Genomic DNA, 72,089 nt, shown 5'->3' on the forward strand with positions numbered 1-72,089 from the left:
GCCACCCATATCCGAAAGTCTACACACTCGAGATGCAATTAAGGTGGTTTATAACTTGTCCTTAATTTATAAGTTATTTTATGTGGGATTACAGCTCTTTATAGTTGGTTGTTTGTGTCCAGGGATGAACAAAATAGCGGCAACCGATTTTGGCCGAAATTCTTGACCCGACTTGACCAGAATTAGCCAACCCGAAAAGAGTTGGATCGGAATTCGAAATCTCCTGTAACCGTTCTGGAAAAAGGGTTTGGAATCGAGTTATTAACCGATTTCCATTTTCGTTCCATACCCATTTGTCTCTTTCTTTCTCTTTGCTTTTGTTTTATGGGATTTATCATTTGAGTATTTTGTTTTCGTTTTGAGAAATAAATTGAGTAACAGGAAGGGATCCCAGACTAGATTCATTTCTGGTCAAGTGGAGAGAAAGAAAGAGATAGATCCGAATTCATTTCTTGCCAAGCAATCAGCGATGTCGTTCCAGACCAGATCCCGACGAGGCTACGTGTGTTGGTCATCGATGATGATCCCACGTGCCTTGTGGTCTTAGAGAAGATGCTTTGTGTTTGATTGTGTTTATACAAAAATTTGAAGGGGTTGGTCCTATTTTTCATGTTAGAACAAAACATATTGAGATTGATTACCATTTTATTCGAGAAAAGGTAGTCAACAAGGATGTCATTGGTCGTTACGTCAATACTAGCAATCAAATTGCCGACATCTTTACTAAAGGACACACAACCGATCAATTTTGTTATTTACATGAAAAATTGTTGGTCTATTCGCTACCCTCCAATTTGTGGGTGGGTGTTAAGCATATTGCCGAAGATCCTATTCTGTTACACTCTGTAATTACAGAAGATCATCCTAATCTACTAGAATCTGTCTCATTTTGTTGTAGAATATTGGTTGTAATCTGTTATGTAAATCTCGAGAATAGTATGTTTGTTAGTATTTTGAATAGTTTCCTAAACTCTTGGCTACTACTACTGATGTGGCCTGACTTGTAAACTTCTATATATACAGTTCAATATAACATAGTTTTGGTATTCTGCCAGAACATACTTTTCCAATTATATTCTCTTTCTGCATTTTAATATCTTACAAGAAGAATGTTAGAATAAGAAGAAGATGATGATGACGACAATGATCATAATGTAGATGACATAGAGGAAGAATATAAAGGTGAATTCGTGCTAGAAATATTAGAACTAGAAAAGAATGTCGAGGCATTTTGTTATGGAAGTCATTGGCAAATCATGCTTCTAGAATTCGCTGCAAATCCCACATGACAAGAAGAGATTGGTTTCAGATCTCATTGCTGAGGAGTGAAGAGAACAGAGTGTCCTTGACAACGATAGAGAATAGGTGGTGAATTGGGTTTGCAAGAGGTTGGAAGCGTGGAAAAAGATTGAATCCAACACTACTAACATGATGGTAGAGCAAGATCTCAAAAAAGGGCTTGATGGGTGGAAGAGAAATTGGGAGCAGGTCGCCGCCTCTCCTCCCCACCCAGGCCCCGAGCTAGCTGCATCCTCATCCGAGTCGTGAACGAGCCCACTCTTCTCATTCAGGTCCTTGAACGACTTAGATAATCTATGAGAGAAAATGGACCACCTCAGTAACATCGCTTTGGGTCATGCTGTTAGGGACTTCGGTCAAGTCCCTAAATACTAAGTTCTCCATGCCAATGGTGGTCTTGTGATGACCGAATCCTTGTTCTTCTCTTGCTTGGTTCTCGAGCAATGATGGTCAAGATGACCACTTGGATAAGGTGAGGTTATGTGTTTAGGCTAGGATGGGTGAATGGAGTGGGGGAATGGTCAATGAATGGAATGAGGTACAATAGATGAGGCGCATGGCACTAGAGTGGGCTAGGGTTGGCACCACTTGGAAGACAAGGTTTAGGGTTTGGAAGGTATGTGATGGGCGGCTAGGGTTTGGATGAAGTGTTTGGAAGATAGGAATGGTATGTGGTCAGCTAGGGTTGGCCGAACAAGGCTAGGGAGCGATTTTAGGAAGTTGTTCCTAAATTATAGGAATACTAGTTTGGTAAGTGGAGTGGGCGGCTAGGGCAAGTCCCAATAAGGAAGTAGTAGCCGAATAAGACTTTGCACCAAGGGGAAAGTGTGTTTCGGCTAGGCTAGGGTTTGAAGAGACAAATCAAATATGGAAAGTTGACAAACAATGTATTGGTCGACTTTTATGGATTGAATGGATTGAAAGAGCAACTTATGAAGAACACCAAGAACAAAATGAAGAACACTCAAGAACACAAGCAAATACTTATGAACTTGAATGAACAAAAGCATAAACAATAATAATTCAAGACTTGATTCAGGAATTGCACAAGAATTGATTAAACCTCATATTTGATAAACTCAACTTGGATTCACGAATTGCACCAAGTTACAAATAACAAGATAAATGAATCACACTTATTCAAAGAATTGCAAAGTGTGATTCTCTCTTTGGGATTTACGAATTTCACCCAAAAACCCTAAGTGTAATGGCACCGGTTTGTGATCTCTCAAACAATAATCTTCCATCTAGAAATTTGCCAAAAGATTCTAAAACAAATTAAATATGTCCTATTTATAAGCAATACAAATTGGAAACCCCTTATAGGTCCCTTGAAAATAAATAATTAGCTAAGTTGGTGCATGGTGGTCTTCGGGCTGGTCCATGGTCAGGTGGTGCGACATGGCTTGCTGATGGTGAGCCATGGTAGTGCACAGCATGGCCCAGGCTGGTGGCCTAGGCACTGAGTCTGCAGGGCATGGGCTGGAGCCATGCGCTGGATGGCGTGCCTGGTGGGCATGCCACTGGCCTGCTTTACAAGGCACAGGCTGGGGCCGTGCGCTGGATGGCATGCTGTGAGGAATGCCACTAACCTGGCTGGAGTGCGGCAAGGCTGGGCAGGTGCGCGCGGCGCGCTGCGGCTTGCATTGCCGCACGCATGTGCGCGTGGTCCAAAGTTGCGCGCATGAGCGTGCGGCGCGTGCCTGCACGCCTTGCTACGCGCATGGGCGTGCTGCGCGTGCCTGCACGCCTTGCTACGCGCATGGGCGTGCTGCGCATGGCTGTGCGTGTTGCTGCGAGCATGGGCACCCGATGCATGGCTGCGCGCTTAGGCAAGCCCTCACTAGCCTCGCTAACCCGCATGCTAGGCGCCCTGTGTGTGCTAATGCGCAAGCCAAGGCATGCATGCATGATGGACGCCCCGTGCTTGTCACCCCACGAGCCAATGCATGATTGTGGGCTAGCCAAGATATTTGTCCCCACCATGACTAGGGCATGTGCAGCATCTCTAGAGGCAACTCGACGTGGGGGTCTAACACATGCTCACACATGCGTGCAGAGAGGGAGAGAGAGAGAGAGAGAGAGAGAGAGAGTTTCCAAGAATCTTCCTCCCATAGTAGAAGCTCATAGAACATTGCAAGATATAAGCTGTATCTTATTGAGAGAGTTTCCAAGAATCTTCCTCCCATAGTAGAAGCTCATAGAACATTGCAAGATATAAGCTGTATCTTATTGGATGTCAACATACAAGATTTTGATTTAACAAAATTTGGAAAACTGATCATGTTCGGAATTAATTACAGAACAGAACTTCAATTTCGAAAACTCGGTTAAAAGGCACCAATTGAAAGTGATTATATTCGGGTCGGGTCAGAAGTCTCAATTTCGAGTCGGGTAGGGTTAGATGAACAATCATATTTGTGCCAGTAGAATCTACCGTGAATGTTTCTTCAAAATGGGTCTTGAAAATTGGCATTACCATGATAATGCTAAAGTTGTGAGGACCTTTTAGGATTTGGATGATAAAATATCTCAAATTATTTGTTGATAGTAATAAAACAGTAGTAAATTGTTTGTAATTAATAATGAAATAATTTGAGGATATCTTACAATAATTATATTTTCAAACAGAATCCTAAGAGTATATGTTCTTTTTTCTCGTGTCAATTTATAAGATGATTTTTTATAATTATTTTTGTGAATAAAGTATTTTCTTTTAACTTAAATTAAATATAAAATACAAGAAATTATTTAAAAAAGACATGAGGGAGGGCTCAGGGAAGGTCCCGTGATTGGAACGTGGCATTGACATGTTAATGCTAAAACTGTGACACCAGTGGAGGAATCAGACTACTTTTGGAGGGGCCCAATTTTTCAAATATTAACATTATGTAAAAAAAAAATTAAATCTAAGTTGCGATGAATTATTAAGATCATAACAATATATAAAATTTACTTCTTGGTAAAATCATCAAATTTAAAAAGAGCTTTCATTTCGAAGAAAAATATTTATAATTTATCATATACAAGAAAAATAAAATTTTAAAAAAACACAACTTAGCATCCCTTTATATTTCTTATCACAATCTTTCATTGAATAGCTAGTTTATTCAAGTTTGATATAAAATTTGGATATTTTAGTGACACATTAAGTATATAATGCTACAATTGAGATCTCACATAAACTTTTTCTTGCTTAATGAAGTCTAAAGGATAAAAGTTCTCAACTATTTTCTCATACAAATTATCAACCTTAAATTTTTCTTGTAGTGTTTATTTCATTGAGTTCCATATTAAGAAACTTAATATCGTATAATCAAGAACTTTAGGATCCATATTAATAAGTTAATTATTCTCAAATTCCTCTCAAATAGGTGTCATTCTCGGTGTATTGCCTACTATCATTTCTTGGAGACTATGGGGCAGAAGATGCTCTGCACGTATGGAAGACAAGGCTGAGTCAGTTTAGGTGGTATGGCATTCTATCAAACACTGGATAGGCGTGCTCGGCCAAAGAATTTCTAAGATTAAAAAGTTCACTCAAGCCGATTCTTACATTCTTCATAGCCTAAATATTCTTCTAATTCCTATTCAACAACAACCAATTCAACTAATATCTTGGTCTAAGCCATCGCAGGGCAAAGTCAAATTAAACACAGACGGTTGCAGTCTGGGCAACCCAGGATCTTCTGGAGCTGGGGGAGTGATTCTGGATATGCAGGGCTCTGTCTTGTTGGCATTTTCAATGAATCTAGGATATGGTGATAGTACCTGAGCAGAATTACGGGCATTACTAGAGGGTGTTAAACACTATAAAAAATTAAATCTTCTTCAATAGATATTAAATTGGATTCAAAGGTTGACCTGTCGTGGCTGCTGAAAGCTCAATGCGGCATTTGGTATTTGGAGGATTATTGGGAGGAACTTCAAGAGTTGATTCAAACAATGGACTACAATATATTTCATATTTTTAGAGAAGAAAATGTTGTTGTAGACTGGTTAGCTCGATGGGGTGTAAGAGATGGAGATGTGGAATGGAGAAACATGCGTGAGCTACCTTCTTTACTGTGGGGCTTGATCAGAGTCGATAAATGGGGTTTTCCTTCAATTCGGTGCAAAAATCATGGTGCATGGTTTTAATGCAAAAGGTGTTTTGCAGGGTTTCAGTAGAATATATACATGGTCTTTCTTCATTTCAGTGCAAGAGGCATGAAGCAATGCTAATGTTGAGATACAGTGTTTTATTCTTTTACAGTTTGTAAGGGTCTTTTAGTGGATTGTATAGGTTGGTTTTTGGTTTTTCTTTTTAATTAATTTTGATACTTGGGTTGGTTTTTTTCTTCTTCTTGGTTTATTTGTAAATCCCAAGTGTCGATTTTGTTACTATAGTATTTCTCTGCCATAAGTGAGGGTAACCAATAAAATTGAGGTACCGTCCTCTTCTATAAAAGAAAAGGTTAATTATTCTCAAGAACTTAGCTTTAGTTTTAGTTTTTTTTTTTTTTTTTTTAGAATTTATCCATCAAATTGAAAGAATTTGGGGGGCAAAGAAATTAATTTTGCAGAACCACATCATATTAAATACATGATATATAGAAATTAAATAAGATTTTGTGCCATATAGGAGAAAATTAGAGAGGGACATTTCTATGTATATATAGATTTTAGAAACTTTTAGAGAATATGTAAGGATTATAATTTTTGGAGGTGTCAATTTCTATATACATAGAATTTTGAGGAAAAAAAATTAGGGTAGATTTAGGGGTTGTTTGAGAAACACATCCTATCTTATCTCATTTCAAAATTTTTCATAATTTCCTTCCCAAACATCACTAAGATACAAATACTTTTCAATTATAAATTTTCAAATTCTTTATCTAATCATTATGTAATTATTACAAAATTTTCAGACTTTTAAATAAAACACAAAAAATAATACAACTTTTTCAAATTTAAAAAAAATATTAAAAAAAATATTCTAACAATATTTGATATTGATAATATTTTTATTCAAATTTCTCTCTCATTTTCTTAAACCTAATAAAAGATGTTACATCTTAACTCAAACTATTTCATCAATATTAACAGATTTTTTATCTCATCTTATTCCTCAAGCATCCTCTAAAATTATAAAAAAAATTTGGGGCCTAGTCATAACGTGGCTCTGCCTCTATGTGAGAGCTCCGTTTGGATTTGAAAATCACTTCAACTAATCATTACAATTTTTTTAAATTTTTACATAAAATATAATAAAATATAATAAATAATTCAACCTTTTTAAATCTCAAAATAATAATAATATTAAAAATAATATTTTAATAATATTTTATTTAACTTATCTAAAATCATTTTAACGTATCTCTAAATTCAAACGGGTTAATATCAACCTTCACGTACCATTGGTTGGAAGGACGGTCTTCTCCACCCTATCACTTTTTTTAAGGTAAAAGTTTTATTTTTCTCTACTCCCAACTATCTATTTGAGAGAATTCTTTTCCTTTTCCCTTCGTGATAATCTCGCACCTGATCAAACAGAAATGAACTACTTTGTATGCCATTGTATTAATTTCTCTGTTTTTTTCCCCTAATTCGCTTACTATAACGAAAGAAGAAACTTTGAAGAAGATATATTATATATATACTATGTAAACAGTAAAGCCTCAAACCCCGAAAGGGGATAACTCCAGCTAAAATCGAAGATAAAATAATAATATAAACTCAAATAAAATAAAACCTTGGTAATATATCATTATTATCTCAAAATAAAATATGGTTCCAAAGAAAATAATTAGACTCGTGCAAAGAACCTCAATAAATGAACCATTATCTCAAAAAATCATTCAAGGAAAAATAATTTTAACACAATGAAAACCATATGATAAACTCACTTTTGCCCCTTGACACTTATTCCATATGTTAAGTTCACTTGTATCTTTGAGCACTTATTTTACTATGCTCTACTATCTCACCCTTAAGCACTTTATTTCTGATCTATAGCTTGAACCTCAAAGTCATCTGAAAATTTAAGAAACAGAACAAAGATATTACATAAAATTTTTTTTTAAAAAATAGAGGCCACAATTTAATGCTGGTCAGGAACCAGATTAGCGACATAAGTAATCACATATCCAATACATAAGTCACTTTTAAATTTTATACAATAGATATCGATGTATAAAAATAGTTCATGTCTTTAGTTATGACAAGATTTCATTCCAACGTTCAGATACATAAAACAATGCAAAGAAAGAAAAAGAAAGAGAAAAACAAGGTAGATTTTCAAGGCAAAGCACATTTTTCCCAAAAGTATTCTCATTTAATTTTGAAAAAGTATACCATAAGAGCATGACTCACCTAGACTCGTTAGCGCGATCAAATTACCACACAATAGTGCCAAACGGAATTTAATCGAATCCTAAACGTAATTAGCGCAATCAGTAAGTAACATTGTGGAGGATAAAACATCCGACCTGCTAAAGGCTAGCCCAACTCACCAAGCCACATTAGAAACCAAATAGAGAGGAGGGGAATGAGAGATAGGAGATGACCATGAGTAAGAAGAGTAAGAAAAGAGTGTCAGGAGAGTAAGAGAAGTGTGTCTGGAAAGAGTGAGAAAAGAAGGGATTCTCAGACACGCCAAGGATCCGGCCTCACCTTCGCTGATAGACACGTCAAGGGACCGGTTACATCATGGCAGACATGCACGTGCAATAAGAAGTGAGATAAAAGCAAGAGACCAAATGATCAAATGGGGTCTTCTTCTTATTCAGCAACCTCCTGAGGAAAACATTGTCTTTAGTAGGAAGAGCTCCAACTTTCTTTGTACAGTGAGAAATGAGAGGCCATGAGAGACTGTAAACAAGTATATTATAGTGGATTTTTCCTCCCAAAATGGTCGTGGACGTAGGCAACATGCTGAACCACGTAAATTTGTGTGTCCCATATTCTTACTTTCTTTGCACTTGTTTTCCATTCACCGTAATAGACGTACGCATCGCCACCGTACAGCCGCACCGGAACACTGGGGTGCTCCAAACAACATCGATCAAGGCCCAAGTCGACCTAGTGGGCTGGGAATGACTATTTCTCTTCTTCCAACTTGCTGTGTGATTTTTCCAATATCTACAGTGGCTCTACCTGTGGGATTCGTTTCACTTTCTAAGCCGGAAGTGAGAGAGTGACGATTTTCTGGTGTGCTGAATAATTTGTGAATGAAGTTTTCTCCAGATAAGTACTCTTAACTTTCTTGCTTTTATTTTTATTAATGAGTGCCCTCCAATGGCACTTGCATCTCAAGTGATCGGGCCGCTCATCTTCTCGACCCAAAGGGTGTAGTTTATGCTCGGGACATGTGCACAATAAATACAGAGCCAATGAAGGAGGCGGGTATTGTGCACCACAATGCCATGCACGTTCACACTGTGCATGGCACGCACAGTGCCATGCACAAGGCACAACGGGTGCATGTTGCCATGCACCTAGGGGCCTCACGCCACCTCGCTGCGAGGTCCACGGTTCACTGTCTGTGAGCCCACCGGAGAAAGCTCCTAGCCACCAAGAAGGACTGCCGACGTTGTTTGCCACGGTAGTGGTGGTCACCGGAGTAGATGGTCGTGCACGTCATGCACGACGAGCAACTAACAACGGGAGCACGATAGTGCAACCGAGACCAACCACGGGCCCACAGTGTAAGCCCACCAGAGAAAGCTCCTGGCCACCACGAAGGACTGCCGACGTTGTTTGCCACGGTAGTGGTGGTCACCGGAGTAGATGGTCGTGCACGTCATGCACGACGAGCAACTAACAACGGGAGCACGATAGTGCAACCGAGACCAACCACGGGCCCACAGTGTAAGCCCACCAGAGAAAGCTCCTAGCCAACACGAAGGACTACCGACGTTGTTTGCCACAGTCGTGGTGGTCATCGGAGTTGATGGCCGTACACGGTGGGCAACTCACAACTGGTGTAGGGCAGTACACTCGAGACCAACCACGAACCCAGACTGTGAGCCCACTGGAGAAAGCTCTCGGCCACCACGAAGGACCGCCGACGTTGTCTGCCGCGGTCGTGGTGGTCACCGAAGTTGATGGTCGTGCATGACGGGCAATTGTGGAGCATTGCCTCATGAGCACCCTCGTCTGTTATGGGCTTTCCCCAACTGACGACCGTGTAAGGCTCGTCTCTCCACCTGCACCGAGCCCTCCAACTGTGTCGAGCCCTCCACTTGCGACGAGCTCTCTAACGGTACTGGACTCTCCACCTGCACCGAGCCTTCCACTTGCGACAGGCACTCCAATTGCACTGAGCCTTCCAACTGTGCTGAGCCCTCCACCTGCGATCGGCTCTCCAACTACGCCGAGCCCTCCAACTATGAAGGCCTCTCCAACTGCGCCGAGCCTTCCAACTACGACAGGCTCTCCAGCTGTGTCGAGCCCTTAACTAGCGACAGCCTCTCCAACTGCACCGAGCTCACCACCTGCACCGGGCTCCCCACATGTACCGGGCTCTTCACCTGCATCGAGCCGTCCAACTAAGCCTAGCCCTCCAACTATGACTGGCTCTAAAATTGTGCCGAGCCCTCCACCTGCGACAGGCTCTCCAACTACACCGAGCCCTCCTATTGCGACGGGCTCTCCAACTACACCTAGCTCACCACCTGCACCTGGGTTTTCACCTGCACCAAGCCCTCCACCTGCGATGGGCTTTCCAACAGCAATGAGCCCTCCACTTGCGATGGGCTCTCCAACGGCAATGGGCTTTCCACCTACACAGAGCCATCCAACTGTTTCAAGCCCTCCCCACCTACAACGGGCTCTCCAACTGTGTAGTGCCTTCCACCTAAACCGAGCTTTCCAACTGCGTCGAGCCCTCCAACAACAACGGGCTCTCCAACTGTGCTATGCTCTCCATCTGCGATGGGCTCTCCAAGTGCGCCGAGCCTTCTTCCACACCAAGCTTTCCACCTACAACAAGCACTCCAACTAGGCCGAGCCCTCCACCTGCGAGGGGCTCTCCAACTACGCCGAGCCCTCCATCAGCGATGGGCTCTCCAATGACAGCGGGCGCTCCACCTGCACAGGCTCTCCACCTACACTGAGCCCTCCGATTGTGCCAAGCCCTCCACTTGCGACGGGCTCTCCAACGGCGCCGAGCCCTCCACCTACGATGGTGTCAATGTCTCCAACTGCACTGAGGCCTCCAACTGCGACGGGTTCTCCAACTGCGCCGAGCCCTCCACCTACGACAGGCTTCCCAACTGACTAAGCTCACCACCTTCACTGGGCTCTCCAACTATACAAGCTCTCCTATGCTCGAGGCTCATCGGCACGGGATCTCCTTTGCTTGGGACCCACTTGATCAAGTGCAGTACCTTGGCTATGTGGGACTCATCGAGCTGCACATTGCATAGTCACCCACGTGGCCAAAGTTACACCATGCTACACAATTTTAAAATACCCGGCAAGTAGCCTGGCATGGGCGCAGCCGAAACAACCCAATTTCTCCATCGGGACAAATTATTTGGCAATAACACGCATGCAAGCATGGTCACCTCACTCGACGGGCAACTTCTCGACAGCTAAAAACCAGTGTTTTAAGTGTGTGCCACACATGCGGAATGTGCACCGTGCATGAGCCACATACGGTACACATAGTGGAGAACAAGGAACAACCCTTCCCCAGCGCACGTTGCATGGCCCATGCAACATGCTCCACCAACTTGCTCGCCCAAGTCTGCTCGACCGATTTCAATCAAGTCTCAACAATGGCACATCTCCAATCGTCGCCATGCTCCAGCAGAGCAATTCAGCACGGACAAGCGCCTTGCGCTACAAGCCAAGTCACTCGACTCGCCGCAACCCAACGGTGGAACACAAGTCCCTTGACTTGTCGGCACTACAAGCCAAGTCACGGGATTCGCCACAATGCATTGGTTAGGGCTAGGGCCTTTCATGCTCCACCCCATTGATAGATAGTCAGACAAAAGTCCCTTGATTTGCTGACCGTCGTGCTATGTTGGCTAAGGGACAGAGCCACTCGAGCTCTGCCCTACTAACAACCATTTGGAACACAAGTCCTTTGACTTGCCGACCTTCGTGCTACAAGCCCAGTCTTTGGACTGGCCGCGTTGCATTTGCTAAGGGTCAAAACTTCCTGAGCTTTGCCCTATTAACAACCAATGGAACACAAGTCTCTTAACTTGCCGACCTTCGTGCTAAAAGCACAATCTCTAGACTAGTCGAGATGTATTGGCAAAGGGCAAGAACCTGTCGAGCTCTACCCCTCTGGTAGCTTGTCGGAACACAAGTCTCTTGACTTGGCGACGTTGGTGCTACAAGCCCAGTCTCTGAACTGGTCGCGATGTATTGGCAAAGGGTTAGAGCCTGTCGAACTCTGCCCCTCCAGTAGATTGTAGGAACACAAGTCCCTTGACTTGTCGACCTTCATCCAACAAGCCTAGTCTCTAGACTAGCAACGATGCATTGACTAAGGGTTAGAACCTCCCGAGCTCCGCTCTATCAACAGCCAGTCGGAACACAAGTCCTTTGACTTGCCGACCTTCGTGCTTCAAGTCCAGTCTCTGGACTGCCCACGATGTATTGACAAGGGGCTAGAGCTTGTCGAGCTCTGCCCTTCTGGCAGCCTGTCAGAACACAAGTCTCTTGACTTGCCGACCTTTGTGCTACAAGCCCAGTTTTTGGATTGGCGACAATCTATTGGCAAAGGGCCAGAGCCTATCAAGGTCTGCCCCTCCGGTAGCCTGTCAGAACACAAGTCCCTTAACTTGTCGATCCTCGTGCTACAAGTCGAGTCATAGGATTCGCCAAGATGCATTGGCTAGGGCAAGAGCCTTTCGAGCTTTGCCACATCTATAGCTAGTTGGACATAAGTCCCCTAACTTGCCGACCTTCATGCTACAAGCCGAGTCTCTAGACTTGCCACGATATAGAACCCCTGCCAGTTGTGGAGCTCGGAGTTAATAGGCCTCTGTGCTCCACAACTGCCTAGCGCAGGTTACCTCCGGGAATGAGCCGAAGAGCTTAGCAACCACCTAAGGTGGACCCAGGGGGTCGAGGGGCTCTCTGACCGCTTTGCGGGGGTTACTCATACAAACTCCAACACTAAGAATAAATCAAAAACAAAAATATTGAACGAACATACACATTTCAACGATGATCAACATAAGAACGATGCATTGCCAAACTACACGCATCTCACACGGTTGAGTACACCTACCGCCACATCCGAGCTCCGCACTTGCATCATACACGGTCGTGTACACCTCCCACCTCATCTAAGATTCGCGCTCGCATCATACACGGTCGAGTACACCTCCCTCCACGTCTGAGCTCCGCGCTCGCATCATACATCGTCGAGTACACCTCCCGTCTGAGCTCTGCACTCGCATCTCACGCGATCGAGTACACCTCCTGCCTAAATTTGCCATTGGAGGCATTTATTGCTTAACATAAGCGAAGTGGAGAACAGAGAACCCATTTTTGAAATTTTTTTCTTACTGAAGACCTATGTTGCATATTTTATCTTTTGCTAGAATAAGTTGCCCTTAAGAATCACGGGCATATGTGGAGGATAAAACATCCGGCCTATTGAAGGTTAAGCCCAGCCCACCAAGCCACACTAGAAAATGAAATAGAGAGGAGGGGAGTGGGAGACAGGAGAGGACCATGGGTTAGGAGTGTAAGAGAAGAGTGTCAGGAGAGTAAGAGAAGGGTGTTAGGAAAGAGTGAGAAAAGAAGGGATGCTCAGAGATGCCAAGGGTCAGGCCTCACCTCTGCTGACAGACACGCCAAGGGACTGGTCACATCATGGCAGGTAAGCACACGCAATGAGGAGTGAGATAAAAGTAAGGGACCAGGTGACCAAATGGGATCTTCTTCTTTTTTAGTAACCTCTCGAGGAAGACATCGTCTCCAGCAGGAAGAGCTCCAGCTTTCTTTGTATAGTGAAAAATGAGAGGCCATGAGAGATTGTAAACAAGTATATTATAGTGGATTTTTCCTCCCCAAAGGCCCGTGGACGTAGACAACATTACCGAACCATGTAAATTTGTGTGTCCCTTACTCTTACTTTCTCTGCACCTGTTTTCCATTCACCTCAATGGACGTACACGCCACCGTACAGCCGCACCGGAACACTGTCGGGGACTCCAAACAACATTGATCAAAGCCCAAGTCGACCTAGTGGGCTAGGAATGACTCTTTCTCTTCTTCCGGCCTGTTTTGTGATTTTTCCAACATCAATAAACATAAACAACGCTTCTAGAAATGAAGGTGAATCTCACTAAACAACTTCATGATAATTACATGAGGCCCAACTTACATTTAATGCAATTGAATGCTAAACAACATGTGATCCAAACGTAAACACAAATCTTAATACAATGCTAGCTACTGTTAGGGGTGCGCGGCAGGGTCTTGCCATCGTCACCCTATCGGCCGCACTTTGCTTGGGGGTCCTGGTGCCCCCGACCATCAAATGATACGGTGCAGGCCCTCACCAGCAGAAAAAACACACTAGCAGGAACAGGGCCTGTTTTGGGCCTTGATCTGCCGGCATTAGGCCTTCTAGAATCCTCTCTCTCTCTCTCTCTCTCTCTTCATCTCGTCTCTTATCTTCTCTCTCTCCCTTTTCGTTCTCTCTAAGTCTCATCTCCTCCTTCTCCTCCTCAACTTGTGAGTTGTAACTATGAGACACTATCTCCGATACCTACGAGCCATGGGCCACGAATGGTCATGGGTTTTACAAAAAGACCCACGACCATTCGTCGCCATGGTTCTTTACTTAGAATCGACAGCCACACTGTGGTCTTGTCGGAGCTGTTACGATTTTTTTTAAGTTTATTTTTTTTTCCATCTGGGTTTGTAACTATTGGATGATAGATCTGTAGATTTTAGAGATGGATTTGTAGATTTGTTGTTGTTTTTGGTTGGTCTTAGATTTTTGTTGTTGTTTTTCCTATTTTTATTTATGATCTATGGACTTTTTCATCGTTGGTGGGGGCCGGATTGACCGGAGGGCCAATCCGCCTCTCGGTAGTCGGACAGGAGCCCCTGCCCACGAGGTGTGAGAAAAGGAGAAGGACGAGACCAACAAAACTTGCATCTTGAAGGATGTCAAGTGTGTATTTTCGTTGACATAATGAGATACCCCGTTTGGAGCAGGAAACTTCCATGACTAGAAAGTACTTTAAGTTTTCGAAATCCTTTAGCTTGAAGATAGTGTTCAAGTGGGTGATTAAGTTATCAATACTTGCAGAATTGTTTGGCTATAACAATGTAATCAACATAGACCAGTAGTGTAATGAAATAGGAAGTGGTGTGCCGAGTGAAGAGATAATGATCTGCATGAGATTGGTGGAAGCCATGAGTAAGTAAAGCAGAGGAAAATTTAACAAACCATTGGTGAGATGCTTGTTTCAAGTCATATAGGGATTTTTTGAGGCGGAAAACAATGTGCTCCCACCCGTTGAGTGAAGTCAGGGGAAAGGGCCATATACACTTCTTCATTCAGATTGCCATGAAGGAAGGCGATGTTGACATCTAATTGACGGAGGTGCCAGTTGTGCGTAGTTGCAATGTCAAGTAAACATATGAAAGTAACAAGCTTAGCAATAGGTGAGAAATTTTAATGATAATCCAAACCAGCTTGTTGGGTGTACCCTTTTGCCATTAATCGTGCTTTGTGATGTTGATTGAACCATCGAATTTATGTTTGATGCGATATACACATTTGCAGTCAATTGCACACTTATCAAGAGTAAGAGAAGTAAGAGTCTATGTCTTGTTATCTTCCAAAGCCTTTACCTCAGCTGCCATGGCATCACGCCATTGCTGGCATTTCACAGCCTCACGAAATGATGTGGGTTCATGGTGAGATGACAAAGTAATAGAAAATGCACGATGATGAGGTGATAAGTTGTCATAAGATAAATAAGAGGAAAGTGGATGAGAGATACTTGAGGGTGTGGAACCAATCTGCATGGAAAGAGATGGCAGATGAAGAAAATTGGCAGGTGGTAGTGATAATCCTGAAGGTACTGAGGTGCACGACGAGAGCGAGAGGACAAGGGAATGGGTGCAGGAGAAGAGGAAGGAGGAGATGGTGTTGTGTGGTTGGTGTCATTTGTGAAGGTAAGTTGAGGTCGAACTAAGGATTGAGCTGCGGGTGGAAGGTTAGATGTGGCCATAGGAGCAAAAAGGAAGATGTGTTTCTCAAAGATGACATCCCGAGAGATGAAAGTATGGTTAATTTGTAGGTCTAGGAGCTTGTAACCTTTCATAGCAAAAGCGTAACCGAGAAAGATGCATTTGCGTGCACGAGGATCAAATTTGTGGCATTGAAGGACAAGTATGGAGGCGTAGTAGAGGCAGCCAAATACTCGAATGTGTGAGTAAGAAGGTTTGGCGTTGAAAAGGGACTTCATAAGGGGAACGACCTTAAATGAGAGGAGTGGGAATGTGATTGATAAGATATGTGGCGGTGAGAACATAGTACCCCCAAAATAGATAGGTAAATGTGCTTGGAGGCGAAGTGCATGAGCTACATTGAGAATATGCTAGTGTTTATGTTCAACGATACCATTTTGTTGAGGTATGGCAATGCAACTACGTTAATGGATGATGCCTGTTTCGGAAAACAAGCTAGGCATGTCGAATTCAGGGCCATTGTCACTACGGATCTTCTTAACATTTGTGTTAAATTGAGTGTTAATGAGGTTAAAAAGGATTGTAAATGTGGGCGAGTTTGGCATTTGGTAGGCATGAAGTAAAGCTAGGTACACCATGTATAGTCATTGACAATACTAAAAAATATTTTGAACTAGCAGTTGTAGAGGTGGCCATAGGACCCTATATGTCACATTGAATAAGTTTAGATGGAAAAGATGATGATATTTGACTAAGGGAGAATGGTATCGATGTTGTTTTGCCAATGGGCTTTGTTTAAAACTAGAAGCATTCAATACATCTTTATTTAAAGAAAATAAACGGGAAAAAGAAAGATGGCCCAAACGTTGGCCATAGTGTGGCAGATGAACTAGAGATAGCGGCAGTAGAGGATGCAAAAAATGGAAGGAGATGATAAAGACCATGTTATCGTTTACCCAAACCAATCATCTTCCATGTCAGAAGGACATGTATAAAATAGAAATTAGAGAGGAAAATGATACAACAATGAAGTGAGGAAGCAAGTTTACTAGCATAGATTAGATTAAAAGACAATGAACATACACAAAGAACATTTGTGAGTGTGAATGTAGGAGAAAGAGGAACAATACCAAAATGAGTAACTGGTACCGATGTACCATTAAGTAAGTTGACAGAAGTGGATATGGGTGTAACAAAAGATAGTAAAGAGAGGCAGTTGACCATGTGGTCAGTAGTTCCGATGTCAATGATCCAAGAGGTAGATGAGGAAGTAGATAAGCAGAAGGGATTACCTAAAAGGTGACTTGTGGAATGTGTGAAACTACTTGCAATGATGTTGTTTGCCATAGGTTGTGTAGATGTTGGTTTGAGAAGACTCAATAATTGTTCACACAGTTCTTTGGTAAAGGAAGAGCAAGAATCTCAAATGGTGGTTCAGGAGCAGAGACATGATGAGCAGAGGTTGCAGGGGCTGGAGCGGGCTTGTGCAACTGATAACTAGGTGGGTAGCCATGAAGCTTGTAACATCGATCAATGGTGTGACCATGAATATTGCAGTGAATGCAGAAGGGTCTCTCACGCTTAGGTCCAGTGGACGTGGGAGATTTCTTGCTATGAGTGAGCATGGTTGCAGGTTCAGTAACCATGGAAGGAGTGAAGGAAATGGCATGGCATGCTAGCGTTCCTCCTGCAAACCAGAGAGAAAACCTTGTTGATAGGTGGAAGAGGATCCATCAATAAGATTTGGCCTCGAACATTGGAGAAAAAGTCATTGTGTCCCATGAGGAAATATATGATTTGTTCCTGCATGAAGGCAGAGGGTGGAAATTGTTGAGCTCATCCCAAAATCCTTTAGTAATGTGAAATATGTACTGATAGAATGTTGATTTTGGGAGAAAGAAGAGACGATCTGTTGAAGTTGAAAAATGCAAGGAACATTACTTTGAGAAAACGATCTTTGAGGTCTGCGCACATAGTATGTGCAATATCAATGTAGATAATGTTGGATGCAAGTTCCTTAGAAACGGAGTTTAAAAGCTAGGATAAAACCATATTGTTACATCGGGACCAAGGTTCAAACAGGGGATCAGAATGGTCAGTGGGTTTGGATAAAGATCCATTAATAAAACCAGTTTTATTCTTGGCACACGAGGCCATGTGCATGGAGCGACTCCATGTGGAGTAATTGTTGCCAGTGAGCGTATGGGAGACCAGAACAGCATCGAGACTATCATCGGTGTGCAGGAAATAAGGGTTGGAGGGATTGTCAGCCTTTATTAGAGAGATCAACTCTTTGATACCATGACAAAATGTAATTTGGAGAATGTTTTTTGTTATTCATTTTTATGTATAGAAGTTTGATATATATATATATATACACGTAAAGCAATAGTGTGGATAAACATAAATTCAAACTAAATAGACTGCAAGATAAATGAATAAAAAATTTGAATAAATGATATGTTGGAACTAATTCAGTTATGATAAGGCTTCTTGTCGTAGTAAACTTAAAGGTGAAAATAAATGGTTTACCAAAATTCCTAGCCTCGGATTAAAAATTCTTTTAATCAGCTATTATTTACCACCCTACACCTTTTGAATAGTATCCTCATACCCTATGAAAAATAGCGCTACACCCTATGAAAAAGCTCTAGGTATGGGTCGGGTGTATGAGTGAATTAGGGGTGTACAAGAATCGCCAGAACAGGCAGGGAACCAATTAGACTGGCTGCGGGAACACGAAATCAGTAAGGAACCGGTTGGCGGGCGAGAGGATTTGAGGGAAAACTGATATCGACGGTTCGACGTCAGTTTGAACCCCTCGGAAACAGCTGAACCGGCAGATCGAGTCTATTTTTTTATTGAACAGATGTATAGAAAACGACGTCGTTTCACTTAAAGGAGTAGAAGTTAAGAAAAAAAGAATATAAAATAGCGCTCATCATTTTGAGTTAGGTTTAATAAAGCCCCCATCTTCCTCTTCTTCTTCTTCTTCTTCCTCTGCAACCCTAAACACTAACGCAAATTAGACTCTCACTTGACAATGGATAGCAGACGCAACATCCCTCATCTGTCACAGAGACGCCGACAGTAGACCAAAGAATCGAATCGCACCACGTCGAGACCGATAATATCGATTTTCTCCCCCCAATTGACTGGTGATGAGCTCTCATGGAAAACGTCGGTGGGGTCTCGATTTTACCCAAAAGCCGCATTGAACGCGTCGATTTTCACCTCTAGAGTGAATAGTGGTTGATGCATAATAAATCTCTATAAAACTTAATACGTTTACCTACTGCTCGTTGATTGCAGTATCACATTGGGAAATGAGGGTGATGATGTTGAGTGGTATGCGGAGTGGAGGGGAAATGTAGTGGTGTTGAGGTTACGAGCTAAGAGAGAGAGAGAGATCACGTATCTTACCAAAACAAATATGAGGTGGTAAACGACAGTGTGATGGTGCAACTAGGTGTGGTTTTGCGATAGACCTTTCTTGGCCACGGTGGCTAGATGAGAGCAGAGACAGAGAGAGATGGAATAAGAGGCAGAAAATAAAGAGAGAGAAGAAGACTTACTGGCGTGGTGGTGTCTTCTTATTAGACGGAGTAGTGCAGCAACTTGGACAATGAATTGAAACAAAAAACGTGAGGTGCAGAAGTGAGGTAAAAAAAATAGAAACTCAAAACAATATGTTTTGGGCCTTTTCCCTTGGATGGTTTGGGCTTGTATTTAAATGGAGAAAAGCTTGCATGCTACCCATACATGACCACTAAAGTGTACAGCTTTGACAATTTTTTTTTATTTAGTGTTTAAGGAAATGATTTTAAGTGTATTGATATATTTTTTATTTTTTAAAATATTTAAATATATTAAAAAATGTGAAAAGAAAAAAAAAAACACACAAAAAGTAACTAGCGGTACAAACGAGCGATGCTACTCAAGCGGCAGAGTAGCACCGCTCGTTTAAATATAGGTTGGGTCATTACATTTATTATTCTTATACATACACACATGTGAGTGTTCCTTACCGAATTAAATTAATTATTAAACGGATATCATGGAACACACTTTAAATTAAGGAAAAAGCTATTTTGCCCACTTATTGTTACCGCTCTATTTGACCACTTGGAAAATTTTATTTATTTATTTATTTTACTTAATGATTAAGGAAGTGATTTTAAGTGTATTAGTGTATTAGTGTATTTTTTTTAAATATTAAAATATATTAAAAAAATGTGAATAGAAAAATGAAAAAAAAGTTGAAAAATGAACTAACGGTCAAGTAGAGCGGGCTACTCTAGACGGCAGAGTAGCCCGACTCTTAAATTCAAGTTGTAAACTGTAAAGATTGAAAACATGAAATGATTTTGATTACTCGTTGTTTTTTTTTTTTGGATAATTAAAATATTAAAAAAAGGGATAACTTAAATATAAAATATAGGAAAAAGCTACTCTTCCTGTTGTTAGATTTAGCTGATTTTTCTAATTATTTTCTACTTAATAATTAAGTAAGTGCTTTTAATAAACTAGCGAGAGACCCAAGTGAGAGCTCCCTGTGGTGGCAGTAGAGCCACCCTAAAATATATGGAAAATAATATGGTCACAACCCTCTTACTACTTATTTACTACTTATTTTATATTTGATTTTTTTTAAATTTTTTATTTTACTTAATAGTTAAGGAAGTGAGTATTAGTAAAATTATTTATTTTTTTAATTTTTTCTTAATGGTTAAAAATGTTAAAAGCATACTTAAAAGAAAATAATAAAAAAATAAAAAATTTGAAATGAATTATGAATAGTAAATGTGTAGTGATAGGATAGAGTGATAGGGTTACTATCCTATTACTACCCAAAATATATCATCCACTTAGTTGTTAAAACTTAATGACGAACAATTTAATTAATAAAATCTAGCTATGTTTTAACATATTCAAAGATTTTCCTTTTAATAAGCAAATTTAAAGAATTTTTTAGAAACTAACAACGTTTAGGTAATGATATAAGATGAAAACTTTTTAAAAGTTTTTTTTATCAAACATTAATTAAATATAAAATACTTTTTTATTCTAAATTTTTGATTTTTTTACTTAATCATTACAACTTTTATAAATTTTAAATTAAAATACAAAAATTAATACAAAGTTTTTAAACTTGATAACAAAAATAATATTAAAAACTTATATTTAAATATTTTCTTAATTTTATAATATTTTTATTTATTTTTACGTCTCATTTTTCCAAACCCAACAAAATACTTTTAATTCATGCTATTTTATTATTATTATTATTCACGTGCCATTTCATTGTTATTGGGTCTCGTTTGTATGTTGAGATGATATCTTATCTCAATATCTAAACATCATTAAAACACAAGCTATTTTCAATTTCAAATTATCAGTTTTTTCATTTAATAATTATCTAATAATTATAATCTTTCAAAATTTTTAAATAAAATGTAAAAAATAATTCAGATTTTTTAAATTTAAAAATAAAAATAATATTAAAAAATAATATTATAATAATATTTTAATATTATAAATTTTTTTATTTAACTTTTCTTTTCTTCTTTGTCAACATCTCATAAGACATCTTAAATTAAATTATTTAACTATTGTTTATGAACTATTTGATATTTCATTGCATCTCAACCTGAAAACGAAGCTCGTCTTTCCTCGTGTTTGATTTACCCATACTATCCATCGATCGTAAGAGCATTGGTATTGTCCTAGGGTTCGTTTATTTTTAAAAATAAGATTAGATGAAATGAGTTGAAATTAAAGTTAAAAAGTTAAAAAAAATATTATTAGAATATATTTTTTAATATTATTTTTGTTTTGAGATTTGAAAAAGTTGAATTGTTTATTTTATTTTGTGTAAAAATTTGATAAAGTTGTAATGATGAAGTGAGATGAAATGAGATGTTTCCTGAAAACAAACGAGGCCTTAGTTAAATATCAATTCATTTTCAAAATTTTAAAAAATAGAGATTGAATCATCTTTATTGGAGTAGTAAAATAATAGTGACTTCACTATGAGTTGCAGTAGTTTTAAGTATTTCTTCATATTTGAAGATGTACTGTTAATTTTCAAAAGTAATATTTTATTCTAAAATATCATTTCTAACTATTTTAATATTTTTTACGTTTATTCTAAAATGTGTTGTTAAATAATTAAGTTGATGAAAAAAATTAATTGAAAAATAATAATTTAAGAAAAAATAAAATTATTAATTATAGATTAAGAAAAAAAATTAAAATAATATTATTAAAAAATTAATATTATTTTATTATTTTCAGTAATTTAATATCAGATTATACTAATTTAATATCAGATTATACTTAAATGATTTTAAATTTATAAAAAATATGTACTTTTAACTCAATTTTACGGACGGCTTTGGTAAAGCGAAGGCTGATGCTCTAGCTGGATACAGTCTGTTAGAGTCTGATAATACAGTCAGTACTTCTGTCTTGGTGAGTCTAGAACGGCGATTCAACGTAAGCTCTGTCTCCTTCCAAAATTGTTTAACGTTATTTCTTGGAGTTATTGCGATTACCATATAAATCCTTCGATTTTTTCTCTTTCTGGGTTTTCCTTATCTATTAGAACTTAGAAATGGCCGACAGGAATTTTTCATGATAGAGTCAAATCAGTGCCATGAAAACGAAATTAAGTTGCAGATAACCGGAAGGCATCACATTTATCTTTTGGGTTTCCTCAAGCTTCGTTTGTTTCCTGAGAAAATATTTGCTATGGAATTTTATGAGACAACCGTGTTCTTGGGGATCTGTGTTTGTGTTTGTTTTGGAAAGCAGTTCCTGGAAAAAATTCAGGGGAAAAGAATCGTGCTTGTTGATAGCTCATTATTTCTTCATCTAGCTCTGGAGATTGGACGATCACTCTCTTTCAATTTCCATATTGGTGAAAGACAACTTGCTTTCCTCCCAAAGTTTTATTTCCACCTCAGAGAATCCTTGTTGGAACTCTCAACAGAAAGGGGTCCGAATAACTCATGGAAATGGTTACTGGGAAGCTGTTCTTCTCGTGGAAAGGGATTTGTTTCCTTTTTTATGATAAAAAACCCGTATATCATATCCCCCAGGAACTGCATGCTGTAGAAGCATGTAGAGCCTGAGCACTCGATGATATTTTATTGGATTTTCGCTTGAAGCTTTGCAGAAATTTTCATTCATTTAACACGAAGTATATTATTTTTGTAACTATGTTTTTCTCGATATGAATGTAGTGTCTGAAACTTATAGTTTGAGCTGATCATGGGATTTACGAAGCATTTTCAAAAGGCTGGAACTTTAGTGGGCCTTCTTTCCTTCTTAATATGATTTGATTCCCTTGATATTTCACTTTTAGAATTAACATTTCCTAATTGTACGTCTTTGCTATCATTTCTAATGCTTTAACTTTCCACTCGTTGCTAGATTACTGTTACTGCTGACAGGTGAACTTATTATTGTACACAAAATCGAAATATATTGCTAGGATACTTTTTTAATACTAATGAGTCATTCTTGAGCTTCATATCTAACCTTAATTTATGGTCGCACTTTCTTTGACTGCTGAGATGTTACTTGGATAAATTTGCAATTCTTGGAATTTCACAGGGCAGGTTTGAACTGGTTATATAAGATTCCATAGCTTGTACTCGCTTACTTTTTCTATATCATAAATTTAATTTTTACAATCTCTCAAAGTGGAGAATCTGGAGACCTATTTTAGAATCTTGTCATCAATAAGCTGTATTGTAATGGATGATTGATAAAGAACTTGGTCGAGTGATATTCTAAGAGGTTCGAAGAGATAAAGAAACCGACTCTATATAAATAACTATAAGATTTCAAGTTTTTATTACTTCTACATTCTTGGCGTCTCCAATTATAAAGTCCTAGAATTAATGTGCTTAATAATTGGCAGATGGGGGAGCTTGCAGCTGAGAAACATGTGCAATACATTTTATCTGTTGAAAAGGTATGTTTCATATATCTTTCTTTATTTTTTTTTGGAAGTCAGTTGAATTCATCTTGAGTTGCTGGCATGACCCTGTTTTCATTTAAATAAAAATGGGTTTGTATACTCAGAGAAAGGACGATTTGATATCTGTTGCAATGGAACATCTGAGAATGAATGGGGCATACTGGGGATTGACCACTCTGGATCTTCTAGGAAAGCTGGAAACTGTAGATGTGGATGAGGTTGTTTCGTGGGTCATGGAGTGCCAGCATGAGTCAGGTTTATGTGGATGATTAATTTTCTTCAATCCAATGCATTATCAAGATGCATTCTGCTACTTAATAGTGTGACTGAGAATTTGTTGTCCAATGTTTCCCCCTACTTATGCTACTTATAGCACTTAGAGTATATTTGATTTTTGAGACGGTTATAACCAGTGAATAAGTCCAGCTAATTAACAGTTAGCATTACAAGCTTTAAAAAGTCAATAAAAAAATGGAAAATAATGATTATAGTAATGGAGCATATGATGATACACTTAGTTATGCAGGTGGGTTTGGTGGTAACATTGGGCATGACCCCCACATACTGTATACTCTAAGTGCCGTGCAGATTTTGGCCCTTTTTGACAAGCTAAATGTTCATGACGTTGAGAAGGTGACTAATTGTATCCTTTGGCACTCTGTTTGATAAACTTTGGAACTGCTCAAATGTACGAGCAATCTTCTTTACCATCTCATGCTTTCTTAGTGCTTTGTGTTTCTGAAATTCGGTTTAGCTGCAACTAGTATAACTATCACAGTTCTTTGTGAACTCTGATATTCAAGCCAGTTAACTGATGGTTTTAACTTGTGTACATGTTGGGTGGAATCACTACCTTTACTGCTTAGATAGTTGACTGGCATAGATGGGCTCCTTCATAAGGATTTTGACATCAAGAAGTCTGATAATTTTAAACAATAATACAAAATGGTGTATATCAGCTGTATCTTGTGGATCTTAACATTCAAGTCAGATATTGCTCAGCTGCAAAATCAAGATGGATCTTTTTCAGGGGACATATGGGGTGAAGTTGATACGCGGTATTCTTTCCCCCTTCTGCTTTGTTATTTGGTATTTCATTATTTTGGAAGTTAGCTTCTTTGCAGTTAGAATATGTTTTTTACCATGAAAGTTCTTTTTCCTATAGGTTCTCTTATATTGCTCTGTGCTGTCTCTCAATATTACATCGTTTGGATAAAATCAATGTGAAGAAAGCTGTGAGCTACATCGTAAGTTGTAAAAATTTGGATGGCGGATTTGGTAGCACACCTGGTGGGGAGTCTCATGCAGGGCAAAGTATGTTAGACATTTAAGCCATGGTCATTATGTGAAGTTTTGCATATTGGCTTGTTGTACTTGATAAATCTAGTGTGTTTTCCTTCAACTATCTTCTTTATTTCTTTGTTTTTCTTACCAGGGTGGAAATCTTTTTTTTTTTTTTTTTAGGTAATAATATAATTTATTCCAAGTAAATAGGCAGCCGAAGTACACAGGATGTATACAAGTGAATACACCTAGATACAAGCTATAGCAAAATAGAACTAAGGCAGAACATTACAAATATTCCCATCCCTTACAAGGTTCTTCACCCAAAAACTTATAGTGCTAAAGAAAAAATCCCTGAATTCCCCCATAGTTCGTTCACAATCTTCAAAACACCTCCCAGGGTGGAAATCTATTCAGCTTTTGCATCTCTTAAAAAAGTGCTTTTGACTTTTGCTCAGAAGATTCTCTCAGTTTTTAGATTCCATCATTGTCAACCAACTGCAGATTTTGTGCCATGGTTACCCAAGCATACATTATAGATGGAATCTATTTCTTCTTCTCTCTCTCTCCCTTTAGGCTCTCATTCTACAGTAATCTACAATAACTAATGTATTTCTCCTAATATATTTGAAGTGGAGGTTCCTTAGATTGAGATTCTACTTATAAATTTGAAGTATTGTAGAATTGTCTGTGAATATTATGTATGTTTCATTCGCATTATTTACTCGCAAGTCCATTGCTTGCGATTCGTTTGTACAGAGTTTCTTGCTGTGTATGAGCTGTGAATGAACTTAGTAGTAGGTTGCTCAAGCTCACTCGTTAATCTCGTGAGCAATGTTGAGCAAGCTCCTTGAGCTGGTACTTATTAGCAACTAGTTTACATGTTTAAGAGTTACTGATAAAAAAGAAAAAAAAAAGTTTACATTTTTTAAGAGTTAAAATCAAGGTCAGTTCTTTAGGTCAGAAGTCAATGTGGAAGTTGTTCTAGTGCTCAGTATGAAACTGGTAATGTGTGAAGTTTGAGTGGCTTGGGGTATGTTTGGATAGGAAAAATTTTCAATTTATGAGAAAATCTTTTGAGAGAGTTTTTTATTTGGTGCTCGTGGAAGTGTCGGGGCTGAGGGGTGATACCTGCACCCTTCGGCTGGGATTTGGGTCTCTGCCCCCACTTCCCATAGCAGGGGAAAAACCTTACTTCCCCCTAGCTTCGGGCAGGAAGTGTTTAACAGTCTCATCTGCAAGTTACGGAAAATAAAAGGAAATCAAAATCAAAATCAAAATCCAAATTGAAATCCACAATTACCCTAGAATCCTGACTACCCAATCAAGATTGGATGTACATAGATGCACCAACGTAATAAACCACAACACACACACACACACACACACACACACACACACACATTTATTGCAAGAAGAAGAGGTTCATTTCGCTTTCACTCCCATAGTTTCCCAATAAACTGTTTGGCTTCCATTGCTATAGTTGATTTGGATATGAAGCTCACAGGTGCCAGTCTTCCAGATTGTGAAATTTATGTAGAGAAGTAGAATTAGAAGAGAGGAAGGATCAGAGATTTTTGCAACTTTTGTTATTTCATATAAATGGGATTTATATTATTATTATTATTTGCCTAGTTCTATTAATAGTATTTTCACTTACAAAAAAATATGATTATATTATTATATATATTGTGGGCAGAGACAGGCATATACTGGGTGGATTTTTATTCAGCCTGGACCCCACCAGCCCCTTAATGTTTTGTAATGAGTGGATTTTCCCATCGTTTCCCTGTGAGCCAGTTAGATTCAATGGTAGCTATTAGTGTTCTCCCACAGAAATCTGTGTAAATGTGAACATTGAACAAATTTGCCTTTGTATCTTCTGCACGTGAAATTTAGACTTGAAATGAGGCCTTCTTATTGTCTGCATGTCAAATCCTGTGAACAATAATGCATTTGTGTTTTCTAAATGTCAAATCTAGTCTTGGAATCTGGTGAAATTTTTTTTACCCACTGTGACTGCAGTTTTCTGTTGTGTGGGTGCACTTGCTATAACGGGATCATTGCATCATATTGACAAGGATCTTCTTGGATGGTGGTTATGCGAGCGGCAGGTTAAATCTGGAGGTCTTAATGGCCGTCCTGAGAAACTTCCTGATGTAAGTGTGTACTTATTTACCCAGTTTGCCACACATGAACATTTATTAGACTTTCTCACTAATTTGTTGCATCCCTTAGGTCTGCTACTCGTGGTGGGTTCTTTCTAGCTTAATTATGATAGACAGGGTTCACTGGATCAATAAGGAAAAGCTTGTTAAGTTCATCTTAGATTGCCAGGTCTCAATGTTCTCCTCTGTAAATTCAAGCCGGTTTGGATTGAGAGATAAGTTGAGATCATGTCATCTCACTACTATTCACGACTATTCACAAATTTCAACTCACAAATCTCACTACTATTCACAAACCATCTCAACTCATCTCTGAATCCAAACGGGTTTTCTTTTGCAAGTTCTGGGATGTCTGTTTTATTTAAAAAATCTTTTAGTTTGATTTAAGTTTCTCTGAGATGTTGTAGTCTGTTAACAATCCAGGATACAGAAAATGGGGGCATTTCTGATAGACCAGATGATGCTGTGGATGTCTACCATACATACTTTGGGGTGGCTGGTAACTAAAGCTGCATTACTACCTTTTGAACTTCGTCAATTTTACTTTTTTAAGTCATGCATATGGAACATGTTAAATCTTTAAATTGTTGTGAATTCTCGTGCTGAACTTTGAGTTGAATCACATTTTCATGTTCCTGATTCATGAAGGGCTAAATATAACCTTTTTAAAAATGTGGGCTCTTGAAGTTTGAAGACGGAATTTGATACAGCATATGATTTTATCGTGCGTTTTTAGTTTCTTATTATTTAATCGTTTGGGAGTGCTTGGTTAGGTGTGTGAGGGAAAGAGACTTCAAAGGTGTTTCACCCATTTATTTGGTGGGGTCGCTCTCTTCTCTCCTCTCATTGCAACTTTTTAATTGGTGGCTTCAAAATCCAGTGCACCCTAGAAGTAATTCAATGTGTAGTTTGCATCCAGCTTTCCTTAGACACGATTTTGCATTCTTATTATATCTTTTTAGGTTCAGTTTTTTTTTTTTTGGTTAAATCAGAGGTTGCTGCTCTTCTACAGTAAAGGTTTAGAATGAAAGATATTAATTCATCAGATTGAAAGTAGGCCATCTTTGTTGTTGCAGGACTTTCCCTTCTTGAATATCCAGGATTGAAAGCTATAGATCCAGCTTATGCTTTGCCTGTTGATGTTGTGAATAGAATCTTCTTTGCCAGATGACTGATTCTTCTAACTTTTCCTTTATTCATCGGTTGAAGCAATTTGTACCCTTTTGTTTCTCTGATACAGAAAAAGAACATATACGTAAAATTCTTTTGACAACAAGAAAGAAGGCATCCAATTTAAGGTGGCGTTTCTCTTTGCTTGTGTAACTCTCTAGATTTTCACTTTGCAATTTTCGCCAAACTCTCCTTTAAGTGCTTCACATGTTTTTCATTTTGATCGTTGTTGAACTAATAGAGGAAGTCCCATGATACATAATTTTAGTTTTTTATTTTTAAATGGTTCAATGGAAGCCACAATGTTTGCTATATGATCTGCCCTGCATATTTTGATTAATATAAACAATTCGACTTTGCTTCATTAATCTTTTGTCCTGACCAAAGTGAATACTTCCTTATACACTCCGTCAAACCCGTGGCTGCCGATACCTCAGCTCTGCAGAATGGTCTCGGATCATCGTCGTATATAAGATGAGAAAGATCAGATCATCGGCAAATCTAAGTTGAAATAGAGCTGGAGTAGTTCTTGGCACTTGAATACCTTAAATTACTCCCCCTCAGGCTTCCGTGATAATGCTTCAGCACACGATAAAAAGAAAAGGGGACAAAGGTTACACTTGTCGCAGCCGAAAAATCTAAATGGGCCTCCATTGAGGAGGGAAAATGGGGAATGCAAGACAGTATACATGAGAGATACATTAGTTCACCAATTGGTGTAAAACCAAAGCATTTTGGAACATTTAGCACGGAACTCAGCTTGTCATATGCCTTCTTTATATCATCTTCATTGCCATTAGACCCATTTTTCTCTCATTATTTGTAGCAGTTTGTAAACAACGCTTGGATTAAACGATAAGGCACAAAGCCTGCATTCTTCAGTATTAGGAGAGAGGAATTTATCCATCACGTTCCTTAATATTGCAGCCATAATATTTGAGATGATTTTATGTCACATTAATTGCATATAATACACAGAAAGAAGGCTTTCCACCATAGATATGCCAATATCACCTCTCACAATCTCCCGATAGAGTTTGGAAAGCAAAGCATTTAATTCACTGGGACTTGGGGCATTCAATGATCCAATCTCTTCAAGAGCACCCCGACAGATATCATCATCATCATCTTCTTCTGGTATACAAGGGAAGGAGACAAGAAGATGATCATGGCAGTTAGCAACTCCATAGCTTGTGGCAGCTATGGGAAGTATTTTGGTCTTCTTGCATTTGTTGGAAGATCTAAATTCAATACTTTTAGAAGTTTGAAGGAGAGTAATGAAGGGGAGTAATGAAGTGGGAGAAACCAGAGTGTTGAAGTGTGAAGGTGAATTGGGATGCATCACTAAGCTTGAAAGAGAGAAGAATGGGGGCTGAGATCATAATTAGAGATGATGAGGGAGAAGCATTGGTTGCTGTTTGTGATGAGAAGGCTAATGTGGATAGTCAAGTGGTGGCAGAATGCTTTGCGTTGAGGATGGTTATGGAGCTTTGCAGTGAACTTAATATTCAAAAGGTTGTTTTCGAAGGAGAGGCTAGGAATGTTATAGAGGTAGTGTAGAGTTTTGAAGAGGAGATGTCAGATTTGGTTCTTTAATTGATGATGTAAAGTTCTTTTTTAAAAGTAGATCAGATTGGAAAATCCAGTTTGTATACAGAGAAAAAAAACATAGTGACTCGTACCTTAGCTAAGAAAGCTTTAAGTTTGTTAGAAAAAACAGTTTTGATAGAGGAGGTACCAGATTTTGTTGCAAGAAGTCTGGATAGTGATAAAAGATGTAATACTTGACAGTTAGAAATGAAATACAGAAGTATTGTTAAAAAAATAAAAAATAAAATCTTCTTCTGGTATAGTACATATATATAATATTTGATTCTCCACATGCTCCTCAATGACTGCCTGAATAATCCTGAGTATCCTTTGGATTAGATGATCGGAAAACTTGCATGAAGTGAGAAACAAAACGATCACCAATCTCCTCCCTTTTGGTAAGCCATCGGCAATTTTCCTTTTTAATCATCTCAATAGAATTTCTGCAACTCATACTAACCCTGGATAGGTGAAAAAAAAAAGGGTCATGTGATACCCCATATGATATGGATAAATGTGGGTGGTGTATGAGATCCCATATTGCTTAGGAAGGAGAAGTTCTTACTCTTTATAAGGTTCCAATGGGGCTCCAATTGTATCATTGACTAGTTCTTTTGGAGTATAGGCTATGTGGTTTGGGCCTTTTATTGAGGTGTTACAAATGGTATCAGAGCTTATCTCAACCAGAAATGTGAGACTTGAGTCATAGTGGTCTCTGTCCCTGTCACGTGATACAATAATGACCTTTGGCCCTGTCACGGGATATAATAGTGACTTCTGGCCCTCCCATGAGATATAATAGTGGTCTCTGCTCTGAGTGCAATCGCTTTGATAACATAGTGATTTATATTCTGCTTGACTTTCCGCAGAATGCACAACCCTACCACGGGGGTTAAACATGGCCTCTGTTCTGATATGATGCTCTGATATGATATGATAAGATGAAGATGTTTAGTCATATTGTGCCAAAGGGGTCTTTGAATAAGAATATTTTTGAACTTTCGTTCTGATATTTTTGATAACATGTTTTGACTCTGCATTCTGAAAATAAAAAATGTTTTGTTTCTGCATTCTAAAATCGGTGAAAATGCTCATGTTTACATACTAGTATATGTTCTCTACTTACTGAGTTGTTGATAACTCACACCTTATCTCCATAACATTTTTCAAATATTGTTATGGTTCAACTAGAGAATAAGAGGGAGAAGTATTGAAAAAGTTTGATGATCATAGATGAATAAGTGTTAAGGGTACAAGTATTTTTCCTGGAGGATTATATTTAGTGGTTTTATCTTTAGCGGTTTTTGGTACGTTAAGATATGAATGATTTGAGTCTTTGTGGAGATGTTATTTTATTTTATTGAGGTTTTTGTTCAGTATTTATGTCGAGGGACACAGATTTTTGGATCGAACAAATAAGTTAAGTATTTTGTGGAGTTTTTGTTTATTTATTATTAATTATTGGAGATGTTCTTGAGTAATAGGAGCTAACTCTCCGTATCTCGGGGAACGGGACGTTACAGGTCAATATTCAGAGAAATGATATTTAGCCACTATCACCCTAAAGTTTTGTGGCAAAAAATAATTAGGCTTTTCTCCACATCAATTTGCTACACGAGGGACTGTTCGCATACGTGCTGATAACATTTCTTACTTTTCATCTCATTCATCGGCATATGCTAGTGGATCTCCTTCTTCTTCTTCTTCTTCTTCTTCTTCTTTTATTTATTTAATTTTTTTTTGTGGTACTGAAAAATCTGTGTTTTGTTCATTATAACACACGCAGATATCGATCACAAGAAAAGCATACAATATGAAGTGAATATGAAATCTGCAACAATGAACACCACTCTCATTGAAACATTGAAGTTTCCAGTAACACTTTATAGTAGTTGTTACATAAGTTTTGGATCTATTGAGCTCACATATTTTTCTGTTGGTTAATTGTTTGTGGCCCTTGAATTATATATATATATATATATATATGATAAATAATAGTTGCAATCGTAAGTACGTAAATACCATGTAATCACTTTAAAAAAATTGAATAAGGGTGGGTTGGGATATATAGCTAGTTCAAATGAAAACATCTCATCTAGAGTTGTAACGTACAGTAGTTTTGGCTATTCAAACACAATATTTCATCTCAAGTTTTGAAAATATTCACTTAAATAAACAGTAAATAAATAGTAAAAACTGATAAGAACAATGTCAAACTGACATAAATAGTTGATAAACAGTGTGTGAACAGGATATGAATAGTGAAAACTGACGTAAACAGTACATGAACAGTACAAAATTTGGGTACTCTATAAAACAGTGGGACCCACCCTTTTATCAAATTCCTAAAAGTCAAAACTATCTCATCTCATCTCACTATCCAAACATATAATTACAAACTATCTCATCTCATATTAACTTAAAAAATCTCACTATTATTTAAAACATCTCATCTCATCTGAACTTTCTATCCAATCCCTCTAACCAAGGCCTAGAAAATTAAGGACGAGCAAGTGATGCTCATGCTCTAAACAAGCTGCAATTGTAAGGCACGGGCATTGCAATGTTGCATCAGGATTTAGGGCTTTCAAAGATCCAATTCGTTTTAACACAAAAGCCCCCATAATAAAAAGAAAGAAAAAACCTCTTCTTTTGATAATTCATTGTCCATTTTCCATTTTCACAACTGCTTTGGTTGTTCTTCTTGGAGGTTTTAGTTTGGATTTACAGTTGATCTCAACTCATTCCATCTCTTCATTAAAAATTTCTCAAACTTTTACATAAAATATAATATACAATTTAACATTTTCAAATCCTAAAAAAATAACATTCTAACAATATTTTATTCAACTTTCATCTCAACTCACTATCCAAACCTCACCGCCTCGTTTGTTTTCACAATAATTTGCATCTCATCTCATCTCGTTTAATTATTACAACTTTTTCAAATTCTCATACAAAATAAAATAAACAATTCACTACAACAAATAAGGTTTTTTGGAACGAAAAGTTTTGTCCCAAGTTCGTCCCTATAAAACAGTCCCAAAAGATATTTTGGGATGAAAATCACAAATTAGTCCCAAAAAATATCTTTTGAGACGAAATTAAGCTGGATCATTCGATCGCGTTCGAACGGATTTTTTTTTTTTTCAGGGATTAATTAAATTCGTCTCGAAAATCTGTTTGAACATAAAAGATAACTTTCGAACAATGAGGAACGGTTCGAACGGGTATTTCATGATCGGTTGATTGATACCAGTCCATTCGACCAAATACACATGAAGAAACGTTCGAAAAAAAAAAATTGATGATCAAACGTAAATAGTGAATTAGTTATACTAAAGCGTTCAAACGACGAGAAATTTTTACCGTTTGAATTCTAAATTTCAATGTTTGAACAGTTGTGTCCGATTTATCTATGTTCGAACGTTTGATGAGAATTCGAATGGTTATTATTTTCTTGGACAATACTTAAAACCAAATAGATATTTATATTTCAAAAATACATTTCAAAATTTTCAAAATAAATAATACTAATCTAATAAGTCAGAACTAAATAAATAAAATACCAATAAAATTATCAGTACATGACATATAATTGTTCAATATGCAAAAACACTTCTAATGAAATTCAATTGTTTGGAGGCCTGAATTGTTGTGTAAGCATCTGCATTTGAAGCTGCATCTGTCTTTGTTGTTCTTGCATTTGGAGTTGCAGCTCCCTTTGTTGATTTTCTTGTTATTTTATGCGCATCTCCATGTCTGCTTGTTTCGTCAATTGAGCATCTAACTCATGCTGTTTTGCCATCAATTCTTCGATCCTAGAATTTGCATTCTCTAATGCAATGACAGTAGTGCTTGACGTTGATGAAGAGCCTGAAGGCTTTACATAACGACCCAAACCCCTCAAGTAGCTTGAACATTGACCCAGAACTTGTGTAAAAATTTCAACATCACTTGTTGATGAATTATGATCTGATGCAGTTTCAGTACGGAGGGCAACCATTTTATCCTACACACAACATATAGAATTAATATTGACACAATAATTTAAATAGGGTTAATTAAAAGAAATTATAATACTTACATAATTCTCACGAGAATTGGGATGAGTCCACTCTCCATTACTATTAGTATGAGATGCATCATATAATTTTATCAGATCAAAATTGGTGTCTGACTCTTTTTACAAGAGATATTGTTAAGATATAAAGTCTATATTGAAAACAAACTACATAGAATAAAAAAATTAAAAAAAAAGTACATTACCAATTTCTGAGAGAGTCGATGGAAAGATATTGAGCCTGCATGATCATAAATCTTTAACTTTGATTTATTTGTTTTGTTTATAGAATTTCGCTCCTGCATAGAAGTTATAAAAGTTAACAAGTGAAAAATTACAAATATGAAATAAAGAATTCATTTAATTTATCTTATATGATGGATCCTCAAACATGTCGCAAAGTTTTTCCCATTCTTCAGGTCGGACATCCTGAAAAGGATGCTAGCGTGCATCTTCCTTGTTCTCATACTTCTTGTAATGCTCGTGACATCTCGCCTTATACTTGCGGAATGCATTACACATCAGCTCTTTGATAGTTCTACGCTTCTCTTTCCGACCAAAATTTAGTTCGAAGTCATCCTTGAAAAAGTATATACACAAAGATATTATCATTTAGAATATTAAATAATATCAATAAAAATTTATTATTTAAATATTACACACCAAACAACGCTTCTTTATAAGCTCTTTTACATTTTGCAGGACTTTATGCCATGAACTCGTAGAGCACTCACATGCGAAGCAAGCCAAGCTGCTTGTTGTCCCTCGCCTCCAGTATGTTCGTCAAGAATGTTAACCTTAATCTTACATATTTTATGATATTTCTCTAATGTCATATCTCTAGTAGTGTCTTGTCCGTGACGAGATTGTACTGTTATCTCTATAAAATAATATTAGTTATTATCCTTGTTCTGTAGAGTCAGTCTCTAATGGTGAGTCAGACGGAGACCTAGGAACAGGTGGAGATGGGATGCGAACTTCCTTCCTCTTTGGTGGCATAATTGCGAGATACTGTATAATGTGAACACAAAACCAATCAATCATCTGTATCAGTTTCATCTATAGATTCGCTCTCATCATCTGTAGATACTTCAGATAAGTCAACACTTTGATCAATTGTCGCCTCAACTATTTTAGCCTCAATATCTTCCCTATGTAATGGGATCATCTCATACTGGCTCAAATCTACAAATAAGTTAAAGGCAGGTTGACTCTCTTGATATGCTTCTTGAGTAGAGGGATCATCTTCTTCTTTATCTTGTCCATCCGCCTTAGGGATAACGTCATAAATATTTTTAGGAGAAAACTTTTGTACTACTTGCCATTGATTTCCTAACTGAGGATCGTCTAAATAGAATACTTGAGATGCTTGGGAAGCCAAAATAAAAGGATCATCTTCATACCTTTTTTTGATGTATTAATACTTAGAAAATATTCATCCTGGCATTTTCCTCTTCGAGGATTGCTTAAATCCACCAATCACACTTAAATATATAAACCATAAGCTCCCCCACATATCTCCTTCTAATTATATCTATGATAACTCCATAGAAATCAACATTGTCTCTATCATGACTCCATTCGACAAGGACACCACTATTTTGTGTTTTTCTATAAAGTTCTCGATTAATTGTGTGATACCTACTTCCTCCAGAATTACATGCAGAATATCGATGAGCGCGTTTCTAGGAGCCACGTGCCAGTGCATATAGTTCGTATGATATATCGTTCGGATTACTCGTATGCATTTGTGCAACCTACATCTTAAATAAAGTATAAACACTCAATCGTTAACAATCCTCTCGATTTAAAATATGTTAGTGCAAAATTGCATCTGTATTAATGTCATTACTCGTTGTTCGAACCATTTCGGGAACTCCTATTCATGTCTCTGGTCTATATCATTTACTCCCAGTTCTTTTAACATGTTAATATGATCACTGAAATTAAAAATTATCAACAATAAGTATATTCGTATAATTGTTTAATAAGTAAATTCAATGATTAATTAACAATTAATTTGAACTTACTTCAAGTGGCTCTCTATCTTTAGGAAATTATTTAACATGTACCACTGAGCTTTCTCGAACTCATTTTCACACAAATCATAACCACACTGAGCACCAAGTGGATGTACTTATTGGAAAAATACAGAAAATCCGTTCCGTTGTCTTGCTTGGTCAACATCAAAGTTTCTTTCCGGCTGATCAAACCTTGTGTCAACGTCGTGGAAGTATTTGGAACAGATTGTATGCCACTCATCATCAATATATATTTCTGCAATTGATCATTCTGGACGGGCCTTATTACCCACTGTGCATTTCAACTTTTCAAAAAATCATTTAATAAGATACATTTATCTATACTGTACTAGTCCTGCAAGTCGAGCCTCACGTGGCAAATGAACGGCTAAGTGAACCATGATGTTGAAGAATGATGGTGGGTAAATACTTTCCAACTTACACAATATAACTGCAATTTCTCGTTCCATACGTTCCAAAACTTCTACATTCAACGTTCTAGCACATAAATCTTTAAAAAATGCACCAAGCTCAATTAACGCAATCCGCACATCTCTGGTCAAGAATCCATGGATACCAACAGGCAAGATACGTTGTAAAAATACATGACAATCATGGCTTTTTAGTCCAGTAATTTTTCAATCATTTGTTCGCACACACCTTGTTAAATTCAAGGCATACCCGTTCGGTAATTTAATATTTTGCAACCACTTACAAAATGTAGCCCTTTCGTTCCTTGACAATGTATACCACCCAATTGACATGTAAACAGACGAATTCCTTTGTTGCAAGTGCATTTCAGGTCTTATTCCCAACTGCTTTAGATCTTTCCATGAGTTTATATTATCCTTCATTTTACCTTCAATTGACATCAATGTTCCTAATACGGACTCGCATATATTTTTTTTCAATATGCATAACATCGAGACTATGCCGCAATTTTAACGTCGACCAGTAGGGGAGTTCAAAAAATATATATTTTTTTGTCCAATTCAACTCATTCGCATTTCGTTTTCTCTTCCGTTATTTTTTACCAAAACCATTACTTCCAACATTCACAAACTGTGCAATAACATCTTTGCCAGATAATAATGGTGGAGGGTGCCCCATTCAACAGTGCTATCAAACATCATACCATTTCCACGCCATCTATGGTCACTATGTAAAAATCGACAATGACCCATGAAGCATAATTTCCTCCCATACGTAAGCCATTCAGATTAGGTATGTTTGTTACAAGTCGGACATGCCAATTTTCCCTTAGTGCTCCAACCTGACAAGTTTCCATTAGCGGGAAAATAATTTATTGTCCATAACACCGCAGCATGCATCTTGAACGTCTTGCTTGTTGATGAATCAAATGTTAAGACCCCATTCTCCTTCAAATCTTTCAATTCTGCTATCAGTGGCTGCAAGTGTATGTCTATATCATTTCCTGGCGATCTCGGACCTGGAATGAGTAAACTCATCATAAAATATGGATCTTTTATACACTTCCACGGTGGTAGATTGTACGGCATAAGTACAACTGGCCAAGTACTATGACTAGTACTCATGTTCCTAAACGGATTAAATCCATCTGTTGCTAACCGAAGTCGAACATTACGAGGTTTTTCAGCAAACCATGGGTGTTCCAAGTCAAATTCCTTCCAAACTTGAGAGTTTGCAGGATGTGACAAAACATTATCATTCTTGACTCTAAATGATGAGTGACATGTCATATCCACAGTCGTTGAACATGACATAAATAACCGTTGTAATATAGGTATTAATGGAAAGTGACGTACAACCTTCCGTGGCACATTCTGCTTCTCAGTTGTCCATCTTGATTCATGGCAAATGGGGCACTCATTCAACTGCTCATTCTCTCGCCAAAATAACACGCAATCATTCTTACATTCATGTATTATATTGTAATCAAACCCGAGTCCTTTTTTCAATTGTTTTGCTTCGTAAAAATTGCGGGGTATAATATTGTCCGATTGAAGTGCCTCTTTAAACAGCTCGAGCAACATATTATCTTTTATTATTTGTTAAGTTAGTCCACATAGTTTAATTAATATTTAAATATTAATATGAATTTAAGTATTAATAATTCTTATGTTTTTATAATATAATTTTATCCCTTTTAAGTTTGTTGTAAGATAGTTTTTACAACTATTTCTTTTAAATATTAATATGAGTTTAAGTATTAATAATCCTTATGTTTTTATAATATAATTTTAACACATATTAAGTAATTAGTTGTAAGATAGTTTTTACAACTATTATCTTTTGAATATTAATATAAGTTTAAATGTTATTAAACCTTATGTTTTTATAATATAATTTTAACACATATTAAGTAATTAGTTGTAAGATAGTTTTTACAACTATTATCTTTTAGATATCAATATGAGTTTAAGTATTATTAATTCTTACATATGTATACTATATATAATCTACTATAATATTACATATTTATATTAAGGTTTAATAAAGTTTTACAACCGTTCGAACACGGTTATATCCCATTCGAACATGTTTATTCGTTTAAATGGTCTCAACCCAGATTCCAAACACCAGCCAGTTCAGACGAGTACTATCTCAAAAAACATCATCACAAACTCATATTCAGAAAACACTACAAACATACAACATATATACTTCGAATAGTAACTCTCTAACAAATATACAACATATATATTTCGAATAGCAACCCTCTATTAAACATATTTTGTGTTTAATCTAACAAACACCTACACAATATATATATATATATATATATATATAAACTACAAAATCAATAAAAAAAATGATAGATTTAGAAGTAAAATGATAAAGAAAGTCATACTTTTAAGCAAAATATACTAAGCAATCTTTTTTTTAAAATGATAGAATGAAGGATTATGTAAACAAAATGTAAGATTTTGAAGAGAAAACAGAGAAGAGTGAAAGAGAGGAGAGAAAAATAAAGTGCGGACTAACGGCGTGCGGGAAGATTATAAGTTATGACCATCTGTTTGAACGTAAATAAAGTACGGTTGAACGTGAAAAATTTCAGCACGCCAATTTCCCGCCCGCATAAATTTCTGGATTACCGTTCGATCGGCTAAAAATTACGTTCGAACGGTAATCCATGAGTCTTTAATTGGCGGGATATTTTTCCACTAATGCAATAATCCGTTCAAATGTAACAAATAACATTTGAACGATTATACAGAGTCATTAATTGGCTGGATGTTTTTCCACCATTGCAATAATCCGTTCGAATGTTTTTTCATAAGTTCAAATGCAAAAAATGTGTTCGAACGGTTTACAAGTACCGTTCGAACACATCACCTTAATGTTTAAATATATTTTTTTCATTGTTAAATGAAAAGTACTGTAAGATTATATGTATTAGTTATATATACTATCATATATATAGTAATATATACTATCATATATTTAGTAATCTATACTAAATATCATAGATATAGTATAGTATACTAAAGTATACTATCCTAATGTAAGATGCAGATAGCTAATAGTAATATATACTATCATATATATTAATAATATATATAATGTATCATATATATAGTATCATATATATTATACTATTTTAAATTAGTATAAAGGAAAATATATTAGTAATATATACTATATGATATATAGTAATCTATATTATATATCATATATATCGTATCATATATATTATCCTATACTAAAGTATAGTGGAAAATATAAGATCATATGTATTAGTAATATATTCTCACATGTATATAGCCTCAAATATACTAAGATCATATAGTAAAGTATAGAGAAATTTATAAGATGAATGAATATTAGTAATCTATACTCTATATATATAGTAAAGTATAGTATCATATATAACTTATGTAGTAAAGTATAATGGAATATATAATATGATATATATTAGTTAAGTATAAACTCATAGCATATAGTACTATATACTATCATATATATATATATATATATATATTACAACCTCATATACAACACTTTGATAGTAAAATATTATGATATATTACTATTATACTATAATAAAATACATATAAGTTATTATGTTTTCATTTAAAGTATTATACTATCATAATATATATATATTATAATATATTATAATATTACAGTATATATAATCTACTATAATAGTATATATATTATATTAATTTATAGGATTATAAATTTAATATACATTTAATATGAATTTTTACGAAACTTAAAACAAATACCGTTCGAACGTTAAATATTAACGTTCGAACAATAATGTAAAACCGTTCGAATGGTACAATATAACGTTCGAATGGTTATGTACATATAAGTTATCGCTGATAGATATTTCTCTCACGCCGTCGTCCCTACCGTTTGAAAACGAGAGAAAACGTTTGAACGCTCATCAATCATCGCCGTCTACCGCCGTAATCAGCACCTACGTCAAACACACTTCCTCCCAAGTGAAGGTATGCATTTTAAAAGCTATTTTACCGTTTATTTTATGATTTTATGGTTTTATTCGTTTTTTTCTAAAAAAATTGTATTTTTTCATCAATAATCACCGTAGAACACCATAAATCTACCATAGGATGTTTAGAAATGAAGAGTAGCATGTGTTTTGTCGAAGAAACCACGGAATCGATGGATATTTGGGTGTTTTCATGGCTGCTGAGTTGACTCAGCCATGGCTGAGTTCGATCTGGTTTCCATTCGAACGAGTTCGAACAATTTAACACTTACTTTTGAACAACTTTTAAATGTTCGAACGATTTTAATTGTCCGTTTGACCATATATTATATTCGTTTGAACGCTTTATATTAAATTCGAACCATCTTGTTTATATTAGCTTATTAAATTTTTTCATCGTTTCATTGAATTGTTCTGTCAATTAATTTATTAAAGTATATAATTTTGTAAATCTTTTCATCGTAATTAGATTTTATCACTAATGTTGAATATATATTTTATTTTTATAATTTCAGGTTCATAATAATGTCTTATAGGGGCTGTAAACGTGGTAGATCAGAGGAACCTTCCATCCAAACAGTTCGAGAGCGGACTATTTTACTTGAGCGACAGGTAAAACTATCTAATTTTGTGGCTCTTAGGAATGAAGCTCATTTCCTACATTGAGATCGTTACTGAGTTCTATAAAGAGCTCAGTGGTGCCAGCCCAGACGATGGGGGGGCATACAGGATCTGTGTTCGAGGAGCTCCTATTATATTTTTAGCAGATGGACTCGCTACATATCTGGGTATTCCTAGGCTTCTTGATGCCTATTCGAACCTGCAGCCTAGAGAGTCTGATCCTTCAAGTGATGTAGAGATGTCTCAGGATGAGAGAATAATTTACATAGATGAGATCGATACACTTACTGATCATGAGGTCAGAGACTTGATTGTTGGTCTAGATGCTCCGGTATACGATGAGATGAAGAGTATTAGGTAGACAAATTTATCTTCTTTTTTCAAGATCATGAATTTGATCATTACTAACAATATTGACCCTCGGCAGCACAAGACTGAGGTCAGCATGGATCGAGCGAGATTTATGATACGGGTCACTTGTGGCATCTCGATTGATCTCGTGGGTTATATATTTGAGAGGATCCGATCAGAGGCACGGTTCATTACGACAGATATACTGCCGTTTGGGATCCTCATCACTCGATTTTTGCTACATGCTGAGGTCGTGCCCGAACCTGCCGAGCGTTCTCGGGAGCTGATGAGACCGATTAACAGCACCACCATGTCACGGAGCACGGGACACTTGAGATTTCATTTTCGTGGAGCTGTTCCTGACAGGGCTGAGATTTAGAGAGATGCACAGCCGGGAGATACTGGAGTACCGGCTGGTGAGACATATGCATAGGCCGAGGCATCACGCACATCTACTCGTGAGGAGATGGCTGACATATTGAGTGCTGATCAGCAGTGATTGATGCAGTGCATACTGCCATGTCTGAGTTGCGTACAGAGATTATGGCTACCGTCTCTAGATTACGTACAGAAGTTAATGAGTTACGTACAGAGATTAATGCTAATAATGCAACTCAGGTCACGCTCAGTACTCGACTGGCACAAGTAGAGAGACAACTAGCTACAGTCGAGGATGTGTATAGAGATCTCGCACCAAAATAGTTTCTATTTTTTATTTATATATTTTTTTTGTTATAGTTATGGATAATATATATGGTATTTTGATAATTTGTTTTATTTGTAAATTAAATATTTTGTCTTTTTTGGAGTAATTATTGATTTATATTATGTGGTGTATGATTGATAATATTTATTTAACTAAAAATTTTATTTAACATAAAATGAATTATTAAAATATTTTTAAATTAATTACATAAAATTAATTACAACTATTCGAACACAACAAATTATCATTCGAATGGTTGTGAACTTTCCCTGCCATAATAAATTACTTCCCTGCCAAGATTTTAATGTTCGAACGTGTTTTTTACTATTCGAACGAGAAAAACTTTTTGAGACGATTTAATTCGTCACAGAAAAAACTGAACGACCGTTCGAACGATTTTGTAAAGTCATCAATTTTTTGGGACGAAATTTAAATTTCGTCCCAAAAGATGACTTTTCGGGATGACATTTTTTTCATTCCTAAATAATTTTGTCCCAAAAGTTTAAATTTGTTGTAGTGTGAAAAACAAAAATAATATTAATAAAATATATACTAATAATATTTTATTGAACTTTTAATATTTTTATTTTATCTGTAAAAACAAACGTGACAGATATTTAAGACTTTTGGCCTATGGAACCATTCACATGCATACTATAAAGTATCCTAATTTTTTTCATCACATACGTCGCCATCTGGTCTAAAGAGTGCAAGAAAATTACTGAGAATCTTTTTTTTTTTAATTGCGTTTTGGCCTACATGCGTACATAAAGTGTACCTTTCAAATTAAGGCCATACCTTCATCATCTTCATCGTCCCCACAGGTTGCGTATGTTGTTAGATATTTAATGTCCCACATGATAAATGATACGTGTATGACTTTTAGACTCGTAATAACATGAGTTCATCTAATCAATCTCTAGAATAATGGAGTTGTAGTTTTCTATTTTTACTCCTACTTTGGCGAAAAGTGGAGTAGCGGTTATTAAAAAATTGACAGTTACCCAAAAAAAAGCAAATCCTCTTTCTACCCATTAAAAAAAAACGTACAATTTCCATAATTAGTGTGTGACTTTTCATTTTAGAAAAAGGTTAAGAGAGAAAAATCTATTTCTCGATAAATTTTATATTTTATTCTGTCAGAATTTAATTAAAAAAATTGTTATAAATTTCGGTATGTTATTTATGTCTGTGAAAATTATGATAGTCAACATCTTGGGATTCATAAAATATGCAGTACTACTGTTCAACTTACATACGTATCCTATATGCAGTATTACTGTTCAACTTCATTATTCTAAATTAGCCAATATATCATGTGTCCCACATTTGTCCAATATACATACGCTTGCTAGCTTCTTCCACATTTGTCATTTATCACGTGTTTCACATTTGTTTTTTTTTAGCGTAGAACTTTGACAAGAGACATAAAGAATACGCTTTACTAGTACTTTTAAGACTCTTTAAGATACAAATTTTTTTGTGACTAACATGATCTAGTCTATTATTGTAACTCTTTACAAACAAACTTTATGAGAGACAACACTCTGTCTTAAGAGAGATTTAACAAACCCCACATTTTATCCTAAGATAAAATTAAATAACTTTACACTCTATTTAAGACGGAGTAGATGACGCATTATGGACAAAATTCAAGAGACTGAATTTTTTTTTTAAACATAAAATAAAGGAAATAACAAAAATGCAAAATATACATGGAAGAATAGTGAATTATAGCTTGGAAAGCTCTAGATCCGCATTTTTAATATTAGAGAAAATAAAAAATGTAAAGACTGAAACTGTGGTGGCTTGTGTGCCATCTTGGAAGTACGACATAACGTTAGGTTTGAAGAAATCGATAGCCTTAGTCCCAGAAAAGGCATGTGTGGTGGCAATAGAACTCCCCTTGTGGTGGCGCGTCAATGTCACAAGTGCACTTTAGGCCGCGCGTGTAGCTCATGTACTGCTCCTTTCGACGAGATTCTTCGTCCGTCTGAAGGATTGATACCTTGAGAATCTTGCGGTAGGGCGTGTGGTGGTCGCTTGGCTCCAGAGAACAATAGATTTGTATTTTGTCCTACTGTGAATAAAAAAGAAGAAGACAAAACTAGAAAAATAAAATAAAAACTAGAAAGAAAGGGAGGAGGGATGAGAGAGGAAGGAAAAAGGGAGGGAGGAGCCAAAGCTCCAACCCCTTCTCTAGTTTTTTTTTTTTTGGGGGGGGGGGAGGGGGGTGGCGGCTTATTTGTTCCATATTTGATCCTATATCTCTATTAATGTTTAAATTATGGTATGATGCCAACAACTTCGAGAATCTTATGTCACGATCTGCTCGATCCTGAAATGTAGTATACCATGGGTACCAGTCACACGTAAAGTATACAAATATCCTTTTTTTCTTAAAAAAAAAAGAAAAAAAAAATCTAATTGAGTAACATGCAATATATCATTAAAAGAAAAAAAAGTTAGTAGTGGCCGCTAAATATTTACGATGAAAATATGATCCATCATTTGCTACGAGAATATTAAATTTAATATCGATCGTTTTTATGGCAAGAGTAATGCTATTTTAAGGCTTATAGCTACATTACATACTATTCACATGATATAATTTGATTTATAAGATTCAAAATTTAAAATTTATCTTTCAAATTAAATTATATCACGTGAATGATGTGTAGTGTAGAAGAATTAATAGATTTATTCTTTATCATAAATATCTGGCTATATACAAACATTTTCTTGTAGGAAATTATCTGCCCATGCAATTTCAATGCGTTATTGAAGTTCTATATATATATAGATCCACTCCACCCCTTTTGAAATCACAATTAATTGCAAACTTATAGCATATATAATATTATACGAGCGGAATGGCACTTCCAGTACTCCAGTTGCTCTCATCCAATCATGTCTGCTTGACACACTTGCCTACATATCCAACAACAAAAACTCTTCTTCTCTGCCAAAAACAAAAACATCATGGGCAACTCCGATGTTTTGCCAGTACAGCGACTACTTCCCATTTAGAAGTCCATAGAAAATCTGCCAAATACCAACCAAGCACTTGGAGTTACGATTTTGTGCAGTCCTTAAGGAATGATTATCATGTACTGGTGATTGCATTTCTGATCTTTTACTCCTAATTTGCATGTGCTCCGTCTCCCTAGCTAGCTTCCTGATTTCTCTTTCTTAAAGTCTGATAAAAGTTTGCCATCATGTGTGATCTGTATGCATCTCTGAGAAATCTAAAACTATTAGGTACGATTCATAGAATATTAATAATTAGGGAATATTATATGATCATAGTGATCGATTACATTTAAGACATCTAGGGAGATTCATATTAGTTGTAAGCTCATATCTCATATTGTAACCGCACAGGATCATGAAGTACTACGAAATAAGGTGAAGAAGTTGGACGAAGACGTGAGGAGTATGATCAATAATGAAAATTCAGACTTACTGGCAAAACTCGAACTGATTGATGAGATTCAACGATTAGGCTTGGGTTACCGCTTTGAGAAGGAGATAACAAGAGCTCTCGACAACGTCGTCTTAGCATCTTCAAAAGGATATAATGAAAGAATTGTGAAGAGTCTCCATGCGACTGCTCTCAGCTTTAGGCTCCTCAGGCAACGTGGCAGTGACGTCTCTCAAGGTACAAACAAATTAATATCTATCAGCTTCTTACGCATTATATATGTTTATTTCGATCTACTCTATAATCTTAACAAAACGATTCGAAGTCTCATATATTTTTCATACACATGTACATGCAGATGTGTTTAACAGTTTCACAGACGAAAAAAGCAATTTCAAGGAATGCCTTAGAAGGGATGTCAAAGGAATGCTGAGTCTATACGAAGCTTCGTATCTGGGTTTTGAAGGAGAAAACCTCTTGGATGAGGCCATGGAATTCGCAAGAGTGGGTCTCGAGGACCTGAAAATCCATGTAAGTAAAAGCGTGGCAGAGCAGATTCAGCATGCATTGGAGGTTCCACTGCTCCATAGAATGCAAAGACTGGAAGCTCGTTGGTATATTGAGGCATACAGTAAGAGGGAAGATGCAAATCCTGTTGTGCTTGAGCTTGCAAAGTTGGATTTTAAAATAGTCCAGTCAGTACTTCAAGGAGAACTTCAAGAAATGTCAAGGTAATTATAAAATGTTAAAAGAGTTGTACAAATTGGATTACAGTACGTGCTAAAACAACAAAAATCAATAGGTGGTGGAACAATTTGGGGCTGTCGAACAGCTTGAGCTTCACCAGAGATAGGCTGATGGAATGCTTCTTTTGGACTGTTGGAATTGGCTTTCAACCTCAGCTGGGCCATCTTCGTAAACAGCTGACCAAAGTTGCTGCTCTTGTCACCACCATTGATGACGTCTATGACGTTTCTGGTACTTTGGATGAACTCGTGCTATTTACAGATGCTGTCGAAAGGTTAGTTTCTCTCCCTCTCTTTCTCCCTCTGCCACCACCAAATTAATTTTTTTTTATAGCAAATCATGTTTTTTAAAAACTGATCTTAACTGGTCTGAAAGTTGTTTTTCCAAGTCCTAATACCGTCCTTCTCTGGACCAAAACGCTATCTTCTCTCTAAACTTTCACTACAGGTCCGGTTAGAGGGGGTGGGAGCTTCGACTCCCTTCCCTCTCCCTCCCCCTCTATGTAGTGTTCTGTTTTGTGTTTTCGTGTTTTTTCAAGCTAAATAAAGGAGAATCGCAGATCTGGAACTTTTCGGTGACCATAGATCAGCACGCGCTCCTTCATGGTGTTGACCACCTCCAGATCTTCAAGACTATCGAATGTGGCGCCAAAAAAAGCGGCGAGTAACCCGCATGCGTGGTTTGAATTTCTCGGAGACGTTTGGCGCGTCTCTCACGTGCCACTGGAAAGCCATCTGCTGATGCCAAGCACGACACTTCTGCGGTCTGTGAGTGCGGGATTTTTAAGATCTACTGTCGGTTTTCCTCCCAAAGTGGCGCGTGTACTGCATGTGCCACATCAGTCTCTTGGAACACTGTTTTTTCGGTTTTCGCACTGGTTTCCCATTTTATTTCATTTGGTGTCCTACTTTTTAGGAAAATAAAAATTTAAAAAATAGTACCTTCGGACTTTCATCCTAATGGAGTGGTCCCCCTCCGCTTAGGCAGTGCTTATGGTGGGGTTGATGCACCCTACTCTGCTTAGTTGGGATATGAGGTTTTTGTCACCCAATTACTGTTAACTCTATCGTGGACAGAGTTGTGCTATCTCTTAGATTTAGGTGTTTAGAGATCTGGACTAGATCATATCAGTTATGGAAATGTGTTGAGAAGCTATTAACGTTTGTAAGTGGTTTGTTTTTAAGTCAACTTTGTATGTCCTCTTTTAATGAATGAAATTTGATCCGTTATTAAAAAAAAAAAAAAAAAAAAAAGAAGAAGCTGATCTTAAATTTTAATTGTGTTTTCAGATGGGATATCAAAGCCGTGAGAGAACTTCTTGACTATATGAAGCTATGCTTCTTAGCTCTCTATAACACTATTAATGAGATTGTTTACGACACTCTTAAGGAGAAAGGAGGAAACATCCTTCCATACCTAACCAAAGCGGTAATATATTTTTTGATATTTTTGAGTTTTCTTTCTTGTTTCCTTTTCTACAAAACTGATTTAAACATAATTCGTTTTTTTTTTTCTAAACATTTTTAAATCTGATTAAGTTGAAGTTTCAAGTTGTATTTTAGTGGGCAGATATATTCAAAGCGTTCCTCCAAGAAGCAAAGTGGAGTTCCGACAAGGAGATGCCAACCTTCAAGGACTATCTTAACAATGGCTGGCGATCCGTTTCTGGGACGATCTTCCTCGTTCATTCCTATTTTATATTGAATCAAAATTTCACAAAGGAGGCCCTTGAGGGCTTGGAAAATTACCATGACCTCTTGCGGTGGCCATCCATCATTTTTCGACTCAGCAATGATTTGAGTACTGCTGCGGTACTATTCATTCTCATTTCGAAATTAGAATATAATAATCTAAATAATTAAATCTAGACGATTTAAAACATAGATACTAGAATAAAAGTTCTGAATTATAACCATTTCTTCAGACTTTATCCTCATTAATTTTCACGTGTTAAGTTCAATTATCGAGAAAAATCCGATTTAATATGACATGCCAACCCATGTTGTCTATATAGTTTTGTGCTAAATTAACAATTTTAGTCATTTATTTAACAATTAATGCAGGCAGAGTTAGAGAGAGGTGAAACTGCAAATTCAATTCATTGTTACATGCGAGGAACTCGTCTTTCTGAGGAACATGCTCGTAAATACCTCAGCAACATGGCTGAGACAACTTGGAAAAAATTGAACAAAGAAAGAGTAGTTAATCGTTTTTTTGGAGAATCGTTGGTGGAAACAGCAATCAACCTTGCTCGGATTGCCAAATGCACGTACCAGTATGGGGATGGGCATGGAGCACTGGACATTAGAGCAAAGAATCGAGTCCTGTCGTTGATAATAGAGCCTATTCCAGTACTAGTTGAGCGTGTTAAGGATAAGGCAGCCGTAGAAGATAAAGATAAAGATATTGAAGCCATAGGAAACTAGAATTCCAATTCCAGTAGATCACTTAGTTATCTAGTTGTAATCCAGTTTTTGTATTTTCTCTTATCGGTTTGTTATGACTCCTACTGTCATCATACTTGTATTTCTCTATTAATAATACAGTCAACACAAATGCAAAGTGTGGTTATATTTTCCTCAACATGGTATTAAAAGCCTAAGACTAGCTTCAGTTATGACAGATTCAACTCCACCCGTTTCAGAGACTCACGTCTCTTCTCCTTTTGTTCACCCACCCCATATTTACAAACACTTTCCCTGCACCCACTACATCCCTCCCCAACTTTACACCCATTAAGTTTACAAGAGACAATTACTTGCTATAGAAAACGCAGGTTGTCCCCCATCTCAAAGGTCAGCATCTATTTTCCTTTGTCGATGGATCATCATTTTGTCCTTCCCCCATGATCACTACTGCTACCAATCAAACCGTGCCCAACCTTGTTTTTATGCAATGGATCATGCAAGACCAATTAATTCTTTCAGCTCTAAATTCATCCCTCTCCGAAACTGTCCTTGCCCATGTTATCAAATGCCAAACTTCTGTTCAGGTCTGGTCGACGCTGGAAAGAAAGTTTACCTCCACATCCCGTGCTAGATCCATGAATCTTCATTATCAATTAGCTACACTCAAGAAAGGTGTTTCCTCCATCTCAGACTATTTTCATAAATTTACTACCCTTGCTGAAACATTAGCCGCTGCTGATCAACCACTCAATGAATTTGAGTTGGTCTCATTTTTGCTTGCAAGTCTAGGACCGGAATACAATTCCTTTGTTACATCCATGACAACCCGAGTTGACCCACTTCCTTTGGAGGATCTATATGGGCATCTGATAGCTCATGAAATTCGGCTGGATATCACCAATCACCCAATGATCTTACTCTTGGAGGTGTGAATCTTACAACTCGTTCGCGTGGGTCTTGTGGTGGACACAGCTCTAGGCGTGCCTCTGGTTTCAGTACTGGTGCCCGTGGTTATGGTCGCTTTAATCATGGCAAGGGTCATGGTCGAAGCTATAATTCATCCGAATCTCGACCTGTTTGTCAAGTATGTAACAAACCGGGACACACTGCTTTACGTTGTTATCATCACTATGATGAATCTTACGAGCATGATCCATCCTCTATGCAAGCATATTACACTAGTTCGTCTCCATCAAATGATCTGAACTGGTATCCAGACATGGGTGCTACTCATCACTTGACCTCAGATCTTTCCAATCTCAATATTACTACTGAAGCATATACTGGCCCAGATACAATCTGCGTTGGAAATGGCACTGGTTTGAACATTACACATCTCGGCACTTCTAAACTTTCTACTCCTACACTTTCTTTTTTACTTCATAATGTGCTTCATGTGCTGCAAATTACCAAGAATTTAATTTCTGTTCAAAACTTCACTACAGCTACTAATACTTTCTTTGAATTTCATCCATCTTATTTTTTTGTGAAGGATCGAGCAACGGGGAAAATTCTACTACACGGGCTGAGTAAGAATGGACTTTATTCCTTCTTCGTTTCAAATAAAAGTTCTCCTCCATCTGCGCTTATTGGTGAATGAGTCTCGTTTCCTCAATGGCATTCTCAGATGGGTCATCCAGCTTTTAAAATTGTTTGTCATGTTTTGTCGAAATTTTCTTTACCAGTAGCCGCATCTAAGTCTAGTCTATCATGTTCTACATGTTTAAGTTCTAAAAGTCGTCAGTTACCATTTTTTGAGTCATGTACTCGTGCCTCGGCACCACTTGAATTAATTTATAGTGATGTTTGGGGCCCGTCCCCTATTCTTTGTCATAATGGTTTCCGATATTATACTACCTTTCTAGACTCATATAGTCGATACACGTGGTTCTATCCCATAACTTGCAAAAGTGACGTCATTACCATTTTCCGTAAATTTCAGCCTCATGCAGAGCGACAATTTAATTGCAAAATTAAATCTGTTCAATCTGACTGAGGTGGTGAATTTCGCTCACTATCCACGTTACTGGCCTCTCTTGGCATTTCTTATTGCAGATCTTGTCCTCACACTCATCAACAAAATGGTGCTATTGAACATAAACACCGTCATATTGTTGAAACTGGTTTGGCTCTCTTAACTCATAGTCATGTTCCTTTTAAATATTGGGATGATGCATTTGATACTGCATGCTATTTAATTAATCGGATGCCATCACCCGTCTCTCACAATCAATCACCTTTCATTCATCTTTTTCACAGTAATCCAGATTATTCTTTCCTTCGAGTCTTTGGTTGTGCTTGTTGGCCTAACATCCGACCATATAATCGCCACAAGTTACAACCTTAGTCCACTCGTTGTATCTTCCTTGGGTATAGTCCCAATCACAAAGGTTACAAATGTCTCAACCAACTTACTGGAAAAATAATTATTTCTCACGATGTTGTTTATGAAGAGTCATTATTCCCGTATCAATTTCAGTCCTCCACTCCGAATCATCAAGAGTCTCCCTCGGCACCATTCATTATACCCAATTTAAAGTCTAATACTTACTCAACCCGTGCAGTAGAGCAGGCCTCGTTAGTATCGGTCCCTCCAGATCAAGCCCAAACCTCTCCGGCCCACACAAATATTTTTCCATCTCAAACCTCTCCAGCCCACATGGTTATTTCTCCTTCCCAAACCATCTCCTCTAACCTTTCTCCCTCATTAGCACTCGATACCTCTACACCGAATCCTCCTGAAAACCCTTGCACTCAATCAACCTCAAATATCCTTCCATCCCAACATCCTATGACCACTCACTCAAAGCATAACATCACTAAACCCAAAACACGTACAGATGGCACCATCAGATATCCTCTCCGGAAAGCCCTAATTGCCAAAACCGATTCTCTAATGGTTGAACCATCGTGTTACACCAATGCGGCCAAGCATCCTCAATGGAGACATGATATGAACCAAGAATTTGATGCATTACTCATAAACGATACCTGGATTCTTGTACCTCCCACTGATGCCCGAAATGTAATTGGGTCAAAATGGGTCTATCGGATAAAAATGAAAGCAAATGGCGATGTGGAATGCTACAAGGCACGTCTAGTAGCCAAGGGCTACCTTCAACAAGCTGGAGTGGATTTCTCAGTAACTTACAGCCCAGTGATTAAACCCACCACAGTAAGAACAGTTCTCTCTATTGCTATTTCTTCAGGCTGGGAAGTTAGACAAATTGATGTACATAATGCCTTCTTACACAGTACATTGATAGAGGAAGTTTTCATGATCCAACCTCAAGGATATACACATCCACAATTTTCAAATCATGTTTGTAAATTGAAAAAGGCCATGTATGGCCTAAAACAAGCCCCACAGGCGTGGTTCTCACACCTCAGTAATCGGCTTCTGGACCTTGGTTTTTATGGCTCACGTTCAGACACTTCTCTATTTATTCATACCTCATCCACGTTTACTATGTATATTCTCATTTATGTGGATGACATTTTGATCACTTGCTCAGACAAGCATGCTATTGATGAGTTGTTAAAATCGCTACATAGTGACTTTGCAATCAAGGATTTAGGAAGTCTGAATTTTTTCTTGGGTATTGTAGCTATTAAGTCAAATGGGCAGCTTATATTATCCCAACATAGGTACATCATGGATATACTTCAAAAGACAAAAATGCATGAAGCCAAACCCAGTAGTACTCCCATGGCTACCTCTACTAATCTCAGTGTTTTCGACAGTGAAGATTTCAGTGACCCAACACTTTTTTGTAGCATAGTTGGTGCTTTCTAGTACTTGTCAGTCACTAGGCTAGACATAGCTTTCACTGTTAACAAGTTATCTCAGTTCATGCATAAACCGAAACTTGCTCACTGGTAGTCAGCTAAAAGACTACTTCGGTATCTAAAATAGACTATTAACTATGGTCTTGTATTTAGCAAGTCGAGCAACAAAACTCTCTAAGCATTTTTAGATGCTGACTGGGCTGGGTCTTGTGATGATCAACGATCGACTAGAGGGTTTTGTGTGTTCCTCAGGCCAAATCTTATCTCAGGGAGTTGCGAAAAGCAAGCAACAGTTGCTCGATCAAGCACTGAGGCAGAATATAAAGCACTTGCAAATACAGCTGCTGAACTTCAATGGATTCAATTCTTCCTATAGGAACTTGGCCTTAAAACATCAGCTCCTCCCATCTTATGGTGTGATAACACCGAAGCCACATATTTATCATCTAATCCAGTTTTCATGCTCGCACGAAGTACATAGAAATTGATTTTCACTTTGTGCAGGGTATGGTAGCCAAGAAACTTATTGAAGTGAAGTTTTTATCCTCAAAGGATCAGCTAGCTGATATTTTTACGAAACCTCTTTCTTCATTCAGATTTACGGCACTTCGATCCAAGCTCAATGTAGTTTCCACTTCATTAGACTTGCGGGGGCATGTTAAGGATAAGGCAGTTGTAGAAGATAAAGATAAAGATGAAGCCGTAGGAAACTAGAATTCCAATTCCAGTAGACTTAGTTATCTAGTTGTAATCCAGTTTTTGTATTTTCTCTTATCAGTTTGTTATGACTCCTACTGTCATCATACTTGTATTTCTCTATTAATAATACAGTCAACACAACTGCAAAGTGTGGTTGATATTTTTCTCAACAGAGAGAGATCAAATTCCTTATTTACCAAAATGAATGTGGTGCAGATGCGCATATATATATATATATATGTATATATATATAGAGAGAGAGGATAGTGATAGAGTTACTACTATTTTACTACCCATTTACTACTTATAATGTGTTTGAAGTTTATTATTTTTTTTATCATTTTGTAAAGTATTTTTTTAACATCCTTAATCAATAAGAAAAAATTAAAAAATATATATAATTTTACTAATTGTCACTTCCTTAACCATTAAGTAAAATTAAAAATTAAAAAAAAAATCAAATACAAAAAGAGTAGTAAATAGATAGTAGGAGGGTATTTTTTCATATATATATATATATATATATATTTATATGTATATATATTATGCATGTGAACCTACACTTAAGCCTGGTGCCATCTAAAAAGAAAAAAAAATCATGTACAGTTACTCTATCTGGCCAGAGCTAGGAATATAGGACTTTTGAAAAATAAAAATAAAGTCTGTCAGACATGTTGATACAAGTAGACCATACCAAACCAATCTGATAGTGTGGATTTAACTTGCCACGAGGTAGTCTTTAATTGGTCCATGTGTTTATTTAATATTAAAGTTGATGTATTTAAAAATTAGCAGTCCCATTTCTAATGACCAAGTATAACATAAGATTTTGCAGATTTTAGACCAACTAGTATTTGCAATGTGGTTTATAAGATTTTATCTAAAGTGGTTGCAAATAGATTAAAGAAAGTTATTCCTGATGTTATTTCTGATACTCAGTATGCTTTTGTGCCTGATAGACAAATCACTGACAATGTGTTAATTGTATACAAGTTATTACATTATTTGAGGAATAAGAGGAGTGGAAAGAAAGGTTTTATGTCCCTTACACTGGATATGAGTAAGGCATACGATAGGGTGAAATGAGTGTTTTTGGAAAAAAATTATGGAGGTTTTGGGCTTTGCTAGGGGTTTAATTCATATTGTGATGTAATGTGTGAAAACAATACCCTTTTCAGTGCTTGCTAATGGCTATCCTAAAGGTCTTATAATCTCGAGTAGAGGACTTAGGCAAGAAGACCATTTATCTCCTTACTTGTGTCTTCTTTATACTAAAGGCTTTATTTCTCTTTTGAAAAGAACTGTTGGGGCGATTGTGTGGAAGGTATAAAAATCTGTAGAGGGGCTCCACGTGTTAATCACTTGCTGTTTGCGGATGATAGTATAATATTTTGTATAGCTGATGGGGTTACTAATGAGAAGATTCAATCTTTACTGAGTAAATATGAGAGGGTGTCGGGCCAATGTATCAACAAAGAAAAGACTTCCATGGTGTTCAATAGGAATGCTAAAGAGGATCTAAAAGCAGAAATTATGCAACTGTGGGGTGGTAGTTTTACACAACAATACAATAAGTATTTGGGTCTTCCACCTATGGTGGGAAGGTCTAAAAAACAAGCTTTTTCAGGTATTAAACAGTGGTTGTTGCTGAAGTTACAGGGTTGGAAGGGAAATTTGTTATCACAAAGGGGAAGGGATGTGCTAATTAAAGCTCTTGCATTGTCCATACCAACTTATGCGATGAGCTGTTTCTTATTTCCTAAATCTTTGTGTGATGAATTAGAGATGATGATGGCTAATTTTTGGTGGGGAAGTCAACCAAAGGGGAATAAGATTCACTGGAAAAGTTGGGGGAAGCTTTGTGATTCTAAGTCTCGAGGTGGAATGGGGTTTAAAGATTTGAAAGTTGTTTAATTTGGCTCTTTTAGCAAAATAGGGTTGGAGACTTTTAAGAAGTGAGGATTCTCTTTTATATAAAATATACAGGGGCAGGTATTTTCCTCATAACAGTTTATTGCAAGCAAAAGAACTTTTGCTTGGAAGGGGATTTGTGAAGCTATTAATCTATTGAAGGGAGGATATAGGTGGAGAGTGAGAATGGTAAATTAGTTCGGGTTTTTAAAGATGCATGGATTCCAGAATGTCATGTACTAGAAGTTCCTCAGGAGATTGATGAAGATTTGAAAGTGGAATCTTTAATAGATGAGAAGACTGGGTGGTGGAAAGTGGATGGTTTGAGAACTTTATTCAACCCAAATGTTGTTACACAAATAATGACGCTGAATATTTCTAGAGTAATGGATGATACACTGTTTTGGGTTTATGAGAAGAGTGGGTTTTATTCTGTCAAGAGTGCTTATAGATTGCTTCAACAGGCACAAGCTCAAGTAATGGGACAACATTCGAGAGGAAGAAATGATATTATTGTCTGGAAAGTTTATGGCAGCTGAAGTTACCAAAAAAAAAAAAAAACATGAAGATTTTCACATGGAAAGCTGGTCAAGAAAAGTTGCCAACTTACCATAATTTGAAAAGGAAACATGTGTTAGAAAATGATATTTGTGTTTTCTGTGCTCAAGGTCGAAAAGATGCTGCTCATGCACTTTTCTACTACTTAGAAGTTAGAAATACTTGGCTGGAATTTTTACCAAGTCTGGAACATGTACAAACAGATTATCCTTTTAGGATTTGGCTAATTTGGCTCGGGTTAGAGGCTCTAAGGATGTGTTTATCAGATTTATTTGTATTGCTTGGGGCCTTCGGTACAAAAGGAATAAATTTATCTATGAGCAAACTACTTTGCAAGCTAGAGTTGTGGTTAATCATGCACTATCATTACAGGTCGAGCATAAACAACTACAAGTTTTGGATGCTTCTCATTGTTATAAAACTAAACTTGTGTGTTGGAAACCACCCCCAACAGATTTCTTGAAGCTAAATGTGGATGGGGCTACTTTTTTCGATCATCAATCAGCTGGAGTAGGGGTGATTCTTAGAGATTATAAAGGTGATGTGCTAGTGGCTTGTAGCAAAGTAGAGCGGGAAGCTTTTTTTTGCTAAATTTATTGAGGCAACAACTTTGTTAAGGGGTCTTCAATTTTGTGCACAATGTGGAGTTCCAAATTTATTGTTAGAAACTGATTGTTTAATTCTTGTTAATGCTTTGAACAATTTCTCTGAGTTTCTAATAGATTTTGAATTCCTACTTCAAAATATTCGAAGAATGATGGGACGTTTTCAAGAAGTTCAAGTCTTGCATGTGCATAAACTAGGAAATATGGTTGTGCATTAGTTGGCAAGACATGCATGGGGTGTTAATGATATAGAGATGTGGTGGAATTTCTGTCCTTCTTTTGTAAGTCAAGCTATTTGGTTTGATAAAAATAATATTTGTAAGGACTCTATTTGACTTCAATGAATGAGTGTTTGGTTATCAAAAAAAAAAAAAAAAAAAAAAAAGAAGTACAATGTAAGATTGTGAAGGGGCTGATGACCTAGTTCTCTAAATAAAAAATTTGGGTTCAAAATCCCCCACTCCTTATATCAATAAAAAAAAATACCACGCAAGATCATTAATTATTAAAAAAATATAAAAAGTACCTAAATCAAAACAGATCTACATACCATATATAGCATGAGAGTATTTGAACAAGAAAAATTACTCAAACACAGGCATAAAGGGGTAGGTTCCGTGCACGCTAGTCTACATGGATTATTGAAACGTTGCGTTTAGCATTTTGGAAGTCTCAGAAGGAAATTCAAAAGCGTGGATTATTGAAATGATGTATTTAGCATTTTTCCAGTTAAATCAAAATACCTCAACTTTGTAAACCTTATTCTTGCTCTCTCCATTTTCTCTCTATACAGTTGCCCCCTTTAAAAGCTAAGATCAGAGGAGGGGGTTTGGAGCTTTGGCTCCTCTCTCCCTCCTCCCTCCCTTCCTCCTCCCTCCTCCCTCTTCTCTCTAGTTTTTCTTTTACTTTTCTAGTTTTGTTTATTTTTTTCTTTCACCATAGGGCGAAATGCAGATCTATTATTCTTAAGAGCCACGCGAACACCACGCACCCCACCACAAGATTCCCAAGGTTCGGATCCTTCAGACGGACGAAGAATCTAGTTGAACAGAGCAGCGCATGAGGCACACGTGCAGCCCAAAGTTCACGCTTGACATCCACTTTGCACTTACCTCTCTCCTTGTGACAGTGATGTACAATAGAAAGGGAAACCTTTTGAGTGGTAGTATAAATGAGTTTTACAATAATTCTAATTAGGTCTGTGCAGAAAGAGCCTTGGCTCGATCCATCAGAGACACCCGAATTGCCCAACCTGAACAAACACGGGTTCATCGGGTCAAAAGTTAATTTCGGGTTTTATACAAAACAACCTGTTGAATCCGTTGAAACCAAAAAACACACTGTTGAAAATGAAAACATCTCAGACTCTCTTCTCTCCACTGCAGAAGCCCTAATCACTGTGTCTCCGTAGGCCATTTGCCGTTGCCGGTCGCAGAGGTCATCACAGATGTGCGTTCTCTCTGTCTCTCTCTCTTCTCTTAAGGTAAGATTTAAGTTTTCTACTCTTGGGTAAGCCGGTGAGTCGAAGAGGGAGTGGTGGGGCTGGGGATGTGTTTGGGTCTGTTGCGGGTTGAAGGGAGAGAATGTATGATCTAAGAGATTGAGGAGATATAATTTAGCCAAGAAACTATCTGAGAAATATGTAGAATAGTATGTGCATGTTTAAAGATTGAATGGAGAGTCTATAAAAATGTAAATGTATCGGACGAGATGTTTCTTTGGTAGTTCTCATAATTGATGAAGGGATTGTTGGGAGTCGTGGAGATAACCTTTGCACTTGTTTCTGTTGTCCCTTAACACCATCTAATATTTAGATTTGCTTTTCACTTCTTGAGGTGATGTGATTTACTAACCAAAAAAAAGATCATGTGAATTCGGTTTAATAGCAATCTGGGCAGTGTTGGGGTTGTAGCAACGTGGTCTGGTGTGATTCATTATATTCTTTCTAACTAAAAGTGTTTTGGGAATGAAGATATTCTTTGAGGTTAGATGAACTAATGATTATCATCATTATTGGGGGAAAAACTGATGTTTGGGAATGAAGTTTCTTTTGTTTTATTGGGTTTTATGCAATCCTTAGTTTTTTCGTTGGATTTCCCTTCAAATAGGTTGATGTCTTCTCAAATGGAAAATTAATTTTTGATGTAACCCCACTGATCTCTGGTATGTATTACTCTGTGTCCATTCAATTATCCATAGGAACTTTATGATCAGAGTGAGCACTAATTTAAAACAAAACATAACTTTTCTGGGTTTGGTTTTCTTATCCAAATTTAGCAATCTAAGTTCCCCCATTTTTGTAAGGGATTGAACCCAAAAAAAAAAAAAAAAAAAAAAAAAAGCATCACCGAGCCTTTTGCATTTCTCTCCAACTGTCATGGTTTTCAGAGGTCGTAAGAGATGAGCGAGTCTCTGTCTCTCTGAATCCGAAAGACAGAACAGGAGAAAATTGTGTTGCTCTGATCAATAAGAGAATGTTTCATGGTTTCTGATTTAAGTTTCATCACGAAGAGACGTACATGAAGAAGTAGGAACATGTAAATCTAGTTTTGAACAAGTTCAATCCGACACACGCTTACTCTCTAATGTCAAGGCGAGGGCCTTGTTGGAATGATATAAAGTGAGAAATTGGAGTCAGATACACTATTTTCTATTTTTCTTTTTTGTTAAAATATCCACTAAAAGTGCTACTTTCATAAACTTGAGATTTTGTAAAATGGAAAATTCTTATGGGACATAAAGTTTTATGCTTGTCCTGGAGTGTTACAAGGAGACCATAAAATGAAAGGTTTTCGCATTTCCTAACCACTAGGATCTGCCTGCAACTGTGATATGGAACATGTTGGTGATGATTTATTTCTTATACTTTCTAGCATTATGTTTCCCTAATTTGTTTTTAATGAATTGTCTTTTTCTTTTGGCCACCTGTTCTTTAGTAGGTTCTCTCCATGTGTCATGATTTTGTGGTTGATGGACCATACACATTTTTAGAAATGTGAGATTGAGGTCAAAGTAAATAAGATTGTCATTTAGTCACTAAGAACCAACTTGGTTATTGAAACTTTAAGAAAGATTAGTTAGGTTTTTATGTCATTACCAAATGCCCATGGTCCTCCACAGTATGAGCATGTTTGCTGGTCAAAATATAGTAGTTAGACTTGCGGTGTCTAAGGATTAATTCATCCAACAACTCATTTACCCGCATATTTATTTATTAGATCTCTAGTTTATATATATTATAGGAAAATGTTAATTAGAATATCACTAATATATTGATTTTTGTATGTTATATTATATGTCAATTTATATATGGATTGTTTCGAAAGTGACACTCATACAAATTTAAGAGATAATGAGACTACTACTCATTTGGAAAACCGATCACAAATAGTTTCAAATGTTAACTTGTCTAGTGACATAAGTCTCCCTCCTCGTAAAAAGAGGGCAAATAAGGACCCCTCAGAAGTGTGGGGTCATTTCACTAAAATAGATGGATACCTTTAAATGACCCAAAAGTGAAGTGTAATTATTGTCACAAGATTTACTCTTGTCATCCCAAAAGACAAGGTAAATGCTGAAATTTGATTCAGAAAATGTATGAATGGCAATTCATAAAATGAATTTGTGATGAGCGTCCATTTAGGATAGTGCCCAAGGATTTAGGAAGGTATGTAGATCACTTGAATCAAAGTTTCAAGTTCCATCTTGAACTACTGCAGTGAGAGACTGTATTAAACTATTTAAAATGAAGAAAGAGAAGTTAAAGAAAATATTTAAGATGGTTGGGCGGGTTAGTTTAATCATTGACAAATGGATGTCAATTCAAAACTTAAATTATATGTATCTTACTACACACTTTATCAACTGTGAATAGAAACTACACAAAAGAATATTAAACCTTTGTATGATCCCTAATCACAAAGGAGAAACTATTGAAAAATATATAGATTCATGTCTACAAGATTGGGGTATTGACAAGATCTTTACTGTGAGAATTGATAATGCTTCCTCAAATGATGTTGCCATCGAGTATTTGAGGAAGTTCGTAGGAGGTCATTTGTTGGAAGGGAAGTATATTCATGTCAGGTGTTGTGCCCATATTATGAACTTCATTGTGAATGATGGGCTAAAAAATTGTGATGGTTCAATCACAAGGGTGCGCAATGCTGTTAGGTATGTTTGATCATCTCCCACAAGAATGAATAAATTCAAAAAGTGTATGGAGTAAGAGAAAATTGGTTGCACAAATTTGGTATGCCTTGATGTTTCCACAAGATGGAATTCAACTTATCTAACGCTAGAAGTGGCAGAAACATTTAAAAAATCATTTTTGCAATTGGAGATGGATGATGATTATTTTTTTCGTTATTGTTATAGCGTGAACTTGAGCCACCCAAACTCTAGTGATTGGGAGAGAGTTAGAGTATTGATATCGTTTTTGAGAATCTTTTATGATGCTACTATGAGACTTTCTGGTTCTTTGTATGTCACATCTAATGCATATTTCCAGAAGTTTTGTGACATCCAATCACATTTGTAAAAAATGAGTCAAAGTAATAATGCAATGTTGAAATGTATGGCAGCGAATATGAAGATTAAGTTTGACAAATATTGGAGATCAATCGAAAAGACTAACTTGATGATATTTATTGCTGTTGTTCTTGATCTAAGATGCAAATTTAGTTTTTTGCATTTTTGGTTAAAAAAATATATAATGGTAGTTTAGTCGAAAAAATTATTGCAAAAGTGAAATAATTGATGATTAACATTTATGGAGAGTATAATATTGTGTATGGGAGTTTAAGTGGATTTCCTATTCTGAGCCTCCATCCTCAATTGATCATAGTATGATTGATTCTGATTCTGAACAGAGTTTTTGGGTTGACTATGAGCAAAATTATTGACTCTAATTTGATGAACAAATTGGAGATTGATTAGTACTTGGAACATGGCTGTGAGACACAAGTTCCAAATTTTAATATTTTAAATTGGTGGAAGATCAATGAAGTAAAGTATCATATTTTGACAAGAGTTGTATGGGATGTGATGGCCATTCCCATTTCTACTGTTTCTTCTGAGTCAGCTTTCAGTGCAGGGGTCGTGTGCTTGACTCATTCCGTCGTTCACTATCTCAATGAGCAGTCGAGGCACTCGTTTGTACACAAATTTGGTTGAGAGATCCAATACCCATTGATTTTCGTGCCTCCTTGGATAATATTAATGAAAGTTTTGAGGTGGAATTAGGTAATGAACTTATTTCTTATTTACATATTTATTAAACTTTTTCATAATGCTTATTTTTATATCATTTAATAATCATCATGTGTTTTTTTAGAGTTTGATCCAAAATCAAGGTTTACTTATGTTGATGAGGAGTAAATCAAGGCTTATGGCCTGCATGACGGTATGCTTTTCATTTTCACTCATTTGTTAGAGAAACTAAACCACTTTGTGTTGACTTGAATTATTTGATGTGCTATTATTGATTTGATGTTGACTTTTTCATAATGGCAGATATGGAGGATGAGATGGGAAGTTACAATAATTTGATCGTTAGATGCTCCTCAGTCTTCTATCAATTGATGTTCATATTTTGTAATTTAGATAATTTTTGTAATAGATGGCTTTTGTACAAATTTAACCTATATTATGTTGCAAAGAAGACCAATAGCAATTATCAAGCCCCCACTGTGGCATGTAGTAGGTAGGCAGGAAAAAACCAGACCCGACCCATACAGTACAGGTTGGGCTGAGTCAGGTTGGCGCGCAAATAGTGTTACACTGGTCCAGACCCAGTTAAATGCTATTGGGTTGCAGGCCTAATTATAATTATGTAAACTTTTTAGCCGGTAGTATTAAATGCTTTTTAAATAATGGAAGACCCACATTATACTTATTTTTATATGAGGAAAAGTGTATGAGTTAATTTTGGCTCCCAATTGACACATTCAAAACGATCAAATCTTAGGTAAAAAAAACTCTCCCTAGAAAAATCATCTTCCTTCTTTCTAAACTCTCTCAAACTTCAGATCAAATGAAAAGGGGTGGTAGCTTCGGCTCCTCCCCCTCTTTCTCCCTCCCCTCTATTCTCCTCTATCCATTTTCTTTCCTATGTAGTGTTTTTTAGTTTTGTTTTAGTATTTTTCAGGCCAAATAAGGGACGATCGTTGTTCAGGTTCTTCTAGACATCGCCCTTCTACACGCGCCCCGCTAGGATGATGCCTAGTTGCCGATCTTCAAGACCACCAAATACGGCGTTCATCGGAGTGGAGCGTAGCCAGCATGCATGGGACGAAGTTCCAGATCTTGTCGACGCGTGCCCATCGCACGCCACCGCGGAGCCTTATGTCGATGCCACACTCGGCTTCTCTAGACTCCCTGACTTTGGGGCTTCCAAGATTGATCGTTGGCTTTCCTCCCCGAGTGACAAGTGCCACGCATCATGCACTATTTATCCATTTTTTTTCTGTTTCTTTGTTGTTCTATTTCAGTGTTTTTGTTGCTGTTTATTTTTCTGTTCTTCTATTCTTTTGCTGACCCGAGTGAGGTGTTGAGCCTTTGGATTGGACGCAATTTGCGGCAAGAGCTATTCGAGAGTGGTGGGCGATGTTACGGTTGGTGATATCGTACGGCTAGTGCTCAAGCGTAGGCTGTTTATGTTCGTGCGTGAACTGGGTGCTCATGCCATCAGGGCTCGAGATGTCAATACTTGCGGTGGGCGTGATGTCCAGAGTCACACCGGTGCTTGTGGTTCTGTAGTTTAGTTGTTAGTTAGTAGTTGTTAGTTGTTAATGTGTTTTATTTGTATTTTTTTGTTATTTTAGTGTTTAATAAAATAGAAACAAGCTATTGGATTTAGTGTCCATAGCAGGGTCTAGTACTTTTCCTCCCTGGGAGGATAGAGGGGCCTTTAAGTTCTATTTACAGAGTGCTTTCTCTGTTAGGACAGAACTTGTTGAGAAGTTAAGATAATGTCCGCCACAAAAAGGAATTTGTGTGTGGGGAAGCCCCAGAGCTGATGCGTAGTTTAACATATAGTCTGGATTTTTTCATGTATTGATAAGTCATAGTTGTAACTTCGGTTCATTAATGAAATGAGTTGTTTCCATAAAAATAATCATAATAAAAATAAAATAAAATTATGGCTCCCAAGAAAATTATTTTTATAATTTAATTTACTCCCCAACTTGAATTTTCTTATTCCACCCCTGCCCGCATTCATTTTCTGATCTGCTTCGCGTCATCGATCAGTACTCCTTCATTTTTCTGAGACATGATTAGTTGTATCCGATATTATAGTCCCTTCATTTTGCTTTTGATCTTGTGATGTTCCTGTGTTATAATAATGAAGAAAACACATATATAGATTTTCCATTGCCAAAAAAAGGAAAAAGAAAAAGAAAAAGAAAGGCATTATACGTACCCAATAATGTATATAAATATATATATATATACACACACATATATATACATATACATATACTTGCAATCGATATCTTTAATTGCGTCTACTACCCTTGCTTGTTGCCTCCAAAATGCGTTTTTAAGATATAACTAAATGGTTGCAAAGTCGGATAAGATTAATTAATTATGCATATGATCCAACCCAAAATATTAAGGTAATTTGCTCACGGACCAAATTAGGTGTTAATTGGATACAGAGTTTTAATTTAGGATTAAAAAAACAAAAACAAATGAAAAATCAAGGGTTGTTTTGTTCTCTTCCAAGGATAACAAAACATGATGCCAATCCTAAATTGGTGGTGTAGTTCTGTAGGAAAAATCTAAATGCAGTCGATTTGGGGGACGAATCGCACCAATCCACTTGGCTTGTTAAATGAAACGGCTCATTTTGCCTTACTTAAGCTGATTGAGTTTCGGGCGGGAAGGGGATAAAAATGAAATGATAAAAGCAGACCACTATTCCTATGGCTTCTACAAGCTTCTTTTCAATAATGGTAATGTCCTTTGCCTTCTTTTCAAAAGGTTCGCATGCAACAGTATGTAATAGAATCGCAGTGCTTAATTCCTTCGAGAGTTTTAGTTCTTCCGATAAATTTACATTTTCGACAGCCGACTATGGGCAATTGCTTCATAGAAGATTGACACTTGATTACGATGGTAATCTTCAGGTACCTTGTATTATCATTCTTGGTGTTCCTAGCATTGGCAGAAATTGCTCGTGCCTTCCAGGATATAAGATGATAAATCATACCGATTGGTCTCAAGGGTCTGAACCAGAATTTGATCTCTCTTTTGAGAAGAACATGTTTTATTTTTTTGCATGGTTCATGAAAGACGTATAACGAATTGGTATTGGAAAAGCATGGTTCATGAAAGGCCTGCCATTTGGGATCAGATCATAATTTACATTTCAAGAATGATTTTTTCTTTAGTATTAATTATGTTTACAAAGAAGGTAATGTGCTAGTAGATAGTCTAGCAAATTATGGTGCTATGAAACATACGGTAAATTTTTCATCTCTTTCAACTCCCTAAACATATGATTGCTTTGTTATCTCTAGATCATGCAGGTCTTTCTCCTATTAGACACTAAATTTTTTAGGTTTTTCTTAATCTTTATATAAAGTCTTTATACTCTTTTAGGAACTTGGCTTTGCACTTTTATCTTTATAATCCCCAAATTTCATTATTTGTAAAAGGTATTCCTCCACCATTGATTTTGCCCATTCGGAGCACCCATTTCATGTACCAAAATCAGATCCTATCATGGACTTATTTGAGTCCAGTCGATCAATCATTGAGAGCAACACAAATTTGAAGATAAGGGAATAGTACACAATTATATATATTTGTAACGCCCTAATGGAAGGCCCAAACCACATGGCCTATACTCCAAAAGGACTAGTCAATGATACAATTGGAGCTCCACTAGAACCTTATAAAGAGCAAGAACTTCTCCTTCCCAAGCAATGTGGGATCCCATACACCTCCTACCCTTATCCATATCATATGGGGTATCACAATCTACCCCCCTTAAATTCCCGACGTCCTCGTCGGGCCTGTCCATTGTAGGTGGCACGGCTCAAGTCCCACATTTCTGGTTGGGATAGGCTCTGATACCATTTGTAACGCCCCAATGGAAGGCCCAAACCACATGGTCTATACTCCAAAAAGACTAGTCAATAATACAATTGGAGCTCCACTAGAACCTTATAAAGAGCAAGAACTTCTCCTTCCCAAGCAATGTGGGATCCCATACACCACCTACCCTTATCCATATCATATGGGGTATCACATATATATATATATACATAAACTTATACAACAAGTCTATGCATAAACTTACACAACAAGTCAGAAAGGTCGAAATAATCATCCTTGACCCATGAAGATGATTCAAGTTTCGATATGGTACTCTTCGTGTTCATCCATAAAATAAATAATAAATAAACAAATAAAAACAAATAAAGAGAGAAACAAAAACTTATGTGGTTCAGTGTAAAGAGGGTGAATTCCACTATTATAGGTGATTTTAGTATCTCTAATGACCATACATATCGCTCAACACAAAAGAGGAATTTAGGAGTTTGGGTGGTCAAAGATGATGCCTCATTTGAGAGAAGGTCCTTTGGAGTCTTTGTGCGTGGTGGAGTCTGTGCATAGAGAAGTTGCAGAGAGTCTATGTAGATTTGTGTAGATCTCCTCCTTATATAAAGATCTATTTGATTCCTTTGAGTGATTGAGTCATACTTGCCTTATGAAACCATTTATTTCTAGGAGTCTGAGTTAACTTGTTTTTTATCTCTTTTTTGCCTTATATCTTAGTTTTATCTTTTCTCTTGTTATTAGTGATAGATGTTTTATGGGTTAGACACAATCAAATTTATCCCAAACAGATGTCCATAATTCTTAAGGTTGATCTGCTCAACAAGAAGGTCTTGAGACTCTTCAAGTCAACCGTGATAGAGATAGCCTGCAGAAAACTGTAAAAAATAAATTCTGGGAACTAGTCATTGGTTTTTAGTTGTTCGTGCAAAGCAAAGTAGATCTCCGAGCATGGAGCTCGAGAAAACTAGCAAAATTTGTAGTAAGTGCCTTTGAGGATGGGCCTCTGAGATGTCTGTTTGTACAAATGTTTGCCTGATTATCGAATGTTTGGTTGGTTGAATGTGATTGTTTATCATTAGCAAAGAGTGTTTATTTCCACGATCATTTTTGCTATTGTTGGTAGTAGTGATTTTTTGCCTCTCGATGCAATTTTCTGTTGATGTTTCCATTTTGGTGTTAAGATTAGGGTTTATTTGTTTTAACCTGTGCTAACTGGTTAGGGAACCTGTCGACCCCCTACATCCATCCCAAGCAGTTGTTGAGCCCATCGACTCATTTTCGAAGGTAACCGCATGAGACAGTTATGGAGCTCGGAAGCTCATTCCCGAAGGTAACCCTTTGGTGGTGGTTTTGGTGCGAGTGTCAACACTTGACATTTACCTGGAGAATACATTGTGTCAAAGTTGATGTTTAAGTGTGAGTGTGAGAACACTCAGCTTTGATGTGAGGCGGGAGATGTGCTCGGCCGCTCTAGGCAGTGAGGAGGGGAATGCCTAAGGAAGTTGTTTCCCCTTTATTTGTTAGGAGTGAGTAGAGGCACACAAATTTTATGTTTAGGTAGGATATGTGCTCGACTACGCTTAGGGGTGAGAAGGGAAACACTTAACTAAGTTGTTTCCTCTTTTGTTTGCCAAAGCTGAGTAGAGACACTCGACTTTTGTGTTTAGGAGGGAGATGGTGCTTATCGCACTTAGAGGTGATGAGGGAAACACTTAACTAAGGTATTTCCTCCTTTCTTTGCCAGAGGCGAGTGGAGACACTCAAATTTTATGTGGAGACACTCCTTAGAGCTCAGATGCATGGCATTGGGGCCACATCAGGCGAGTGTCAGTTGGGAGCACCTGGCCAGAATAAACGGAAGGTGGACTTGACCAATCTGTTCCAGCAGGAGACGAAGCTCGACTACATTGCTGCAGTGGGAGATGGGGCTCGATCACATTGTTGATGAGGGAGGCAAGGCTAACTGTGTTGTTGTTGCAGGAAATAGGGCCAACCGCATTGCTGGGGTGGGAGACGGAGCTCGATTGCATTGCTCTAGCAGAAGGTAGAGCTCAACCGGGCTGTTATGGTAGGAGACAGAGCTCTACTGCCTTGAGAGGTTTTCGCCAAAAACCAAATAGGTTAGTGTAATACAAATCACAAGTTTGAGATTTGTAAACTTGAGCCATTTTGCTAGAGTGTAGTGAAGGCTTGAGGCGGACAAGCGAGACCTATAGGTCACCACACTTTGAAAATGATGAAGATCTAGGGTGCCTGTAATACCAAACGGTCTATTCTGATGATAACAAATTAAGATGACCGTGCGGTGCCCTACAGGGGCTTTGTAGGCAGTGTTTCTCCCCACGCGGGTGATCTCCAGCGAAGCATATTCCTAAGGCGTGTAGCCATTAGCATTCTCGTGGAACCTCGAGGAGTTTTGTGGAGAACCTCCGAAAAACAAATTTGTTAGTAATAATGAAATTCAAATAACAAGTTTGAGAGAGACAAACCAGAGCCATTTAGTCGTTGTTTTTAATCCCCAATTGACTGAGATTGGTTGAGTATTTTTTTTTTTTTCATGTTTGAATCAGGACTCCTCGAGGCTTATGCACAAACACACTACTCATGGTGGAGTTGAGTGTGGTTGGCTCCCATGCTTAGGAAAGCGATGAGTACTGCGGCATGTGGCAAGATATGCCTACCCACCATATATTGCTCTCAACACAGTAGCATCTTCGTTCAAACTTGAACAGGTGTTGTGTAACACCCCAGTCCCGGATGGGTCGGAGAGTTACCTCTTAACACTTAAAAATCATATCTCACTGTACAAATATAAACTCAAATTCCTCAATTACTCATAGACCTCATTGCTTTAAACTATCTACACCAAAATAAATAACTAAGAATACGATGAAGTCTCAAAAATAAATGCCAACTTCCCAAAGTATTAAGTCAACAAAGTAAAACGAAGCTATTCAATAAAAATTTTCCAATAACAAGTACCCTCTTTGTATTTAATAGACTATGCTCACAAAATCTTACACATACTTCCTATTTTTGAACCTCCGTTGAAGTATCTAAAATATCTGAAAAATGTTGTGGAGATAAGGGGTGAGTTATCAATAACTCAGTAAGCAGAAGATATATACTAACGTGCAAATATGAACATTTACAGAGTACAATATGCATAATAAAATATTTTCTAGAGTTATCATGCAAAACAAAACATATTTTCAAACTTAATAAAGCAATGGCTTTAAGACATATAAAACCCAGAGTGCTTTGGCATAAGATAACCTAAGCATCATTATCACATCAAAACAGAGCACCTCATAGAGCAGAGAGACTATGTTTCACCCTTGTGGTAGAGTTGTGCTATCCCCGGTGGCCAAACTAGGCAGAGACAGAGGTGAAATATTTTCGTTATTCTTCTTGGAGCCCTGAGTGTGCACACAAGAAAGACTACAATAAAACCACTTTGTTTCCAAAATGGGTGCACTCAGAGACAGAAAAGTTGGTACCAACCCAAACAAAGCAGAGCAGAGCATAACAGGGTAAATTAGAGATAGAGTCAGATACAAAATCAATACACCATGCCAAAGGTTTTCAAATGTCATCTCAAAACAAAATAGAGTACCAAAACATATTTAGATCACTCTCACAAACTAAAAACAAAAGTCGGAGTATCTTTCTAAATCAATGCACAATCTTTTAGATTTTCAATATCGCTCTTTTCAGATTTCAGAGACAACATGACAAAATATAGCTCATGTCTACACAATGCATGTCAGAAACATTTTCTTTTTATACAGATTTCATGAGTAATGTAAATAAGCGACCGAGGTTGATTTTTCTTAAGTTCTCATTTCATCACAAAATATGCAAAGTTTTCAGAAAGTCAACCTCAATCTAAACAATTCGTGTAAACTCTAGCATAGGAACCCTGCTTACCTGAACTTCTGAACTTTTCAAAATTTCTCCAAAGCAGTACTGAATGAAAATCAATCGTCACATATAAAATAATCTTGTACTCTCATAAATATCCAAAATTAACACAATTTTTCAATACTTACAACTGAAACGCTAAGTAACCTATTTTCCTAAAAATCTAAATTCCAAGAAACCCTAAAATATCATAAATTTAATCTCTGACTAAAGTATTAAATTCTAACTAACATACTATTGAAACATCAAACTATCAAATGTAATACTAAATAACATAATTATACCAAAATTCATTTTTAAGTTATACAACAATAATTATTTAATAAACTAGATCATAATAAAATTACAATATTATCACTTATCTTTGATAGAAAACCTGACTTAAAATCAATCTAACTTATCAAAATAATTTCTGTAAATACAGGTAACTTAGAGTTTACTAACACATATTAAAAGTTTAAAACACAATAATTCAACTTGTAGCTCAAAGGTAATAATGTAATTTTATTTATTTAGTAAACCAACTATACAATAGCTTACTTTTATCACTTGAAAACATGATCAAAAGGGCATAATGATAGTAATCGTCTTCTACTAGGTTAACAGATGCTTATAAACAGTTTTAAGTCCTAAAGCAAACACATGAAAATTGATAAAATGAGGTGCAGTGGCAGAGGCTACCGTGAAGAAACTGAGGCACGACGTGACTAGGCTAAGCTGGAACAACTGTGTTGGCATGGCTGCAGTTGGCTGAGGGCGGTACGGTGAAGCTGTAGATGCTGAGTGGTTGAGTACGAGAGAGAGAGAAAAAAAGATGAGTGAGAGAGAGGGTAGAGAGGAGAAGAGAGTAAGTCGAGAGAGGAACTCACTGTGAGGGGTTGCTATGGGCTGGGGTGGCTTGGGGGCGTTCGGCGGCTCCCTTTCCATGCAGGCGGTGATAGCTTGGAGCGGCTAGTGGGGTGAAGTGGTTCGGTGGTAAAAATATCAGTTTAGAGTAAGAAAAACAGAGGTGGTGGTGCTGGTGACGCTTAGATTGGGTAGTGGCTTTTGGTGGTCGTTTGAGGGAGAAGCAGCGATGATGGCTGGCTTTGCTTCGGGGTGGTGAGTTACGGTGGTGGAGGTTGGTGCGGTAGCTGGGTGAGTAGTGGCTAGCAGTGACTATCACACGGTGAAGTGATAGAGTTGCTACTGAGCGTGGGTGAACTGCTGCACATAGAGAGAATGAGACGAGTGAAAGAAAGAGAGAGAACACGGTGATTCGGGTGATGCAATGGCTTTGTTGTTAGGTTGGCGAATGAGGGAGGAGCATGCGGTTGGTTGCTGGACAGGGAGAATGGAAGTTGGCAAGCGTGTAACGGAGGGATCATCTCTACATATATGCGTGAGCAGACTAGCGGTTTCGAGGTTGACGTTTTGCTGGAAGTGGGAGTGGGGAAAAATAATGGAAAGGAGCCGAAAACTGAAAGTAAGAAGAACTTACATACTTAAATGATGCAGTTTGGCACCTCTGTTGGTATGGGTATTACAGCATGGGAGGAAAACATGCATAGTTATAGGTGATTAAAAGAAAAATCCTAGAGGAAAAGAGAGGGAGAAAAGTTGCATAAACGTGAATGTAAATCTCACTGATGCCATGAATATTGTGGGAATAGGAACGTGCATGCCGTGGAGCAAACTGATGATAAGAGTGACCCTAGTTGAGGGAGATTCTACATCCATGAGATGATGACTAAAAATGTGGTTGAAACCCTAAGAAAAAGAAATATAAAGGAAACGTGCGTGGCATGGGACTTAACAAAACTTGGTTTGGACAAGCTAAAGCAGTCCAAAGCATCTTCATAGCTTATTCGTATTTCCATCAGTCGAGAATATTCTAAATACTATTGGCCTCAACTCATTTTGCAATTAGCCTTACTCATTACATAACTTGTCGGGCCGAAAACTAAATAAAATAAATCATGCTTGGTCCATAAAATATTAGCTGAATTTAACCTAATTAACAATCTCAGTAAAAACTCATAAATCGCCAAAGTAAATATTTGGGACTCGTAACCGATTCTCAAAACTACTCGTTAAAACCCAAGTATACTTTTCATCCATATATATATATATAAAACATGGACGCGAATTTCTTGCTAGGCTCGGATGTTACCTGTTGGCTTAGTAGTTTGTTGCTACTCATTGGTGTAGATGCCTTCAAAAATTGGAGAGATAAATTTGAGGTGATGTGGAGGAGATGTTGCGGCTGAACTTGGTGATGTGCTGTAAATTACATGGTGGCTCACGTCATGTGCTTCCCAATGGTTTGTCTTCGTTGGTGGAAACTTAGAGAGGAGTTTGTTTCCTTTCCCTTTGGCATGACCTGGTGCTGCTGCTACTAAGGAGGAGGGTGGTGTTGGAACTGAACTGGTTTGTTTGTCAATCGTTTCCTGTGGTGCATTCGGTGGCTGAGGTGCTAGACTCGCTGGGAAGAGCAAGGGTTGTGCATGGGAAGTGTTGCATTTGGGTGAACTTCATGGTGAGAAAGGGCCTGCAATGCTATGTGGACTCAAAGCGACGTCCACGTATCGTCATGTGCAGTGGTGGAACCACAGATGCTCGCCATGGACACCTTGGTTTGGTTGCTTGCCAAGGGATTGATGCTCATCGTGCATCATTGCCCACCATGGGAAGTGAACTGCTTGGCTTGATCGTTGCCCACCACAAGGGTGGCGAGGAACAATGGGTGTGGGCGTGATCAATTGTAAATGTAATTTATGCTTGGCCAGGATTAGATGCTTATGCTGTTAGGAATAAATGTAATCTAATTAGACTCTAGGACTATAGTGATTCGATAAGTATTTAAATTATAGCTCTTATCAAATATTTTCTATATTATAAGATAAAAGTCAACAAGAGTCATTTATGTGTTTCGAGTTTAACGAGTCAGCTAAAGAGATAAGTATGCAAGATTTATTGAAGAAATTGAAACAGACTTGAAACAGAAGAAGTGATCTAGTCTGAAATGTTCACAAATAGTTAGCAACGTATCTGATTGAGACTCTGGATATACTTGTTAGCAGAATCCTTATCCAAA

General features: G+C 37.2%; 3 protein-coding genes across 10 annotated transcripts; 2 read left to right on the top strand and 1 right to left on the bottom strand.

Annotated features, from left to right (window-relative positions):
• Positions 1-9,735: 9,735 nt before the first annotated feature.
• LOC121249332 (collagen alpha-2(I) chain-like) lies at positions 9,736-10,622 on the bottom strand. The gene is made up of 3 exons (XM_041148042.1): positions 10,543-10,622; positions 10,194-10,460; positions 9,736-10,102 (listed from the first exon to the last, which is right to left on the bottom strand). The coding sequence occupies exons 1-3, from the start codon at positions 10,620-10,622 to the stop codon at positions 9,736-9,738; spliced, it is 714 nt and encodes a 237-aa protein (XP_041003976.1).
• An 11,227-nt stretch (positions 10,623-21,849) lies between these two features.
• LOC121250150 (geranylgeranyl transferase type-2 subunit beta 1-like) lies at positions 21,850-28,218 on the top strand. Of its 8 annotated transcripts, XM_041149107.1 has the most exons (11): positions 21,850-21,963; positions 23,396-23,449; positions 23,560-23,710; positions 23,982-24,098; positions 24,447-24,513; positions 24,621-24,769; positions 26,765-26,898; positions 26,978-27,076; positions 27,331-27,406; positions 27,681-27,726; positions 27,984-28,218. In XM_041149107.1, exons 2-10 carry the CDS (start codon positions 23,396-23,398, stop codon positions 27,686-27,688), a joined length of 855 nt encoding a protein of 284 aa, XP_041005041.1. In that variant the 5' UTR covers positions 21,850-21,963; the 3' UTR covers positions 27,689-27,726; positions 27,984-28,218. The 8 variants fall into 8 exon arrangements, with proteins under 8 accessions (XP_041005041.1, XP_041005040.1, XP_041005037.1 ...); XM_041149106.1 differs by having other exon boundaries at positions 27,681-28,218; XM_041149103.1 differs by lacking the exon at positions 27,681-27,726.
• A 1,224-nt stretch (positions 28,219-29,442) lies between these two features.
• Positions 29,443-48,473, top strand: LOC121249333 (probable terpene synthase 12). Its single transcript, XM_041148043.1, has 7 exons — positions 29,443-29,628; positions 45,261-45,537; positions 45,659-46,031; positions 46,103-46,321; positions 47,337-47,475; positions 47,610-47,858; positions 48,111-48,473. Exons 1-7 carry the CDS (start codon positions 29,443-29,445, stop codon positions 48,471-48,473), a joined length of 1,806 nt encoding a protein of 601 aa, XP_041003977.1.
• The last annotated feature ends 23,616 nt before the right edge of the window (positions 48,474-72,089 follow it).

This window comes from Juglans microcarpa x Juglans regia, chromosome 2D (assembly GCF_004785595.1).
Source record: "Juglans microcarpa x Juglans regia isolate MS1-56 chromosome 2D, Jm3101_v1.0, whole genome shotgun sequence".
In the NCBI taxonomy this organism is placed as follows: domain Eukaryota; kingdom Viridiplantae; phylum Streptophyta; class Magnoliopsida; order Fagales; family Juglandaceae; genus Juglans; species Juglans microcarpa x Juglans regia.

Excerpts from the sequence above, each read along its gene's own strand:
- LOC121250150 (XM_041149103.1), top strand. The coding sequence starts at position 23,396 with ATGGGGGAGCTTGCAGCTGAGAAACATGTGCAATACATTTTATCTGTT. Across the intron at positions 24,514-24,620 it reads TGGGGTGAAGTTGATACGCG|GTTCTCTTATATTGCTCTGT; the intron begins GTATTCTTTCCC and ends TTTTTCCTATAG. Across the intron at positions 26,899-26,977 it reads GTCCTGAGAAACTTCCTGAT|GTCTGCTACTCGTGGTGGGT; the intron begins GTAAGTGTGTAC and ends TGCATCCCTTAG.
- LOC121249332 (XM_041148042.1), bottom strand. The coding sequence starts at position 10,622 with ATGAGCCTCGAGCATAGGAGAGCTTGTATAGTTGGAGAGCCCAGTGAA. Across the intron at positions 10,461-10,542 it reads AGTCAGTTGGGAAGCCTGTC|GTGGAGGGCTCGGCGCCGTT; the intron begins GTAGGTGGAGGG and ends ACACCATCGTAG. Across the intron at positions 10,103-10,193 it reads CAGATGGAGAGCATAGCACA|GTGGGGAGGGCTTGAAACAG; the intron begins GTTGGAGAGCCC and ends AGCCCGTTGTAG.
- LOC121249333 (XM_041148043.1), top strand. The coding sequence starts at position 29,443 with ATGGGGGCTGAGATCATAATTAGAGATGATGAGGGAGAAGCATTGGTT. Across the intron at positions 47,476-47,609 it reads TTCCATACCTAACCAAAGCG|TGGGCAGATATATTCAAAGC; the intron begins GTAATATATTTT and ends GTTGTATTTTAG. Across the intron at positions 47,859-48,110 it reads ATGATTTGAGTACTGCTGCG|GCAGAGTTAGAGAGAGGTGA; the intron begins GTACTATTCATT and ends CAATTAATGCAG.